General features: G+C 38.4%; 1 protein-coding gene across 1 annotated transcript; it reads left to right on the top strand.

The window, feature by feature from the left end:
* The first annotated feature begins 19,719 nt into the window (after positions 1 to 19,719).
* Positions 19,720 to 43,914, top strand: LOC140240951 (uncharacterized). Its single transcript, XM_072320723.1, is given in 9 exon segments — positions 19,720 to 19,737; positions 19,739 to 19,780; positions 26,062 to 27,132; positions 29,645 to 29,729; positions 36,522 to 36,627; positions 36,960 to 38,739; positions 39,330 to 39,413; positions 40,077 to 40,206; positions 43,742 to 43,914. Coding segments are annotated over 9 exon segments (3,489 nt in total).
* Positions 43,915 to 72,089: the final 28,175 nt, after the last annotated feature.

Below are 72,089 nucleotides of genomic sequence, written 5' to 3'. Positions count from 1 at the left end.
TCTGCCTTCATTTGATTATTTTCTTTTCCTTCTCTCTCTTTCTCTCTCTTTTCCTCTGTATTATTATGTGTATGTAAATATATTTGTATATCTTCAGTATACTGTGATACAGTCTGTCTCTCTGTCAGTGTGTGTTTTGATGTCTTTTTGTTAACTTTCTTTTGTATCACATATTATATATATATAGAAGAATTTGTGCTACTGAAAATAAGATTTGTGCTACAAATTTGATGTGAACATCTTTTCCATTCACAGTCCCCTTGAATTGGTACATTCCACAACAAGGCTGGTCATTCATCTAAACAGACACACAGGAAAAAGGTGAGTTAGGGTGATTCCATTAAAAAAAAAAGGGGAGGCAGTATTTCTTTGTCTCGCCTTCTCTCTTGCCCTTATGTTGTGCCAGTGCACCATGAAATGTAATTGTTGTTACTCCTTTTTGAGAGTGTTGGATGTACATACCCCTTTCCAGTGTAAAAGACAGATTGATTGTGTGTAATTAAATTCTTTAAACAAATTGGGATTGTTGAAATCCAATCACTATTTCCACTGACAGTTACTCTACTGAAACATACACCAGCTAGAATTCATTCATATTTTCTCCATAATATTTTAATCTACTAGGTTCTCTTTTTCATAATACTCAAGGTTTTCTACTCTGCCCCTGCATGCAATTGAGAAACACCAACAGTTCATCATTTAAAGTAATTCTAAAGCATTTAGCTGATTTATTTGATATTGTCTCAGACACAACTTAGGCGTGCTGTAAAAGAGAATATTTTTGTGTGAGTAATTTTTTTCATGGTGAGCCGATCAGATGAATTTTGCATGTTTTTAATTCCGCGGAATCAAGAGAATAAATAAGATATTGTATACTTATGACAAGCAGAAATTTTCACACGCTGTCATTTTTATCCCAATTTCTGGTCTCCCTAAATACGCAAAAATGTCAACTTTTACAGTAGTTACGAAAATAGAGGGTGTACAGAGAGGTGACTGGTGTAACTAAGTGTACTAAAAAGTTTTCTACCACATTATACAAGAATCCAGTTTAGCAAGTTAAGTTATGATTAAAACATCAACTCTCATAGTCAAGTCTTCTTTCTCTGGATTATGTTACAGATTTGACGATATAATTGGCAGCATGTCCTTTGGGATGAAGAACTTAATTTCTTCTGCAAAGGTGAGGTCCATATAGTGCTATGTTTCAGGAAAATGCATGACAATGATTAATGGTATCTACTCATCCTTGGACTTATGCATTTTGAATATTTCTTCAAAGATAGAAATGACCAACTTTGAGTATGGAACTGAGCAAAATACTACTTTCTTTTCAGTAGTGCATAGAGAGTTAAATGCAGTTCAAACTCAAATTCATTTAGCCTTCTGCATGAAAAACAGTGGAACAAATTTTAAGAAAGAGATAGTGTTTATATAATAATGTAGATTATTTAACTTATTAATTAAAAATTTGTATGTGTGAATAAGTTATTGATGTCTAGTAGTGTATGTCTTGATATTTCTCTTTTAAATCATTATCTGTGTTGCTTATTGCAGAGTTCTGTGCAGGATGACATGTAATCACTTCATTTTACCATGTTTTCATGAATTATATTGATTTATCCTCATGAGTCATGGGATATTGAATGTCTCCTAGCTAAGACACGTTAAAAGAAAGAGAAAGTGGATGACATTTAAGAGTACATGGAGGCGACTGATGATGACGTATTGAGGGAAATGTAGAACATGCCGGTTTCTCATGTACATACATGGTAAGTCATAGGAGGGACTAAGGCTGCAGAGGTGTGGAGCTGACTGCAGACCTCCCAATCATTCTGAATTTGGAGAAAAGAATCTGAATTTTGACCATTCCCATCTCTTGGTTCAATAGAATTTTCCTATTCTTGTTGATAATTTTACCACACACTCCTATGAGAACTGCTCCTTCTTTCCTACTTTTGAGCCAAATCATCATTATTTTTCAGTCAGAAAGTTTGGGAGGTTTGTGACTGTGTTTAAACAACAACCCATGAGATGCGCAATTAAAAAGCTGGATATGTTACAAGTGCGGAAGGCTGATCTTCACTGTTATTACATAATGATGATACTATACCATGACAAATTTTGCCAGCCATTACACACGTGTATTTTGCTTTCATTGCATGTTTCATGGTAGATCAAGAGGTGAGTTGAGACAGACATCCAATAGAGCACTAAAATAGAGTGGCCAAACACATATATACTGGTATACTGAATTTAATAGTCAGTATTTACTGCATTATGCACAGTGTATATGTAACCGTATTTGACACCAAATAACAGTTCCCTATACTTACACGTAACACACTCAAACATGTATTCTGATATTCCAACATTTACTGCATCATGCACAGTACTTCTTTCACAAAAATTAACAGGTCATTTTGATATACTGAATAACAGATAGCTCAATTAAAGTATCTCACAAGTAACCAAATGATACATATATTCTGTTTTCTAAGATGCATGATAGCATGTAAGTGCAATGATATTTTTATGTTTGCAATCACATTCTGATCTGATTACTAGTCCTGCTTGCAAAAGCTCTCTTATGTGTGCATGTGTGAATGCACCAAATAAAAAACACCCCCCCCCCCTCTCTCTCTGCACTGACAGCTTTTAAAATCCACTACAGAACATCCTTTGATAGCAAATGTGGTTTGGGTTTCTTTGTGTGAAGTGGACTTCACATGGAGACCACAATGCAGATCTCCAAAGGATGACTTTTAGTATATCGGAGACAGTTCACTTTTGTCAAGTTTGTGATAAAACCTTGGTCTGGTATCGCACTGTGCACTTATAGGAAATGCAGCACTTCATATTAAGGTATTCTTCAGGTCATAATGTCATTAATTTGTTTGTTTACACAGACTGTACTATTAGTTTGTTCTGAAACTCACCCTTGTATAAGTCTGTTTGTTTTATTCCTGCACAGTAATCCTTAACCTTCTAAATTTTATTAATGTGAGAACCCTTGACATTAAAAAACCACTGCCAAATCACATTTTACTAATGACAGAATATACGCAGTGTATATATACATTGTATGAATAACAAGGAACCACGTGAAGTAATCCTAACATTCTGCTGTGCTTGCTTTGAAATGAAGGAAACAAACAACTTCGTTTGTTCTCAGGTATAGTAATCGTCCACATTGTTCATACACAACACCACCAGCTCTTGTATGCAATGGCTATAAGACTTAGAGGAATGTCCATTATGTCAGACCCTGAGATGACCATTGTAATCGCAGATATCTGTTCTTCTGCCTGTTTATCTATTGATCTATCTGTTTATCTCTCAATCATTCTATCTATCTATCCATGTATGTATGTATGTATGTATGTCTGTCTGTCTGTCTGTATGTATGTATGTATGTATGTATGTATATATCCATTTATTTTATCTACCTATCTCTCAATATATCAATCAATCTATCTATCTATAAATGTATTCATGTGTGTTGATATGAATACATTTGATATGTATCTTGTTTGCTTTGTCTTTTGTTTAAGGTATGTTTGTTTCTGCACTTTATTTTGACCTCACCTGAGATTTTGATGGTGTTAGAATACCTAGAAATGAGCTAATACTCTTTGAAGAGTGCTTCCAGATAATAACACCTTAACCCATAGAGGACGAGTCCTGAGTATACTCGGGCAGGGGTCTCCATGGGAAATGCATGTTGTAGCAAAATCAGTCTGTCCTCGTACAACAGGTTGAACCTGCCTGAAAAGAGAGTTGCAAAGTTTTCCTAGTGCTGCAGGAGGCTTTTTGAAAACTTAAAAATATCTCGTTACATGTCTGGATAAGAAAATGTCAAGTCTTCCGGATTCTAAAATTATTATTTTCTACCCACTGAGATGCATGTATTACGTGCACAGGTACCTTCCTGATTGCTCACTGGGTCTCCTTGTAGGGTTTCTTAATGAGTGAATGCTAACAACTCTGCAAAAATAAGGAGCAGCAGGGTATATTATATGTGATATCATTTTGTTAAATTTATCCCATCATCTCCGACATACCTATTTTTTTATACCCCCGCCAAACGAAGTTTGAAGGGGGTATATAGGAATCAGCGGACGGTCGGGCGGTCGGGCGGTCGGGCGGTCGGGCGGTCGGTCCGTTGCAAATCTTGCGTCGCGAACTACTTCCTCAGTTTTCAACCGATTCCCATAAAACTTGGCACAGATGTGTGCCTTGGGTTGTAGATGTGCAAGACGTATTTTTTGACAGTACCCAAAAGTATGTTGCCATGGTAACGGCATATTATGGGCAAAAATGGGTACAAATCTTACGTCGCGAACTCCTCCCACAGTTTTTGATCAATTTTTATGAAATTAGGTACAGATGTTCATCTGAATATGTTAATGTGCAAGACACATATTTCCACAGTGGCAAAAAGTGCGTTGCCATGGTAACGGCATGTTATTGGTAAAATATAGGGCAAAATGCTTCATGGCAAAACTGCTTCATCAGTGTTCTTCCAATTCTCATGGAATTCATATTGAATGTTTGTCTTAGGATATAGGTCAGCATGACACATTTCTTGACAGTGACAAAAGTATGTTGCCATGGTAACAGCTCACATATTATGAGCCAAAATGATGGAAAATTTTGTGTTGCAAACTACTTCCTCAGTTTTTGCCCAATTTCCATGAAACTTGGTACAGATGTGTGCCTTTGGTTGTAGATGTGCAAGACGCATTTTTCGACAGTACCCGAAAGTACGTTGCCATGGTAACGGCATATTAATGGCAGAAGATCAAGGAAAGATCTTGTGGATTTAACTACTTCCTCAGTTTTTTTACCAAAGCTTATGAAATGTTGTTTTGACCAAAGCTTATGAAATGTTGTTTGGCGGGGGTATAACCAGTCGCTGTAGCGACATTTCTAGTTTCTTTCAGACTTCTGAATCTGATTACAAGATTTGCTTATTGCTTCTGCTCACTCTTCTGTCTTGTATAGCTGTGGACTATGTTTACATGTAACTCTAATCCTCATCCATTTGTTTGGTTTTCTTTTTTTTTTTCCTGCACATTATACAGTTTGTAAGTGCTACTTTTTAGTTTGTCCTCCCCCCTTTTTTTTCCTGAGTTTGCTTAAAACTTACCTTTCAATGCTATCGCAAGCATCTGTAATGGTATATCTCATTCGCATACCTTATTGATTTGTGTTCTGTTGACAAAGTGAAATACATTTTGATTCAGACTGAATTGAAATTTTGTAATTATACTGTAACCCGTTGAGGACGAGTCCAGAGTATACTTGGGCAGGTGTGTATGGGAAATGCGTGTTGTAGCAAAATCAGTCTGTCCTCAATGGGGTAAGAGTAAAATGCAAAAAAAAAAAAAACCCACATGAAAACCTCTATCCATGGTTTTCAATCACTAGCCTGGATCGAGTTTCCTCGACGCACATGGCATTTCACCGTGATAACAAAGAGGTAACAAGCGCTAACACCATCCACTGTATGACTCTACCCCCCACCCTCTTTGGATTAGTTACCCCTCCCCCACCCTACTTGACCCTACCCCATGGCTCTAGCCACAGTAAAGAGGGCTTGACATTGTGCAGGGACTTCCGTTGGAGAGTGTCCCCCTAGTTTACATCGGGAAGGGGGGAAGTCTCCCGCAAAGTCGCGTTTCTTCTGTCATATCAAACCACTGGTTAACTCCTTCACCAGATTTATTTATTTATTTTTTTCTTGTAGAGTATGGAAGGTTTTGATTTTATATGTCTGCTTCCGTCATAAATTTGCACGAAGGGAAGGAACATTTTGGGGTAGCTACAGGGGAGAAATTCGGATCATGGTGTCACTTTGCAGTCATAGGCACAAATTTTGCAAATATATAAATATATGATATTTTGTAAATATTTGTTGAAATTCTTCTGGCCCTCTGCCAACAAGCTAATTCTATACAGCCACAAGTTAATTCTCCTGATCCTGACTACACTGAAAAATACTAACAAAGCTTACAGTTGTAGACTATGTTAATATTTCCTTCTAAAAACATTTGCCTGCTTTATATATATATTTTTTCTATTTACGTTGCACCTATTTCCTGAACTGAATATGATGATGTTAAGGTTTGGCACTTCTCTATGTTACTTTAACTCGTTGAGGACGAGTCCCAAGTATACTCAGGCAGGTGTCTTGGAAATGCGTGTTGTAGCAAAAATCAGTCTGTCCTCAATGGGTTAACATGGTAGATTTTCAGCATCTGTCAGTGTACACAGCACTCTCAGGATATGATGGGAACTGTGTTTTGTTTATAACATTAAGCAGTATGTGGCTGTTTCTGTATGGAAGTATTTCATCAATACCATAATCAATGCAGTATCTAAGGTTTGCATTTTTGGGGCACGCTCATGATATTGCACTGTTGAGGTTTAGAATAATCATCAAACAGTTGGTTGTTCATATGTATTTAAGAAATATCATAAAACAATATATTTGTGGCATGAAATTTTTCGGGAATTGGAGCTGAGGGCCTTTTTCACAGTGTGCAATTTTTGCGATGTGCTGCTGGCTAGTGTGGACAAAAACATTTGTGTGCATTTTAATTTTGCGAAGCTTGGCTCATTGCAAAATTCGCAAAATTAATATGCACATGAACAATAGTTGTTTTACCTTTGTGACTTGCACTTAAACCAGTGGCGGATCCAGGGAGAACCGTACCGGGCGTGTCCCCTTTTTTTTGTGTGGTAAAAGCAAAAGAAATAAAAAGAAAAAATATGAGAGGGGTGCATTGGCCCCCATTTAATTTTGTAAAGGTGCCCCCTCTTTACAGAATTCCTGGATCTGCCCCTGCTTAAACTGTAATCACACAGTGATATGAAAAGAAACAGCATTGATAGTTGTTGGGTTTTTTTTTTGTGGGGGGGGGGGGGGGGAAGGGGATGACATAAAGAGGAAGAAAGTGGAAGTAAATTGAAGAAGAACACTGCAGACATAATGGGATGAGGAGTCGACAAGGGAGAGGGACCAGGTGCACCCATGTCTGCCGGTAGGTAGGGAGCAAGGCAAGCTGGAAGGGGGGGGGGGGGGGGTAACAGCTTCCAGAGCACTTTCACACTGACAAGATGACTTGTTCAAGTAATGTGTGAACCCTGCTGGGGACGAGCAGAATTTCCTACATTGTACAACACGCGCTTGCCACAGACACCTGCCCGAGTATGCTCAGGACTAGTCTTCAACAGGTTAAGAAGCAGGTATCATACTCAATTGAGGTTGGTTTTTTTTTTTGTTTTCAGATCTGAAAGCAAACTTGTTTCACAATTCTTAATAAATAACACTTTACCATTCATGGTCTGGAATCTTCTTCCAATTGTTGTTTGCTTGATTCTGGGTGTGGTCATGGTAGTCTGACTTTTTTTAACCTGAATAAAATTCGAGGAGGCCTTGCTGAGTTTGATTGTTGTTCTCTTCTGCCAACAAACCATACTCTCGCCGAGTTTATGTGTCTGTTGCCTGTGTGTAGCTACTTATTCTTGCATGTATATACATGCTGGACTAGTAGCTGCTTGTCTTACTTACCGGGCATCGTTTATGACACATTGACTGTATGCATTGTTGTCTGCAGTTCATGACTTGTGAGTATAGGCTCATTTCCAAATCTGGTCATCCGCACCTCTGAAACAAGATTACTAGTGACAAATGTTTACAATCTGAAAGTGTACTTAATCATAACCTCACATATCCCCAGACTGCTTGGGGGGGGGGGGGGGGGAGAAAGATGTGGAGTTGAAAAAAGATTAAGCTAAAAAGAGGATGCAATAGTAGTCACATATCCCCCAGCCCTGGTCATGAGTGGCATTCCCATATTGAATATTATCAATGGATATGATTCATGAGAGAATGTATATTTTTTCTTCTTTCTTTTTTTTGCTGCCTTTTAATGTGACCTAACCTGCATACATGCATACATATTTTGACCTTGTGCTAACCCGTAATTTTGTCCAGTGCTTTGTAACCAAATGATAAGAGGGGATTGGATGATGTGGGGGCAATGATGAAACACGACAGGTACTGCTCACAGGTTTTATGTATTACCTCATGATATTCAAAGGGGCGGATCCAAGAATTCCGTAAAGAGGGGGCGCCTTCACGAAATTTTTCTTGTTATTTCTTTTGTTTTAGCAAAAAGATAAAGTTGGGGTTGGGGGGGAAGCGCTCCTCCCTGGATCTGCCACTGATTCAAGTAGAAGGAGAATTTATGTTTCCAGCAAATACGGGAAGCGAGTTGCCCTCTTTTAGGGCAGGTTTTGGATTAGCTCCATCCTCGCTTGAGTCATGTTATATATCAGATTAACATTTCTTTTCTCCTCCTTTGAAGCATGTTTGCAGTTCAGAATGATTGATGAGTCACACTCTTCTTGCTCATATTTATTTTTATGTGGAACAATGTAAATATACTCCTACTCATTTGAGATGAAAAAGAATAAAAGCTGTTCAGCCAAGTAAGTTTTAAGGGCGAATATCAGAACACTTTCAATAGTCGTTTCAAACTTTTTATTCATTATGCTTTTAAAGTTTTTGATATGGTCCCATTTTGATTTGCAGAACCCAAGTAATCCTTTTGTTCAAGGGCAAACACTTGGAACACAAAATGTAGATTCTATATCTTATATTTTGTCAAACTTTGCTAACTATTGTGAAAAATAGCAGTAAGGAATCTTTTCAGTATAAGATTGTGTCAAATCTGTGTTTAAGGTATATATCTCAAAAGAAGAGAGGGAGAAAAAAAGGAAATAGAAAGGGGGGGGGGAGGGGGAGAGGAAATTGGCAAATTAGAAGAACTTGAATCTTTCCGTGAATGCTCATTGACATGGAAAAATTGTAACGTTTCCTTGCCGGGAACATACTGGCTAGTGTGTTGTATGAAGACAATGACCAGGAAAAACAAAGGCATCCTTAAGCTTCATGCAGGGGGAACAGTTCTACCTCTCCCCTCCTGGGCCCACTTTCAGTTCCCCAGCATGACTAACCCTTTCCCCCCTCCTAGCTCCCGGACTGGTCACGTGACAGGAACCAGGGTGTTACCATGGCAACAACGATGACTGTACAGTCCCACCTCTATTACTGAATCTATGAATCTGAAAAAGAGAAAGAAAGGCAGAGGTATATAGGGAGAGAGAAAGTGAGAGAAAGAATATTAAAGATTGGTGAATCTCCTTTGCAGAGAAGGGGGAGGGGGTGATATTACCTTTTTCTGAGATCGCTCATGAGTGCTACCATCGATGTGTGCCTGTTCGTGTGACTCTGTCGGGGGGAAAGAGTCAGACTGGAAAGACGGATCCATGCGGTTCAGACTCTTCCGGGGACCAGCTAATTGTGCCTGCGCGCTCGCTGCTAGAGAGTGGCACCTTCCCCTCCGGCTGGTTCAATTTTGTTTTGACCGTGAAATGTTTGTTTGGATTTAACGGCTGGTTGCAGCTCTTATGGAATCGGAATCAAAGCGATATTTTGGGAGTATTTGGAATATCAGCAGAGGCAACTTGAGTTTGGTGGAGCGGTAAGCTTTTTCTTTTCTTTTCCTTTTGAGGGAGATTTTAGAAAAAGAGGCAATTTCTTTTTTGTCTACTAGAGTTTGTCTGTTAAGCTTCTTGATATAAATTGAAAATGATAATTATGTATTGAAACCGTCTTTTTTCTCTATGCAGTGGCTATGATTAATAAGATATCCACTGAAAGAATGCATAGATTATTTACATATTTTGAACTGGAATATCACAAGCAGCCTGGAGCATAGTCATAACAGTTGTTTTGGAAAAGACTAATTTGCATGTGAACCCATTGTAATGTCTTTGATTATCTGTAAATCAGAGATGGAGTGATAGTCTTTAACCCGTGCTTGAAAACTGATTGCATTTACAGCAAGCAAACAAACAAATTCTTGATAATTTCGTTTTTTAGTGGTTATTCAGAGAGCAGTTTTTGTTTTTGTTTTTGTTTGATAGATACTTTATTTTCTGCAAATCAATATATACATAAATTACATAATCATGAACATGGGAAACATACAACGTATATTTGAAACAGAGTCGTTTGACTTGCATAAACAACGATATAGAAGGAAATTAATGATATAATATTACAGTATGCATGTCTATGCAGCAGGGAGTACAATAACAATATCATATTTGAGAAGCGATAATGCAGAGGGCCGCCATTGTAAGCATTGCTTGAAAGGATGGCCGGCCCGAGGAAAAGGTAGGGATGTATTAGATTCGTAACAATACAAATTCTGCTGCGAAGATAGCAGGGGAATCTGCTGCGAAGATAGCAGTTGACCAACAACTTTCACTGAAAATATGTTCTGATGTAACCCCTGGTCTCTGAGGCATAAAATGGCAATTTCCTGTAGAGATAATATGTAGGGGACCAGAAAAATAGCATTTTGGTGTTTATAACAGTGAAATGCCAATAACATTCAGTAGAATTTTGAGGCTGCTTTTACCTTGAAATTTGGCTAACAATTGCCACAGAATGCTAACCTGGCCATTGGAGAGGTCCACCAAAAATTGGATGGGCTCTGCATCATGTTCTCTTTATAGAGGCAGACAGCAAATATTTTTGGGGAAAAAAATATTCTCATTTCACATTTCCATTTTTCAGTCCACTAAAAAGTAATGCTTACATAACTGGTAAGTGAACAACACAGCAAAATAAAAAGCAATCATAAATATTTTGTTAACACCTAATACTACCTAAGAAAGGTTACTTAGTAGTCATACAAAAACAAGAATTAGAAAAAAAATGTTAGAAACAAAAAATTATCTGGTAAGAAGGGCTTGCAGTTATGTGGAGGATCCATGAAGTACTGCCATCTGTTGCAAACGTGATAACCTTCAACGTCACCAGGTGTGTGTGGCTTATGAGACTGACAGGCGTTGATGACAACCCTGGACATATCCGTGTCTGTTCCAATCACCCGATCCGAGGATCGACGGGAGATCAGGAAGCACCTACGATAGCACGGCTGCCGGGATGAGTGCGAATGGGGGCAGGGGATTTCTCTCTTGGTGTCAATCACAGTTGTCACTTGATCACAATCCCCCACCCCCCCTTCTCTCTCTGTCCCATAGGTGTCTGATAGAGCCTGCTTTTCAGTGGCTTTTAACGTGATAGATGTGTGATGAATGCAACCACATCGTTGCATATAGGAGAAGTTCGAGGGTAAGGACCTGCATGGCTATTGCTGCTGGAGGCACTCTGATCAGTTCTGCTCTGAGGGCGATGCTTTGGGCCTTAAGGTGTTTTTACAGGATTTACCCTCTTTGAAGAAACCAAACAACAATAACAATAGGAATGCAGGAAACTTTCTCCCTGTGAAAGTCATTCATAAAACCAAAATTGATATTAAAACATATGAAATAAGAGTGTAAAATTCTTGAGAAAACAAAAATTACCATGTGAAAGTTACCAAAAATGCCTAGCAGTTGCAAATGTTAAAGCAAGGGTTACAACAGAAAATGCTGTACTCAACCAAAACAAAGACAACAAAAACTCCAAAGAAATGTATCCATGAACAACAGAAACAACACTTAGCAATGTGAACAGCAACATACAAACTTGTAATATTCCAAACAAATGCAACATCAAACACTGGGCCACATTTTATATTCTTTTTTGTTGCTGCTGTTGTTAGACTTTCAAGTTAACATCAAGGGAGGGGATTTTACTCTTCCTAGTAATTATTTTGTTCAGTGTTTGTGCAGAGGCCGAAGAATTGCATAGACTTTAGAAAGGGATTTTGAGAGGAATGGGTCATGAGGGAAAAAGGTACATGTATCGACATGTCATGAACAACGAGTAGTATAACATCATTGCATATACATGTATGTGACTGCCCAGCTCAAAACTCACAAAAAGTAAGCCAAAATAAAGATTTCCATTTTTCTTTAGCATTTTGAATAATTACCTCTGAACTTTAAATTGATATATAACTTGTCAGAATGGGACCAATTGTCACCCATATAAAAAAAAAGAAAAAAAAAAGAGAGTTTGATAGGAGGTGCAGTTTCATGGAAAAGTGAGACGAGAGGAATTTGATTCAATGTTATAGGGCCACTCGGGTGTGCTGTGTAGCAGTATCAATGAAAACATGTTCCATTTCACAGTGAAAGCAGTGCCTGTCTCAAGAAACATGGTCCAGAAAAACTGCTAATATCTCAGTTTTGGTTCAGTTTTAAGCCTCCAAATTTTTGAGTTTTGGTTCAGTTTTAAGCCTCCAAATCTTTGACAGCAGGTAGGGAAAAGATTACTCTTCCAGATATGATAAACTAAACTTGAAAAAAAAAAAAGAAATCAGTCGGGCAACACAAATGACATATTTTTGTCCATGACAGACTAGAGAATCCTAATTTCTGACTTTTGTGGATTTTGAGCTTGCCAGTCACATCTGGCATGTGGGGGTTGGGATGGGGTATCTGGGAGTGGTTGCCAACAATGATTACAATACTAACATATAAAGCACATTGTTTCATTGGTCATCTTGGGCATGATGACTAGTCTCAAGTCCAGGGTAATGTATCCCTGAAGTTGGCTTCAGCATGGGTTTCTAGGACAGCTGCTACGCAAAAGTGTGCAGCATTATGTTTTTAGAATAATTTTTATTGTTTTGTTTTGCTATGTCATGTGATCATTAATTGTCACGAAATTTTGCCCATTGTTGCAGAAAGCATTTTGTGATTCAGTCTGATGAGAGAGTCAAAAGTTGTCAAACTTGTGCGCTCAGATGAATCATCGCCAGTGCAATGCCCAATCAGCCCATTGAGGACGGACTGATCTCCCATAGACACCTGCCCCCGTATTCTTGGGACTCATCCTCAACGGGTTAATTCCTTGTTGATACAGGAATCAGTTGTCATCATCGGTGTTAATTGAACTGCGAACAAATGCTACTCGACTAGACTGCTTGGAAGTTTATAACTGTAACCTAGTACCCTGTTTCTCAAAGTGCTTTAGTGTGGCTCAATTGCAACATGAACAATGTGCAATAATTGCAGGTTGTCATGGCAACAGCTAGTATGAACTAGTCGGCATTTCCCTGTTGCCATGGTAGCTGAAACTTTTAATTGTTGACGATCATGGAAACCTTCCTCATTAAACACGGCAATGACCTATTTTATGATTTTGTTCCCTTTAATATTCATTGAAATTGTTCTATTGATAACTAAAATAAAATTCCTGTTCAAGAGAAATCTGATGGACAGCAGGATGTACCGCTACTCATCTTTTGAATACTTTAGTTTGAACAGTTGATCCATGTTTTTCGATGATGTGTATAGTGCATCCATATCACCAAAGCAATGTGAAACCTTTACCTTTTATAATCCACAAGACTTACTAGCAACTGTTGATGGATGTGCAAGGTTGTTCATCAAGTACTCTTTATAGAGTGATAGGAAGGCAAATATAACTGCATGCACTGCTGAATTTGGCAGATTTACTTCAGATCAACTACAATACAGTATGCTTTTACAGAAAACAGAAGATAATAACACAAAGTCCCAAGTGTAGCAGCAAACTCAGTTCTTCTCTGTGAATGTGAGAGAAGAAAGAGAAAAAAGGCAAACATGCAGAAAAAGTCGAGGAGTTTATACCTTCACCCTATTTTCAGCTTATACATGGGATTACGCTGTAGCACTTCCGTCTGGTACTTGAGGTTAATTGCAAGTACTGTCAGTTTCGCAGACACTTTTGAGGCTCAGGAAATGCTTGTTAAGGTGCTAAGTCCATTATGATAACCCTGTTAAAGCCTCCTATTGTATTGGACGCTTGTACTTTCTGATGAAAATTGACTGTATACCTTTACTGAGGTCTGAAGTCTAAAGTGTTGACGGGTTTTCATCTGGATTAAGCTGTCAGGTGCAAACGTGCCACTGTTGAAGTTTTGTTGAATTATGTTACAGTATAGAGCTGGTAGGTCAAATCACTCTGACATGTTGTAATGACTAACAAGTACATATAACTGTAGCACTGTGATATGTGTCTAGATACCCTAAGTCTTTTCTGTTTCGCGAGTATTAGGTTTGTTATGTTCTTACTTCTTAAAAAATGTTAAGTGTAGTAGTAAAAGAAAAATGTAAACAGAAATATATTAACCAATTGAAAGTAGCAATAAACTACTCAAAAAGTGGTATTTTTTTTTTATCTCAGTGGGGTAAGATGAATTTCACATACAGTTATTTTTACAGTTAAAGGTTTTAAGTGTATGCCTTTTGCTGAAAGTGTTTTATTCTATGGAATCAGAATATAAAATAGCATTATATTGAACTAGCAAAATATTTGCACATGTTTTTTTGTGATAGTTTCATGTCATGCAAAATGTACAAACATTTCACAGCATGTAAATTTCCACTTAAGTCTAAGTTTAAGAGTTGCAACAATGTGTTGGTTACCACAACAGACCTGTTCGTGCATCAGCATCTTGTGAACACTGTTCATGGACAATGTGTGACCGCAAGCACCTCGTTTGCAACAGTCTCACATGGAAATACATGTATGGAAGTTGATGAGTAAGAATAACTAGTACTGAAGCCAGACCTAGCCTTCATCAAAGGCTGTCTTGCTATAATAATATGATAATTGCAAGAAAATCGAGAAAGCGTTGTTGGTTAAGACCAGAGAGCTTATGTTAGAAGAAACCCGGAAGTGTAATCAGAAAGTTGCGCTGAAGACCGTTTTTTTTTCTTGGCTTGTTAGCTGATGAAACGCGGAAGTGGCAACAAAAGTTACGTTGAAGGCTTTTTTTTTTCTTTGCTTGTTAGGCAATGAAACCCAAAAGTGTCACCAGAAATATAAACTGGGCGCCCCACTTTTAAAAACGTGGCACCGGTCATGTTAGAGTGCTTTCTTGCCATACGTCCTGTATAATTGCTCAGTGATTGTGCAGAGGGACCTGGGACACTCGGCTTTCCCCTCACCGCTAACCTGCTTGCTAGCATACAAACAACCAGGGAGCAGCCAAATCAAAGGATTGTTGATTTGCATAAAAGTTCAAAAGTTCAGGGTAAGTACACCCTGTAAAAATGTTACTTGAATGCGTAGAGCACACATGCAGAGTAAAGCCAACCATTACTATGAGGGTAACATATGAAGAGTTTGTTTGCAAAAACCGATAAGTCCATATTTGCCAAATGGAGATATTTGCGATTAAAGGTCAAGAAAAATAAAGAGAATAATAAGAAAAATTTTGCTTCTTTTGACCATATCTTCAAAAATATAGCCTTTGATATGTAGTGACCAATATATCATTTAAAAGGTATTATTTTGTACTTTATGACAGAGATCGTACTTCAAAATCTTCAAAAATGGACTTATCGGTTTTTGCAAACAAACCCTTCATATATGTGCGACATCTTGTGATCACAGATATCATTCTATAGTTCGCCCTCTGCAACTGGTGAGAAAAACTGGTCTCTTTGGGCGAGAGAAAGTGAACCCACCTGTGAGGGGCAAGCCCAATTGAAAGGACCTAAATCTAAACCTGTCCATGTTTTGTATATGTTTTTAAATTTAAGTCATTGAGGACGAGTCCCAAACTCAAGTATACTCGGGCAAGTGTCTATGGGAAATGCGTGTCATACCAAAATCAGCCCCTTCTGAAGGGGTTAACTTGTACTTTAGATTACCCAAGTTTGCTAACACTCTTTGGTAGAGAAACACAACAAATCAACCCGAGTTCTGTAAAAGGTGCCTATGGCTCTTTTTGCCAATGTAGCTATACGTACGTACCATTGGTCAAAGTGACAATTGAATTATTCGATAGCTGAATTTTTCAGGAGTAGTGTGCCTGCCAAACTTTTCTGCAGCTCATAAATTGTATCCACATTTGGCAGGCCTCTAAAGATCCTCGTACTGATTATCCCTTCTGCCAAAAACAGCGTAAGGGTCTTCTAAGAAGGCTTACACTGTAGCTAGCTCAGGTTTTCTTCTATCTTGACAACCCGGTATAAAGGAAGCAAGACTTCGGGTGAAAGATTGTCGGGATATCCCACCTGCAAAAATTGTGCGAGATATCGAAGCTTTGGATGATGTCATCAGCAGCGTGGATGAAAAATTAGGTCGCAAGCACGCAAGGTGCATTATGACAAATTTTGATTCAAGGCTGTGATTTGAACAACAATGGGACTTGGCAGATTTTATCGTCAGATATTGTGAGGGGCCATATAAAGCTCTTAATAAAGGAAAATGAGAATGAGAAAATAATTTTAGGAACGACTTGCATGTCTTTGTCTTTGTTTCTTTCCCAAGGGCAAAGTTGTCCCACCCAAAAATGACACATTCTTTCTGGCAGTCACTACCATGTGCAGGTACAAGTAGAACATTCTGGCAATTTGAAGGATTCGAAGATGCAAATGGATTACCCAGAAGTCTTGATAAAGTCTAGATGCCCTGACTCCCATGGCCTTCTCTGGCCAAATGAGGCACTGCTTTACCAACATTTCAACAGCGCAGACACTTTAACCCATTGAGGACGGGTCCTTAGTATACCCGGGCCGGTGTTATTGTAGCAAAATAGTCCTCAACGGGTTAAGAAGAGAAAGAACTCCAGCATTTTTCCTCTGATATATCTAAGAATTCAGTCAGAGATGGTTGAGTCTGACCTACGTATGAGTAGGGGAAAGGAACTCTTGAGAATAGTTCAGTGACCTGAGGAATAGTGTGAGAAACCCAGGTGTGGATGTAGCTATGGGTGTTGGCAGGAGATAAACCTTGGAAGGAAGATAGATGCAATCCACACAGCACCTGTTTCAAATGACCCTCCCTACACTTCACTCTACCCGTTCTCTCTCTTTCCGCTCTTTTCAATCTCTCTGCTCTCTCTCTCCTTCTTTTCTTCTTCCTCTCCATCTCTTCCATTTTCTCCCTCTCTCCTTCCCTGTCTATCTTTCTCCCTTGATTTGATTCAATTTTGATTTGATTTGATTTATTTTATTCATGGGCTCCTTGTTGACATTTGAAGGGGCTCAGGTACTCTTGTGTCCCTCTTCTTGGCTCCGCTGTACAGTTCCATTACATTTTCTCCTGCGACAATTGCTCCAATGAAATATCTGTATGCTATAGGCCAAAATATAAATTCTACTCACAAACATAACCCTAACCCTAATTCTAATCCTCACATTAAACTAAACCTAAAACCATACCACAACCCTAACCGTGTTTAAAGTCCCTGGAGAAATAAGACCGGAGCAATTGTCGCAGGAGCAAATGTCCTGTCACCCTCGCCATACATCACATGTTCCAGAAACGAACCGGCAGGAAATGCCAGTCATTGTGTTGAACATATGTGACCCGCTATCAAAGGTCCTAAAGTCGCGCACGGTCGAAGCCGTGAAAATCGAGTTTGAAGTCAGAGCACCATAATTGGTCAAAACTTACGATTTTCTGATTTTGACATATTATTTTAGTCTGACATGTCTTCTATCATCTGTCGAAATTTTGAAGCAAAATGATGAAAGGAAAGACCAAAAAATAGCGTTTTTCTGGGCCATGTTTTTTGGCGTTTCAATGAAGCAGAAACTGGTTCGAAAATTTGGATTGAGCGCCACAGATAAACTCCGCCCCTAACAACGACCGGAGTGATCTCATTGGTCAGTTTGCTGCTTGCCGCTAACCGAAGCGTGAAGCTCGCACACTGCCAAGTCGACTGGAGCGTGCGGGCGGGGTGCGCTATGCCTAGCCGCTTCTCCTGGCATCCTGGTCACTGATTGGTCGGTGAGGAGACGGCCGACGCTGTGCTTGAATGAGCATTTCGGGGGTTGCTAGGGTTTACCTTCTATTGTCCGTAGGTGAAAACTAACTTGCGTGTCCCTTGATCGCGATTGCGTCGCAAGGAAAACTTTCAGGGCGCTTTTTTCGAAACAGTGATTTCCCAGACGTCTCGACATGCTCTCTTTTAAACATCGATATCTCCGCAGCTGATTATTTTCGTAACATGAGTTATATATCAATTTAAAGCAGAAAGATTAGGGAATTTTGTCATGCAATTTTCAAATAATCGATCTCGCCCGACTTTAGGATCATTTTGTTGTAGCGGGTCACATATAGTCATTGTGGTAGGTGATAGTCATTATGATTGGGCATCAGTCATTTTGACAGATCATGCCTTGTGTACATGTAGTCATTGTGCTGAACATGATATGTACTTCAGACTGTCTAATATAGATTGTACGGGTCTGTATATCAACCAAACTTGCAGAAATTTTCAGCAAGGGGAAAAAAAATGTGAATACACTCCGAGGAGCACCGTAACATTGCAGAAAATGGAATGGATATTGTACATCTTTTTTTGTGTGTGTGTGTGTGTGTGAGTGTAACTTGACTGTCTATTAATGAACCTGGTAGACTCTAATTGTAGGACTAGCCTATTACTACCTCAAGTTAGATGCACGCACATGCACAAAATGTCAGAACCATGTAATGATAATTTTGTTCGGGCAAAATTCTGACAAATTACCCCCAAAGTGACACATCTCTGACTTCTTTTGGGCAAATCAAGAAGAAGAAGAGAAGAAGAAGAAGAAGAAGAAGTGGAAGAAGAAGAAGAAGAAGAAGAAGGAGAAGGAGGAGGAGGAGAAGAAGAGGAAGAAGAAGAAGAAGAAGAAGAAGAAGAAGAAGAAGAAGAAGAAGAAGAAGAAGAAGAAGAAGAAGAAGAAGAAGAAGAAGAAGAAGAAGAAGAAGAAGAAGAAGAAGAAGAAGAAGAAGAAGAAGAAGAAGAAGAAGAAGAAGAAGAAGAAGAAGAAGAAGAAGAAGAAGGAGGAGGAGGAGAAGAAGAAGAAGAAGAGATGTCAACAGTGATCAATGTCAGCAATATTTATCTGCTAAAAAGGGTGTTGAACACCCTTGATATAGAATTAACAAACAAAAGTCCTTAAAAAAGTGCTTATAAACATCAAGCCAGCTGTTTGTGATTCAATTTCAGAGTTTATCTTTCAGTAAGCTGAGGAATTTTTCTACCGTAGATCGATGGACCCAGTGGAAATATCAGATTGCCAAAAAACTCACCTGGAGTTGCAAGATAAAGCTAGGAGGGCTGGAGACAAAATTTGAAATGAGAGGTTTTTTTTTTTCCTTTCTTTCTCGACGGGTAACTAGGGGGCGGGCACTGGGGTGGGATTGGGTTCATACTGTTACGGTTTGCCTTCATTGTTACCATGGTAACTTTCACTTGTGAGATAAACAAAGTTTGAAAGTTACCTACCGGTATACCTCTGTTGGGGCTCCCCCTTTCAACGCCACACCCGTCTTGTTTGGTCAGGAAGTTGAGGTCTGGTGTCACAGGTGTCTCCTAGTCTTTCCTCCCAGACTTGCTTTCTCCAGAAATTCCCATGCTATGATGGTTATTATCAAATGTGAATATCATGAAGGAATTATGTCTATTCTAGATTCAAGTGACAACTAAACCAGTAAATCAAAAGAAAAAGGAAAAAAAAAAAAAAGAAAAGAAAAAAGAAGAAAAGGAAACAAATGCTTTGTAATCCTGTAATATTGCTAGGAAAAGCTTTTACCCCTTAATGTGGGAGTCTACTAAAACTGTAGATGCTCCTGTACAATGTGTATGGGGAATGTAAAATCCCATATCTATGTGTAGCAGGTTTGTCAATAATGCTGTTGTGATTTAGGATGCTGTACATGCATTATTATTCAGGTCATTTTACAAACAACTGATGATACTCGCAAGTCTTTCGCCGGAATTTGTTCAGAGAAATTGCTCAAAATTTCAAAGAGGTATAAATTGTAATGCTCAGTTTTTTTTTCTTGACCTGATAAAATGAATTTTTCGGTGCAATAAAGTAACCTGCAGTTTAAAACAAATCAAGTTTCCACCAATTCATCTAATGATGCCATTTGATACCAGAATGGCATACATGCCATATTTCAAATGGACTTCAAGTTTCTCTTGTGCAAAAGGAAGACAATGTTTTCCTTGAATCAACTCTTTCCATGCAAGATTCTGAAATCCACACTGATTTTGTTCAGACCCTACAACAATTCCTGTAGCCAATACATCTATGTACTAGGTTAACTCTGTAAATTCTCCAATTGAATATTAACTCCTCTGTGCCTCAAACTTTGGACAATGTCTCCAATGCTGTGTTTTTTTTTAATGTGCCAATTGGCACTCAAAACATACAGGGTTAAAGGCATTGCTGTGAGACTAGAAAGAAATTGCCTTTCTCAAAAGGAAAGGCTGTTTGTAGCATGACCATGAATGACGCACAGTTTGCCTCATTTTATCAGCTCATATACTCTCCAATACTTTTTAGAATAAACTTTCAAAGACCTATCCCCACAGACCATTTGCTAAATAAATGAAATTAGCCACCCTTTTGAAACTTTGGCGACCTCTTGAGAACAGTGCCTATCAACCCTCGACAAGACATCAATAGTCGCCACCAACTGTTGAAATTTAGGGACTTCTTGACCACTGCGGCCATCGACTCTTCGACGAGACGTCTTCCTTTTTGACTCCAAACGATGGGAGCAGTTAATGATATTAGCCGAGGTGATAGTGGATTACTTCCAGAGGTTCCTGGTGGAGGAAACGCCCGATTAGTTAGACGGAGAGGAGCTCTCCTGGATTAAGCCACACTTCCCTGGTAACGGGTCTATGGTTTATAAGGTACCTCGGTCTCTGAACCATGCCTGAATGTTAAGCCGTTGAGGACGGGCTGATTTTGCTACAACATGCATTTTCCATAGACACTTTAGCCAGAGTATACTCACGACTCATCCTCAACGGGTTAACAGACAGCAAAAATCTTTCTTGGGCAGTAATTACTGATACTTTGATTTTGTGCTTAACCCAGATTTTTGGATTTCCATTTGACTACATAAATGATGTTGAGGGTATACTATTAAGATCAACTCAAATCAATGCGCATAATTACACTGTGTAGGTCCTTTAACCCTATTGCGCTTTATTTGCCAAATGACACACACGCTGGAATGCTTTCTTTGCTGTTGATGTCTGGAAACTAATTATCATTGAATAGAGATTACCAAATTCCTATTGTGTCAACACACGTACAACTGTATGGCTTTCTGTAATTCTACTGACGCACACTGCTACACCTGAGTGGGCTTGCCATAGTCTAAAACTACCCTGGTATACATTGCTCAAGTTTGGATGGGTTCCTAAATGCCTAGGAAATGTTTGGCAAGTTATGCTCACACGTAAGTGCCCTGGGCACGTAATAACGAGTTTGAATTATTGGTAATGTGTCACTTCATCCCGTATTCTCCCCTCCCCCCCCTTTTTTTTGGCAATCCCTGCTGACAATATGTGGTGGGCTTTGCTGACATTTTAGAGGTCTTGGGCATGCATGGAAGAGGTTTTCCGTATCCGTTGATCCAATTTGGACCGGGATTTAGGCAATTAATGGCAGTCATTGCAGTCCCAATTTTGTGACTTTTGCAACGTCTAGAGGCCCCTGCTCGGAGGGAAATTTGAATTTGTTCTGCTTCCTCCATCTTTTTCCCCTGCTGGCTGTCTTCAAAGTCATCTGTCAAGAAGAAGAAGAAGAAGAAAAAAAGACATGACACTTAAAGCAGGCTCATAACACTTTGGTATACCGATACAGTCAGATCTTCTCATTTATCTATTTATTTATTTATTTGTTGTTTATTTATTTATTTGTTGAAATGTACACAAATGAATTTGGAATCTGTTACATTTTTTTAATGAATTCAGTGATTATAATTAGGATTGCAGTGTGATAATTGTATTAATGATACTACCAAGTATCTTTGTATTAATAATAATACTGAAAGCAAAAGCAATAATAGTAGCAATAATAGTAATAGTAGTAGTAGTAGTAGTAGTAGTAGTAGTTGTAGTAGTAGTTGTAGCAGTAGTAGTAGTAGTAGTAATAATAATCATGATGATGATGATAATAATGATAATGATAATAATGATAATAAGAATAAGAATAATTATCTTTGTCTGTTAGGGAGTAGACAAAGTGTTATTCGAACAAGACAGAATGGTAGCAATAAAAAAAAAATGAAGCAAAAACAAATATGAAACAATGATTAATTCTGAATATAATAATGAAGGTAATCTTATAAACTATAACAAAACAGTATGAAAATGACAATGCATCGGTGGAACAAAAAACAGTGGCAACTGAAGTGAAAGGAAAGCAGTCAGCATACAGTTTATCAATTCAGAAAAGAAGTTAAGCTATAAATTACACTATGTTTCACATATATATGTTATCCCCCCCAAAAAACAACAACAAACAAACAAACAAACAAACAAATGACCATATAGTTAGGGATGACATTATACCCCTGTTTGCTTCTTACTGTGCTGTTCCATTTCCAAGGTCTCTGAGTAGATGTCATGCCAGGACATCTTTCTATTGCAAGGCTTTGATGGAGTGAATTTTTCTTGATAATATAGAAGAAAGTTTTGAGTTCTTTTCACTTTTTTTTTTTAGTATAACTGTAACAATAAATGATGCAATCTCCACCTGATAATGATCTTTGTATGGGTGTTGTGTGTGAGGCAACACAAGGGATGTCAAGCTAGAAATAGAATTGCTATATGTGTATTAATTTATTCAGCAATGCAGGGACTATACGTGTAATTATAGAAAATATGGTCACTGCAAAAAAAAAAAAAAAAGAAGAGTTTTACGTGACACATTTATTTGGCATGGTTATGTTTTAGTGATGAGGAGCATACTTCATCTGAACCCTCGCCTCCCAAAAGTCATAATATAGGTAGACTTCTACCGCTAACGATAGAAAAAAAAAATATGATATTTGAAAGTTTCTGTGATTTGGGAAAAGAGATCTTGTTGAAATTTGTTGCAGTCCTTTGTGCAGGACAAGAAGAAGACAAAGTGTGTCCTTGAAAACTTGCTTAACCCTTTGAGGACAGACTGATTTTGCTACAACACGCATTTCTCATAGACACTCGCCTGAGTATACTCAAGACTTGTCCTCAACAGGTTAGAGGCACCTTATTTAGGGAATGACAATGAAAAAGAAAATTGTTGGCCCTTCTGAGGTACCTTTTAGAATACAAAAAAAAATGGTGACAAGGTACCTTGTTAGAATGCACTGACCAAGGCAATCTGTTTAGGACAAGAAGATGAGGCAGTCAAAACTCAACAAGGTGCCAAAGTGAGTGCAAACGAGCCGCCACCTCATCTTAAACAAGGCACGTCAGCGAGTTTCAACAAGGCATCCTTCCACTGCATGTTTTGGCTAACATATAAATACAACCCATAGCTTGATGGTGCTTTGTAGAAGTGATCTTGTCATGATGACCCAAGCCCGCTTTTTGAATGTCTTACAAAGGGCATCAGAGCAGATATTTTTGGCTTTGGTCACTGTCCAAGAATTCTTTATGCTCAAAATTGGCTTGCACTTGGTGCAGCATGTTAGTAGAATGCACCATGGGCATCTTTCATAATTCAAGCTGGCAAGGGAATGCCTGTTTCTGGATTTTTGCCTGAATTTCGGAGATGGAGAGTGGAAAATAGCTGTGCAGCTGCTCGGACTGAAGAAAAGTAAATTACATGCTAACTATCCCTCCCCCACATACACACATGGGGGGGGGGGGATGGTGGTGGAAAATAAGACGTGATGTTATTGTTTTCAGGTGAATTTTGTTTCTTAAGGCATCCTTTACTGGTAATGTTACCTGTAAAAATAGGTGGTTATTGAAGATCCATTAATTGAATATAAGGTTCATACAAGTATACTGTAAAACGACGAATGTTCGCAAGCATTTCAATTTCGCGAGAGCCAAGATTCGCGAAATTAAAATGCGCACGAAAGCTCTTGTCTACACTATATGCATTGAATGTTAGAGGCAACTTGCGAAAATTGCATGCTGCGAAAAAGACCATTAGTTCCAATTTGCGAAAATTTCATGTGCGCAAAAATATCATGTTCTACAGTATTATTTAAACAACCGAATACGGTTCCAAGTTCCTTGGTGATGTATCATGATTCTATGATGCAGGCACACTGCTTTTTGGTTGTCGGCGCTGACAAGCGTTGATGAAACACCCCCCAGAAGTTGGCATGCCATGCAGGGCATGACCCGGTAGATTATAATCTCACTGGATCCTTTCATCAATTTATCTGCATCGAGTACCAAAATCTTTAACCCCCCCCCCCACCACCCCCACTTTTCCACCATCCTGAGTAGTGTTTCCGTAAATTTAATCCCCTCGTTAACAGAGCATCCCCAAAGGGCCACAGATTCACTTCCAGTTTGAATATTAGATGACCGTTCAGGGGACCTTGATGTTTATTCTCCTACCTGCCCTTCCTTTTCTATCCGCTCTCTAAACCCAAGCATCCCTGAAATCCTTTTGCCCATGGCGGGTGCACTACCTGCCTGCAAAAAAAAAGAAGAAAAGAATATGCCCTCATTCTGCTGTGAGGGTCATCAGCGTTTAATCCACACACCTATAGCGTAACATTCATTTCATGAATCGGTTCCTTCAGTTTGTTCATCATCATAAAAAGTGAAGGGCCATGCAGGCTACTTTACAAAGACTTATTTTAGATGACCCTTGTAGCAACTGCTGTATGAGTGCTGTATTTACTCTCATGAAATAAAGAATTATGTATCAAAATTGAAATAAGTACGTGTAATTACACTTCAGGAGATTACCATGCGTATGGATTCCCCGTTTGATGTCCATGTTTAGCTCAATGATTTCTCTATTTGTGATACACTACTTTCATGTCCTTTATGAACATTGACATGCCTGGATGCCACTTCATTGTACATGATAATTATGTTAATTTGATAAGTGCTGTATTTCATAGAGCAATTAATCCATGTGAGCATTGAACATTGTATTTACTGACAAAATGGCTACTCTCTTAGTACTGTATATATGCCGAATATTTCGAGAGGTTTTTATTTTCGCGAATTTCGCGAGTCAGCTGCTATTCGCAAAATTAAAAAACGTGAAAATATTGACTCTAATGCCGATATGAATGTGACGTATGCGTATACATTTCTCTGTTCAGTACATTACTTAGATTGCAAATTTAACCACTCGTGAAGTTGTTGGGAAGTCCTGATTCGCTAAAATTTAGACTTACAAAATATATGGTGTATACAGTACCCATTAATAAACAAATTGCATGCTCAATGTAATTGTACCTCTTCAGGCAACATGTACATATTTGTACCAGTCATTGTGATGAAACCTTTAGAGAAACGCACAATCTGAGATGGATGTGAAGTGCTCTTTTGAAGAGTCTGGAAGTGACCTTTGTTATTCATGTGTGTTCTGAATTGGTCATCCACTTGCATCATTCTGTAATGGAATATGTAAAGTTCTCCTCTTAATCCCTGTAATTTTACATTGATGAGGATTATGATGACTTGTGACACTTCAGTCATAATGATGAGCAGTATAAATCTGAGGAAATGAAGAGTTTGTTCCCCAAATGGCGATATTTGCGATTAAAGGTCAGGAAAAATAAAGAGAATAAAAAGAAAATATTTGCTTCTTTTGACCATAACTTCAGATATACAAATGTATACCTTATATGTAGTAACCAATATATCATTTACAAGGTATTATTTTGTACTTTATGATAGAGACCGTACTTCAAAATCTTCAAAATGGACTTATCGGTTTTTGCGAACAAACTCTTCAAATATACCATGTAACAATGTTAATGTGGAAATGGTGAAAATGAATTCATGAGCAAAACAACTGCTAATGATTACTCTGCTCTGTTAGTCATTACTGATGGAATGGGCAGGAGTTTAGCCATGAAAACTTGTTATTGGATACTGAAGATGGATATAACTTTTTGTGATGGATACAAGATACGTATTTGTCAGTCATCTCGTGAATAAGAAACACTCCTCTTCATCACCCTCCACCCAAACCTATTTTGTTTTGAAAGTGTGGCCATGCATTGACCACTTAGGAAGTGGCCATGCATTGACCACTTTTGAATGAATTGCATTTCCCAGAAATTGATGGAGAATGTAACCTCTCATTGTGCTCCAGGTTGTGAGTGGCTGGTACTATGTACTGAGGGACGATGTTGGCCGGACCAAGCATCTGAAGGCATCCAAGCAACAGAAGGCGCTGGCCAGGTCCAGAGGACGGGGAAAGTCCCTCAAGAGGAAGAGGGAGGAGGGGGATACCGGTGACCGGTCGTCTTCTGTTCTCCGTCTCGATGCATCAATTGCCACGCAGCCCGATCTGCGGACATCAGGACAAGGCGGTGACAAATTGGTGGACTTTTCATCAGGGCTTCCAGGGAAGTCGTATTGGACGGGAAAAATAGATAATGGAAGCCACACCAGATGGCCTATCAAACCTGCTCTGCTGGTTCCGGGTAATGAGAAGGTGAATAATGCTGCAGCAAAGCAGAAGTTGGAGACCTTTCCAAAGAAGCCATCTTCAGAGGTCCTCTCAAATATTCAGGCTCGAGGAGGAAAAGAGAACGGCAGCAACGTTGGAGTGTCCATCAGACCTGAACCACCTGCCGATGCCAAGGAGGTAGACGTTGCTGGAGAAAAGCAGAATTGGCTGCGCAAACCCCTGCATTTCCTCCCAGGGACTAATTTTCCGGAGGGGAAGTGCACCCTCGGCAGCAAGAGGGAGACCCTTCTCGCCGAAGCACCAAACAACACCAAGAAAGTTGGCAGTGCTGGAGGGAAGAGACCCTTGGAGAACTGCCAGCTGGGAGCATTTCACACCTTTCCTGGGTCTCGTGATCGTCCAGCTGAAGCCAAGGTTGGCAAGAGCCTGGGTCAAGGCTTCGCCAGGTGTCCACCAGCTTCCCCTAGCACCTTTGTCAGGTTTCCACCAGCTTCCACTAGCACCTTTGTCAGGTGTCCAACGGCTGGAACCGCCGTTCAAGGGAAGCCGGTCTTGGAAGACTACCCTCATCAGGGATCATCCAAGGACATCCTCTGCAGCTCTGAGGCAGCAGGAGGGTGGAAGGGCAGCGGAGGAGGCATCGAAAGACGACCACCGCAGGGCACATCAGAAGAGGGACAGAGTTCTGAGACTGACTCCGCCCACATGGACCGGCCAGACCCACTCCTTTCCTGGATCACCCTTCACTATGTGAGTAATGGACAATGTGGATTCTGTATTCATGAAAGTTCATCAAAATGTGAATTCACCTCAGAGTAAATGAATGCTATTGTGCCATAGCTCTTTATGATACATGTACCTATATATTACCCCTGGTGTGCCAAGACCTTGCATCTCAAACTTTAGTAAGAATCACTGTTTGGAATTAATTGTGAAATGATCAGTTCAGTGATGACCTGCCCAAATCCTGGCTTTCTTATCTAAACCTAAATAGGAAGCCACCGCAGCATTTCCAAGGATCCCATTTGTTAGCTATAACACTTTGCTTGTCATTTCTATTTGCTCTCCTGGACATTTGACATTTTTGAGATATACATGTACTGTTCACGGTCTTGTCACCCCAACAGCAATATGTGTTGTTGTTTACTTCATTATTATTATCATTATTATTAATGGTATCTTTATTCAACAAATCATTAATCGCAGCCAGAGACTGAATTACATAGTTTCAAAGGCCATATTGCTTTGCACAGAAGAAATCCTTGTCAATGGCAGCATTTCTCTGGCATCTACAGTGTATCTACTTGAAGACTTTTCCACAAACATTTATTGTAAAGAATTATATTTATTCACATACAGCATTATAGCAGTATGATGAAGTGCATTGACCCAGTCTAATCTGTGCCATAGATATCATGAGTGCATTGCTGAAATTAGAATGATGTCATAGTGAGATAGAATACCTGTAGTCATTTTGAACCCATGAAGTCCGAGGAAAATTTTGACAGCAAAACAATAATCTTTTCTTCATTATTGAGTTGGACAACCTCTAAAAGCTTAGAAAGCATCTTATTTTTGGAAAAGATAAGATGGAACAAGTTCAGTTTAACAAATCTTTCGAGAGATGTTGGTAATTTAAAGATCACTGACACATTACATATTTGAAAAGTTTCTTAAAAATCTTTAAAATTGTGGAAGAACAAAGTGAGGTCAGATTTACTAAGAAAAACACAAAAACATACTTGTTCTTCTCTTCAGAAGACTAGCAATGAGTAAATGAAATTGAAAATATACAGCAGCAAAGCACAGATATTGGTTTCTTATAAGACTTGCTAGGTTGGATTTCATTGAAATGCAACCTTAGTAGGGATGTTCTGGAGCTAATGACAACCTTAAAGCAAAAACAACCAGATACCTATGTGTAACTGTATCATATGAGATAATGTTGGAAAGCAGTTGTGTTCTTCATGTGGGAGTGTAAATGGCATTTTCTTTTTTTTTTTCTGTACAATTCAAGGAAAATGTCTCTTTTACTCATGATGCTAAATGACATTTTTGGCAATCCCTTTGCATCAAAAACTGCAGGAAAAAGCTTGCTCAGAAATGTAAGGCAATAACCTTGACGTAGTATTTTGAATTTTTTTTTTCTGTTACATTGGAGAACTCTTCCTCTGCCGTAGGTTGTGATCTGACTTGATCATTAGCCTTTTTTTGGGTATTTTGCGAGAATTTGCAGGGGGGGGGGGGACTTGCAGCTAATGCAGAAAGTGCCTCAGAGCATCACGTTTCGGCAATCGCTGTCGAAGGTTGCAGATTGATCTAACAACATTAGTCTGAAAGTATGCCACCTCTAGCGGGGGAGGTAAGGTATGATTCATTGCCTGTTTGGTGAATTACCCAGTCATCCCGATCATTTCAACAGTCGCCGCCACGTGATGGCATTTTACGATGTGGAAATAATCCATCCCCATCTTAGAGCGATCCTGCAACCCCCCGAGCCCCTGAAGTCTCAGTCGTGAAAAGATTGCAATCGTGTGCTCGATCGTCACCCCAGTGTATATTACAAAATCACACAAAAAATGCCAATTATGCCTCAGAAATTAATTTGTCTCATTCATGTTCAGATGCTAAAAACCCTTTCCTGCAAGATATTTTCATTCCCCACAGAATTTGAAAATGACTTGTCATCTGGTTAAATGTTCACCAACGAGTAATACTGCAAAATGGAGTCGACTTTTTAGACCTGTAAAATGTCTATTGGACATTTTCCAAGGCCAGGAATACATACATGTTTTATGATCTGTAGCATTTTCTGTATTTTGACCTCAATTACATTGTCTATTTTACTCTGTCATTCTGCAGTGTATGATTCTTTGTTGATAATCATAAAAATAAAAAGTATAGAAATAAAATGAATATTTACACTGTACTGTCTCCTAGATGTTAATTTTTGCTGTAAGTTCCTTTTATAATAATCAGGGCTGCACACTAACTAATTTTTTCTACTGGTCATACAGATGGGTCGGACCAGTAGATACCCAGTTTTTCTATGTTTTACAGGTGCATTCCTTAAAAAAAAAATCACTGGTCCGACAATGATTTTTACTGGTCAGGGACCGTGGGACCAGTGCCAGTGTGCAGCTTTGTTTAAAACTCTTTATTTCTCCTTTTTGAACATAAGGTGTCTGCGAAAGATTTTTATATTGGTGTGCTTATTTGTTGTTTGTTTTGGTATGGTATTTTTTTCCTTTTCTGATCTCAGGTTGTGCTGTGTAAGGATGCCAGTGGGAAGTATGGCTTCACTCTCTTGGATACACTACCAGTACAGGTCGGCAGTGTGGAAAAAGGTAACATGTGCAGATCAACCAGCAGTCAATTCTTGCTCCATCCTCTTATCTTCTCTAGATCCCTTTGCTTAAAAAAAGAAACAAAAAAAAAAAACGCAACTATTCTCTCATTATTTTCTCTCTTTTTTTTTTTAAATTGTCTTCTTAAATACTCTTTTGGTTTATCTTTTTTCAAGGTTTCTTTTCAGTATTTTTGTTTGTTTTGTTTTGTTTTTTCTTCACCAAAGTCATTGTGCTCGTTGCTCTTTTCTTCTTCTTTATCTTTTTTGTTTGTATTTCTCTTTATAGATATTCTTGGTATCTTCTTTGTTTCTTGTCAATCTTGATTCACCATCTTCCTTGTTCTTTTTCCCTTCCTACATTGTATTTCTTTTTTTGTGTGTGTGTGATTGTCATCTCTGTGTATGGTGTACTTCCCATTTCTTGAATTTGTCAACAACCATGGAGAAAAAGCAAGCATGAAATGACTGTGCTGTCATAAAAGAGTTTCTGTGCATGGTTCTATGCCTTCTGCAAATGAAGAGTTTGTTCGCAAAAACCGATAAGTCCATATTTGCCAAATGGAGATATTTGCGATTAAAGGTCAAGAAAAGTAAAGAGAATAATGAGAAAATTTTTGCTTCTTTTGACCACAACTTCAAAAATGTACCTTTATATGTAGTGACCAATATATCATTTAGAAGGTAAAATTTTGTACTTTATGACAGAGACCGTACTTCAATATCTTAAAAAATGGACAAACTCTTCAAATACACTCAGTATATCTGAAGGCAGTTTTTGACTGGACAGTACTGATTGGGGTGAGGATTCAGGTTTATAACAGTTTTGATGAGATAATGGGAAACTTATGAAATATGAAAAAGCATATAAATTCATGAAGGATTCAACATTTATTTGATGAAAATTGGCCTTGAAATGGCCAAGATATCTAAAAAAGCAATCCTGATAAAACTGACAGGCCACGACTTTTATTAGGATATCTTTGTTTTCCTGTGTTTTTAGATATTTCAGTCATTTCAAAACTGATTTTCATCAAATAAACTTTTTTCATTCATAGAGTGATTTCTAAATATCTTGCAAAATGTTACAAGCTGAATCCTCACCTCAACCAGTTACCTACTGTACAGTCCCTTTAAAACTGTGCATGAAACCCCATGTTCTGTTTGAAGGCTTGATTTTTGTGATTTTGATTTGAGCCTGCTAGAGTCTAACAGGGTTACCTGCATTGAGTTTGTCGATCACATTCTGGTATGGATCCGCTCCCAATCTACGCTTGTAGATCCTAATCCCACGCACGCATCCCCAGCTAAGGGCAGCTAGCTGATTGACATGATTTTGATGAGGAATTTCGGCAGGGAGGATTTGGTTGGAGTAATCTGGGGATAGGTGCGTGGATATGAGTGACTGGAATGATCCAGTGTATCAACAGGTGGACATATTGTCCAATATGGATGTGTGTTGCTTCAAATTTATCATTCTCTTCTCTAATCATACTTTTTACATCCAGCATGTGATTCATAATATTTATCCACACATCTTTGTTTGTTTGTTTGTTTGTTTGTTTGTTAAAATATATTTATTCAGGATAAAAAGTTCAGCAAAAGCTGTTTTACAACAATGTCCTGTATTAAAATGCATATAAAAACAGTCTCATATGCAGTTTCTAATGCAGTGGATTTCATGCATGTCATATGTAAATTGAATCGAATTATTCAAACTAAAATATCAATTGAGTAATTTTATAATAAAAGTAATCACTAAATTAGAAATTATCAAATAGGCTTACACGGTGATGAAGTGAACAGCAGTAATGACTATAAAATAGCTTAATTATGCAACGTCCAGGCAGATCAGCGTCACCAGGGTGAGGACCACTGGCCACGTGCCATCAAAACCCATCCAACGCACCGCGAAAAGCGGTTTCATTCCAGCGTGCAATACGCTCCCACCCAAGCCCCGCCCCACGGTCCGCACCCGACTGTGACAAAGATCTACCCGGACGCCGCATAAGCAAATACATCCATGGATGTCACTTATTCGCTCAGCGGTACGAGCATTCTCAATCGCCAACAGATCCCCAATGCCCCATCCACGATGAATGGGACATGCAGAATCCGTCAACTCATGAAAAGACCCGCACTGCCGAGCCCACACACCCATTAAGAGTATACTAAACCAAAACAGGCAAAAGCACACACTATACAAATTTATGCAAGCATGCGCACAATCAAAGACATGTACATACACGTAATATACAGACACTACCCAATACCATGCACACAAGCGTCGGAATCAAATACACAAACTCACACACATTACCGAAATATGCTTACAATTAAATACAGTACAAAATTGCTACACACCAAATCACCGTGTTTGTCCAATGAGCAAGTTGGTGAGAAAAAGGAACACAGTGAGGAAATTACAAGAAGTAATTGACCGGGTTATTGTAAAGGAAAATCCACTGCATTAGAAAAAGCTTACAGTGATATTCAACAGATCAACAGTAGCAGATAAAATCAACGACATAAGAATAAATAATACATTACAGGTAAGAGATGAAAAATCAACGATTATCAGTACATTGTGTGATTGTGGGGACTGGGGAAGACAAACTATGAGGAAAAACAATTCATAAAACAGTAATCAATAATGTTTAATTAAAGGTGCCGTAAAGCACATATACTCAAAAATACTTACGTTTATATAATGTTTTAAACGACGTTAAAGTATTGGAATTTTTTATTTCATCGTCCAAAGAATTCCACATTTTCGGGCCAGAGAAAACAAAAGATTGTTTAAACATTTCAGTATTGGGCTTTGGTGCTACCACATTTAATGAATTAGCATTACGGGTGTTAAAACCATGCCTATCAAAGTACATTTCAATTTCATTACAAAGTTGTACAGGGGCTGTACCATGTATGCATTGATACATCAACATACATAAAAAGTAGTCTCTCCTAGTTTCAAAAAGCCATTTTAAATCCTTGATTAGGTCAGTGACATTAATGTCACGGGCACCATACTTTTTAGAAACAATTCTGGCCGCTCGTCTTTGAATACGGTGTATCAATTCATGAGTTTTCAAAGAACAATTTCCCCAGACTTGAGCAAGCGTAATCAATACATGGTTGTATAACAGATTTATAAAGTGTATTTAGGAGGGGGGTACTGAGTGTGTTACTTAAACGACGCAATGAAAGCACTTTATGAGATAAACTTTTACAAAGTTGCTTGACATGTTCAGTCCATGTTAATCTGCTATCAATGTTTAAACCCAAATATCTGACAGAGTCAACTTGCCTAAGGCTAGTGCCATTAAGACTGACATTTAACTCATTTGAATCATGTTTTCTTGATGATATAAGCATAACATTCGTTTTATCAGCATTGATTTTTAGTCTGTTGTTTCCATACCAATCACCAATTTCATCAATACAAACTTGTAATTTCAGTTCCGCTTCTTTGATGTTATTACCATTAGTATATATCGCAACATCATCTGCAAAAATGTTACACGTTCCTGCATTAACACTCTGAACAATATCATTAATGAATATAAGAAAAAGGATAGGTCCAAGCACCCCTCCTTGGGGTATTCCTACAGTCATCGTATTTGAATTGGATAATTTACCATTCAAATTAACAGATTGCTGTCTTCCACTCAAATAGCTTTTAAACCAGTTAAGTTCTGTATCGTGGACCCCATAATATTGTAATTTTAAAATTAATAACTCATGAGATATTGCATCGAAACATTTAGAAATATCAAAAAAGCACACCGCAACTACTTCATGGTCATTCAAAATTGTATGCCAGTCATCAATTGCTCTGTGAAGAGAGGTTACAGTAGAATGATTCATCAAAAAAGCTGATTGTTCAATTGTTATGAGTTCATGTCTACAAGTAAGAAATGAATTGAGTTTGAACCAATTTCTCTTGAATCTTAGCAAGGTGAGAAACAACAGAGATGGGCCTATAATTTGACGGAACATCTTTATCTCCTTTGCCTTTATAAATGGGTGTTACACGTGCATACTTCCAATCTTCAAAAACAAAGCCTGATTTAAGCGAAAAATCAAAAATTGCAGTAAGTGTACGAACAATAATTGATGCAGCTATTTTAAGCAATTTGCAATCAATATTAAGTATATCTAAATTACTGTAACTTGACAGATTATTCAGAAGTTTAGTTACATCATCCTCAAAAATTTCAGAAAATTTGAAATTGTGGAGACATGGCGGATTTTTCCACTTCAGTGGTTCATGTTGGAAGGAATCAGAAATTGTCTTCCCTACTTGAACAAAATAATCGTTAAACTCATCCTGAGTCAAATCATTATGCACATTATTGACAAATTTGGAGTTCCCAGTGGCTCTATGAAGCTTTTTCCAAAGTTTCTTGGGATCATTACGAAATTTTACAGAAATGGTGGAGAAATATTCGGTCTTGGCTTTACGAATAGCACTAATAACAGCATTTCTTTGTTTACGATATTCATGAAGTAAAGCTGCATCATTAATTGCTTTACGCAGTAAGAAAATCGCATTTATACATGGCAGTTATAATTTCAGAATTTATCCAGGGATTATACCTATTTTTGACCCTAATACTTTTGATAGGTGCATGTCTATCACAAATCTTAAGAAATGCATTGACCCAATTTAGCCAAATATCATCACATGCCATATCTAATGATACATTTGGATCACTTAATAATTCACAATTACATAAATCTTCAATAAATTCAACTTGGTTAAAATTACTATAGTCTCTGAAACTAACCATCTTATGACCAGTATTTTTGACATTGATATCAACACAAGTAAATACCATATAATGATCACTGAGCGAGATTTGACCAACATCACAAACATAATGATTTTCTGGCATTGTTGTCATTATAAGGTCAATGCACGTGGACGAGTTAGCAGTAACACATGTTGGTTTGTTTACTAGTTGATGAAGAGAAAAGAGGCATTCAAGAGAATGGATACTTGTGTTTGGGTTTGAGCAATAGTCAACATTCAAATCACCAAGTATTATCAACTCTTTATTATCCATACATGTAAGTATTTTTTCTAGCATGTCAGAGCAATCATCAAAGAAGGTAGCAGTTGCTGTAGGAGGACGATATATACAGGAAATTGATACAGACATTTTTTTGCATTGAATTTCAATTAACACTGTTTCAATGTCGAATTGACTAATAAATTCACATCTATCTTTTGCTAAAATTGTGTTTTTAACGTACATGCATACACCTCCACCTCGCTTAACCAGCCTATCCTTTCTTATGATATCATAGCCTTCAATGATAATTTCATGATTTGGTATTTGTTCATGAAGCCAAGTTTCTGAAATACATAAAACATCAAGGTCTAACGTAAGAATCAAGAATCATTGGGAAGGAGGCTACACACATTGATGTGAGCTAACTTTAGACCCTGACATCCCCTCAATTGAGATTTGATTTCATTCAAAATCTTTTTACCTGTATTTTTCTATTCATTAATCTAATCACATGTAGGTCTATATTTCTTGAATATTTTTATTTTTTTTTTATTTTTTGTCTATTTCTATATGTATTTTGATTTTTTGCTTTTTATTTTTTTTGTCTTTTCTATATGTATTTGGATGTTTATTCATTCCTCTCTGTTTCTAAAAATTCATTTTTGATTTAATTTTGTTCATTTATTTATTTCTTACTATATTCATTTAATCTTTGACTGAACATGTTGAGGATGGGCATATTTTGCTATAACACGCATTTCCCATAGACATGTGCCCGAGTATACTCGGGACTAGTTTTCAATGGGTTAAAGTAAATTGCCATTTCTAGATTCTCCCAACTTTGGCCCCTTGTACAACTCTGTGGATAGGTACATCCTCAAAATGTCATAAAAATCTCCGCAATCAACATAAACTCTGATTATATTAACTGGTGCAGTCTTGACTCTTAAAAAGTAAACATACTAAAAAAAGAAATGATGCAAGGTTTGCTGTGAAACTCTTTCCGGGATAATTATGAGTGGATCTTTAAACTGTGAGTCAGCTTTTAGGGACCCTGCGGTTGCCCGCAATTCTGAAACCTCGGTGAGTGGCATAGGTGTGATGTACACCACTAAACTGTGTTCATGGGAATTTTTAGCAAAAATTCCTCTAGAAATTGACATATCGCAGGAAGATGATCTGTTATAGTGGTTTACCAAGTCATGTATGTCGGATGAGCTAAAAAACAAAACAAAACAAACAAACGAACGTGAATCAGGGCAGTAATAGTCTTGGGGGTGGGAAAGATAGTTAAGGAATATAGGGTATGCCTATCTTGGAAATTTCTTCTTTTTTTTTTTTTTTTTTACTCTAAAGTGGTAATTATTTTAATGTTATATCTGAATCCTGCTTCTTGCATGTAAGCACTGTAATGTCCTGTAAATCTTCGTACCTATTTTTGCTTTCGGCATGAAATGAATGATATTGTATGTATATCATCATATCACTTCAAAAGTACAGTTTGTTGTATTTACAAGGTATCAATTTTTTCTCCTGTGCAGTGGGGCATCAGGTTAAAACAAGTGTTGGCATAGTGAAATTTTCCTGGTGTTTTCTTGATGCTTTCTATTCATAATTACATACAGGAAATAATGCAATCTCTTGGGCGTCTGACTGTCTCCCCCCACCCCATCAGAGTGCACTGTGACCTTGAATGGCTTTGAAAGTTAAAGGAACACACCAACATTTGCATGTCCCTAGTGTTTATCTCAATATCTTTCTGCGTATCATTGCAGGCAGCCAAGCTGAAGCTGCAGGGCTCCAGAAGGGGGACTACTTCCTTGAGATTGGAGGCTACAACGTCGCTGGCATCAACAGCCGGGGAATCAAAGACATCCTAAAGTGAGAACATAACCTAAGAAAGATATGAGATACCAACATGAGATTGGTAACATTGTACTGGCACTAATGCAGTCACAACTAGAAAAGCACTCTGAGAGCGCAGACCTCCGCCAAGCAGCTACTTTCCACCGATGATCTTGCTCTTCCATAGAGATCAGTGATTACCACCCACTGAAAAATCGCCCGATTTCCCAATATTTAAATGATGCTTTTTATACTTCAATTTTAACTCACTTGGAACTTTTTGAATGACTATGTGTCACATGAAAATGTAGTGCTTTGATTATTCTGATCTTTACAGTGCATTCTGAATTTTCTGTTTGGATGCACAGGCAAACCCACAGTAAAATTGATGCACTGGTGCAGCGCCATTCTGACCCCACCACCAGACCGTCGATTCCTGCGAGGCCCTCCAAGCTGCGACGCAAGCATCAGAGTGAGAAGGAGGAGGAGGCGAGAAAGAACCTGCACAACAACAGGCTGCGCAGCGTCAAGGCATCCGCCGCCCGGGCGGCAGCTCTGACCCGCAAAAGAGGGTTGCTCTTGATGGGTTACTCCGGCAACACAGGGAACCTGTCACCAGTCAGCCTGGTGCAGAAGAGGCTCAAGCGGGAGCTGATCGCTACGGTTGCTATGCGACGAAAGCGGATCCTGCCGGAGAAGGAGGGAGAAGGCAACATCATCCTTGAGCGGGAGCCGAAGAACGGAGACTTCTTGGGGGAGAGGAAAGGGCCGGATGGAAGGTGGTCAAGTAGCACCGATGCCATGACGTCCGACAGCGGGGGAGATGAAATCATTCCCCGGCGGGACACCGGTGCCGGCCAAGATGCCCAGGTGAACGCTGACGTGGCTCTGGTGAGCGGTCCCTACCGAGAGTCCGTCAGGGACTCGGGCAGACTCTCTGTGAGGGATTTGATCCTGGAGCCACTCAAGCAGTCACCGCACAGCTCCTCGCAAGATTCTTTCCGGGAATCCCTGAAGGATGCTGTCAGAGCTCAAGCTCTCAGGAATTCCTTTCAGGAAGCAGCAAAGGAATTGTCTAATACACATCAGGGGTCTCCAAAGGAAACAGCTTCAGCCAAGAACCCTTTGCAGGATTTGCCCAGTGTACCACAGAGGAACTCTGTGCAGGAAACAGCCAGGACAGCATCGCAAAGCTCGAGGAAGTCCACCGTCTATGAGAACGCCTGGATCATGATGCCCCGCAAGAATAATACCAAAAGCGAGAACCAGATTTATGAGAAAGCTACGTGCAGCTGTTCATCGTGCCCTCAGACCCCGCCGAGGTCACCGATGAGGAAGCTCTCGGAGGAATTCAACAGACAGATCATTGTCCAGCCAAAGCTTCCCACGAGACACAGCCCTGATGGGGAAGCCTCAATGCTGCTAAGTGAGCTCAAGGACAGCCCCTACGAGCTGCCAGTGCTACTTCCGCAGGAGAAGCAGCTGGCAAAGTCAAGCACAGCGCTCAGCGATCCTGATGTTGCTGTGTCAAGGCCACTGAAACCCTCCCTGTCAGAGAGGCAATTAGCAAGACCCCCAATAGTCATGGAGCGCAAGAGGAGTCTCCCGCAGCTGACGAAGTCAGGCTTATCTGATTTGGCGCTTCACCAGTCCGCCATGACGATAAGTGAACTCCATACTGCGGAAGATGTGGAGGAGCCTGCCAACGCTGCACGCCGCCTCGCCAAAGTCGCCCCCGTGATGCGAAAGACCTCCAGGAGCAAGTCAGAGGACTACTTGGGCGCAACCCTGCTCCCGCACATCTCAGACCCTGACCTCTATGCCAACAACCACATCCTCAAGAAGGGGAAGAGCCAGTCGTTTGCTGCGCTGTCGCGGTCGCTGCGGCGGGAGGGAAATGCAAAGCCCCCAGTACCGTCGCGCGTTTACGTCAACGAGAAGATAGGAAGGGCAATGCGGAGAGATGCTGGGGGGAGAGATGCTGGAGGGAGAGATGTTGGAGGGAGAGATGCTGCGGCAAGTAGTGTCAATGCATCACTAGCAGATCACCATGGCGATGAGGATGTAGATGACAGCGCTGTAAAAATGAGGTGCTCCTTTGCTCAATATGGCAAAATGGAGGAGGTTCTGTTCACAAAAGGGGTTGAGGTGAGTGGATAAATGAAGATATCCCAGGCCCATGCTTTCAAACTTGACACCAATATACATTGCAAAACATTGTCAGATTTTTTGCATGCTCTGCAGTTCTCTTTAAGTCTGTGTAATGTGTAATTGTAGGGCTTACTAACAATGTTTTACTAACCCACTACTGAACCTGGATGGGGCTTCAGGAGTAAAAGTCGATTGTGTGTACAATGACTTTCGTTATTTCACACTTTTGATCTCAAAATGCTCCAAAACAGCTCATCATCCTGGCAAATCATGTCAGACCCTTGGTAGACCCTTTTGACATGTTACAAGGGAATTCCAAATGATTGATTAGCTTTGAAGCTCTCAACAGTGATAAACACATAAACTTCAAACGAGGTATTCCACATCACGCTCCACTATCATCATTGTTAGCTAACATCATGTTGACTTATAACTTTACAGCTGATCTGTGTGAACACAACCGTTCGAGAGACAAGGAAATTTGCTCTGGTGTGTTCTGGTTGGATGAATGTTGTATGTTCATACTGTAGATCAAATCCGCATTATATACATAATGAACTCATGTTTGCAATCTATTTAACTCTCAGCCCTTCACGCTGGGACCACCTGATCGTGAGTTGATACACGCAGGCCGCCTGTTCTTCTTCAACAAGCGCAAGAAATTCAGAGAGGTATGACAAATTGTGTAGTAAAATACTTAAAGTTAAAGAATAAAGACAAAGAATTTTGCACACTGTATAAGCTCTTGTTCCCCTGTTGTGGTGTTCCATCACAAGAGGTTTACATTTACTTCTTGTTAGTGTTACTCATAATAAATCATCAAAGATAATAGAGTACCGGTAGTTAAAGTGATATGTAGAGTTTAGTGGGGGTGAGATATTGAAAATATCTCACTTGTCTTCCACTATAATGATTCTCTTTAATTGCTGTACTTAGCATAGATTATGCTGATGTGTTTTCAGCACACGCAAACTTATCTCGTTCTGTAATATTAGGCAATATGCAGTTGGCAAGTACAGTGTACATCCCATGTATTTAATGTGATTGCTGGGAAATTGGCATTCTGAATTATATGCTTTTGATTGGTCACACGCACTCGAGTGATTTGAGCTTTTAAATCTTATTACATTTTCTACACTGGGGCTAAGAATGGGGAAAATCCCCATCCCCGCTGAGTCAACGTCAATTTCAGTAGCTGAAGACATTTTGAATCAGACATCGCCTTTAGATATCTGCAGAGCTGTCGACAAGTAAATTTGTTATTACTCCCCGATGGCTCTGTGACCTTTCGTGAAAATGTAGTTTTTCATCACTGAACCCCTTTCTCAACCCAGGTTCTGGCCATGGTGTTTAACGATGCCCTCGTCATTGCTCGCTCCCAGCACCAAGATGGCCGCCTCCGCGTCATCTTTCCCCGCCTCCTCATCCTTGACATCAGCCTCTTGAACTTCAACTGCGAAAATGGTAGGCCCACCGCTTCATTCTTCTTCTGTTTTTTTTCTTTGTGTGTGTGTGTGTTTTTTTTTTCTTTCTGAAGCAAAGTTAAAAGCTTCCAAAGCAAAGTTAGAGGACAAGTTCACCCAAATCTTTGTTTTGATTAAGAAAATGCAGCAATATTAGTAGAACACATCAGTTTAATTTTGAGGAAATTCAAAATTAAAATTTGTTTGATCTGACAATCTGTTCAAAAGTTTTGAATATTTAAGTTTTTTCAAATTTTATTTTGTCATAAAAGTCAGAAAAAAAAATGTTTCTAATGCACAAAATAAGAAGTAGTGGTGTTTCACTGTATCTTCGAACAACTTGCTGCTCTAGTGACACCGAGTTTGCCAAACTCAGTGAAGACAGGACTCAATTGCATTTACTAGTATACTGCCCTCTATGGTGAATGCTGTCACAACTTTGGAATCAGCTGTGGTCTGGGACTGTTTGGCTGTTAACTAGGACATGGGCCTCACAAAAGGGCATGTGCAAATGAACTCTCGAGATGATTTTTGATATTCAGTTAGCATGCCTGATAATCTTTCAAATTTAACAGTAAAAAAAAAAGAAAATCTGAGACTTCCTTTTTTGTTTTGTTTGATGGCAATGTGTGGGTTGATGTTCCTCAAACCACGCTACTGTTTAGATGCTTATGAAATAAACCAGCTTAGTTTTTTTTTTTGCATTATTTTATGCATTTTTGTCTCTTGCAAATTTAATTTCACATAAAAAATGCTGGACAAAGCTCTTTCCATTGCACTTGTATTTTCTTGATGCCTTCGAACCTCATAAAAATGTCTTGTCTTTGGTTTTATAGTCCTTGGAAAAAAAAAGATCACATCTCTCTTTTTATAGAAGATTGCTTCAAAACCAAAATTTTGATATTCATGTTTTGCCTCGTATTTTTTCTTCAAACAAGTAGACAAAAAGTAACAATGACTGTTATCACCTGTATGCATGTATGTGTGTTCATCCTTTTTTTTTTTTTTTAAACGGTTTTCCCCACAAGATCCTGAATTAAATTCCAGTAAACCTTTCACGGGACCTACAAGGCTCTCCATAGGGGATGCTGGTGATGCTCATGCTCAAAGTTATTGTAACTTTGTTAAGTTTTTCATCAGTCAAAATTTCGTGATAACAAATATATTTTTTTTGAGTGGGTCATTTGGGGAAAAACAGATCAACAAGACTTTCTAGATAAATCTTTTAATTCAAAGTTTATTTCTGGTTTCAAAAAATAAAGAAGCAGAGGAAGAAGAAGAAGAAAAAGGAAAAAAAAAAAACCCAACCAACTCGGAAGGATATGCATACAGTACACTAGGACTACACAGATTTAGTGTTATGTGTGATAGCTTGATAAGTGTTTTAAACTGAATGCTTATTTAACATGTTCTGTATTTTGTATTTCAAACCGCCTTCCTTATCAAATTAAGGCTCCGAGAAAAGTTTGAACCTGTGCATTTAAAGATATGTATACAACATATATGTATGTGGTGTATATTAAGAAAGAGAGAAAGAGAGATATTACTTTGTGGATTCTATGTAATCCTGCCCACGCTACAATAGAACATTTCATCCGCCGATATTCCTGTCGTCTCGTTGGCTGCCAGAATACAGTATATGATGTACCCGCAGCCTAGATTCCTTTGCCTATGCCTACAAGCAATATTATCTCCTTAATTTGTGTCTTCAGTGGCATTGTTTTGCCAGAAGGTGCTGAGTATCTGATAAAAAACCCTGATGTTCTCTTGATATCATAAATCAGAAAAGTGATGAAATATTTGATAAGAGACGAACCATCCCACTTTCCGATGCTTTGCCCAGTGGTAAGGTTTAGGAAGAATTGCATCAGCATTTATGGATCGTGTGTAATTAATGGCTTGTTGCACAAGAGTTTTGAGGTTTTATAAGATGTGTTAGGCTGCAGTGGCATTAACAAAACAGCTGGGCTGTTCTAAGCAGTACCATTCATGGCCGGCGGAACCGTGGGGGCCATGGGGGTTCGGGCCCCCACACTTTTTGTGCACCATACAAAGGGAATACATAAGGTGTCATCACTTTGGGCCCCCACACTTTTTTTTTTCCCCGGAAGTACTTTAGTGGCACTAAATAGAAATAGATAGAGATCTTGAAGTGTGAGGGCGGTGATGTTATGTTTTTCCACTGAAGACCTTTACTTTTTTTTATATATTGTTTTTTTTTTTGAGGTGAGGACCTTTTTTTTTTTTTTCTTTTTTACTTGTCAGCTGAAGAAACCCGGAAATGGAAGGGGAGAGATGAGCAAAGTCTTTTTTTTTTTTTTTTGCTTGCTTGTTAGCTCATGAAACCCGGAAGTGGGTGGGCTCCCACACTTTTGAAAACGCTCCGCCGGCCCTGGCATTATAACAATACTGTAAACGTTATTTTTATGAGAGTAATCTTTCGCACTGGATGAGATGAATTTCACGTTTTTTTAGTCTCGCAGAAAATAAGACTTTTATTAGTGGAATATGTGATGTGCAAAAATGTTTGCATGTGTTTATTCTTGCACTGGTTTCTGGTCATGTGAAATATGCAAGAATTTCCACACTGTGAACATTTGATCTTTTACAGTAATTTGTGGAGCAAAGCATTAGATGTTTTACTGTGATGTAATAGGGTGTATGCAGCTGTACATTGTCCTCTCATAGTGACATCGTCAGCACATGTGATCTTATGGTGTTTGTCATAGGATTTGACTCTTGGTCCTTATGGCTGAAGTGCTGGCACTGAACTGTGAAACCACCACACACAATCATATGTGACCCTGCATCACAAAAACCAACAAAAAGTTGCCAGACATGAATTTTTAGTTAAGGGCAGATTCTGAAAGAGCAGACTCTAAGCTTTTAAATGATGTATAGCTCAAATGAAGTGGACTCTCCTAACCTAATCTAAATATTGGAAAGAAAGCACACACTCTGGAAAAGTGTAAGCCGAGAAAAGAGGCTCGAAAGTACAGGGTCTATTCAAGCGCTTAATCTTCACCAAACCGTCATGGCTGTGCGATGAATGGGACAAAAACAGAGTGTGAACCACTGGAGCAACAACAATGAAGAAATCAACGGATTAGGCTGAAATTAAACATGCTCTATTAACACATTCTGTCCATGATTAATGCCAACTTTCATGGTAGCTTTATTCAGACTTCAAAAGTTACTAGATTTAAAAGTGAAGAGTGTGGTAAAGATTATCAAGAAATGAGCAGGGGCCTCCAGATCTCACTACTCTACAAAAAAAAAAAAGAGTTGTAGAAAACTGCTGAAAATGCACTTTTCCATTCATTTTATGATCCCAAACTTGAGAATAATGTAGAAGAAGGGTAGTTCTTTCAGAAAATATGAAAAATCTACTAGACTTGGTTGACCCGTTTCACTTTTTTTGAGTCCTCGCGTAAAATCAAAGGGTGTGACTTTTTGTTCGTTTTGTGATGCATGGTCCCATATAATCACACTTATTGAATCTCCTCCTGGTTCTGACCACACCCCTTCTCTTTCAGCCCGAGAGTTCAGCATCACCCCCGTGCTGTCGTCCAGCGGCCACGAGGCAGCCTGCCACCACGGCAGCATCATATTCCGTGCCCCGTCGGTCAAGCTGAAGCGGTCGTGGCAGAGGGTGCTGACCCAACAGGTGATGGCGGTCAAGTACACTAGCCTTGGGAAGGTAGGATGACCATCGTGTCCCTTTTTTGTTTACCTCTTGTTTTGAGTTTGTGGATGTTTGCAATGATTGTGTGGAGGTATCGTGGTCCTGTGGATTGCAATCTTGGCTTTACGTTAAGTAAGTCAGTGGTTCCGGCTGTGCCATTGAATTTGTGTGTTTGAGCAAGATATATCATCAACTATTCTTCTTGCCCCCAAAGTGTGTGAAGGCTCTGGATTCTGGACAGGGATGCCGAGTGCTCTTGTGGTACAATTTAACCCTTTGGGCATCCTTGCTAGAATGCTTTATAGGGAGAGGAGAGAATTGCACAGTAAGTGTGGGTTTGTGCCATGTACATGCTGATGTGAAAATGGTGTGCTCTAGAGGGGTACATTGTGTGTGTGATATGCACTTAAATAAGGAGGTCCTGGATCTGGAACCAGCTGTGGCACCGCACTGGTATAACCACCAGTATACAGGATACATGGATAATGAGTACCCCGTGGGAAGGGGGACTGTATCTGTGGTTGGATTTTATACCGTTTGTGGGCACTACGAAGTAGCTTCCTGATTAGAAAACTACCCAGGAAGTGGAGTGCAGTGGACATTGCCAGTTCTGTCTGTGTGACTTGAGTAACTAGTACTTTTTGCGTTGCGCACCATGCTATGCCTGAAATGCCAACAAACTAAAAACACAACAAAACAAAGCAAAACACACACATGCACATACACTCATGCAAAGTCAATAACATAAAAACCTTGAACAAATACCAAGGTCGTACTGTCCCACATTATAAAAGAAAAGCAGAAATACATAAAATCTAAAAAGATGTTTGCTGAAACCTTTCATTGATTTGAAACCTGTCATGGTCTGATGATTAGCTGAACCGAAAAGTTTGGTAACACTGAAACCCTTGTCGCATCATACTGAAGATTAGCAAACTGTTTTTAGGGGAAGTTTTAAGGTGAAGTCCTATTCAAATACAGTGGCGATTCCAGAAGGGGGCTCACCGGATGCACGCCCCGGCCGGCCCCCTCTTTATTTGTTGTTAAAACAAAAGAAATGAAAAGAAAAAAAATGAGATGAAACCTGGAAGCAGCACCAGAAATTGTGCTTGCACCCCCCTTTATGGAATTCCAGGATCCGCCCCTGCAAATATAAGTTTCAACAGAGATGACGTACGCAGGAATCACTACAAATTACAGTGAGACTGGTATACCTTAGCTGCCGACTATTAGTAAAATCTAATAATTAGAAGTAAATGCAGCATGTGATGACTGTTTTTGGCCACATGAAATTTGGCATATTAGTAGTTCTTGTTGGGTTATTATAAATATACTTCTATGTAGAACAACCCAATATTGGTAATTATCATAAGAATGATTTACTAAATCGTACTCAAACATGCTGGCAGATTCTAGTTGTTGTTCAAAGAAACAACTTGAAGGCTTCTCATGCTTTTATGTGGTGTACACAGTGCCTGTTTCTTTACAACGTGTACACTTGCACCTTGACCAGTCTTGACCGAAGGCTGTCACTGAATGGAATGACATATCTCTAGAAGCCACATGTATTCAAGGTACTGTAGGCACATATAGTCAATGTGGTTTATTTTGAACCAACTTGTAGAGTTCTAGATAGGCTAGAGAGACAAGTAGATAGGCCATGTTAGTCACCACTTTGAAAACAAAATACACAAAAAATAGCAACATAGGAAACTAAGAACAAAGGAACAACAACGGAACAGCAAACTAGAAGTACATGTAGAATATATATGCACTCATATCAATAATACCCTTTTTCACTTTTTTTTAAAAGTGACATGATGTGTGTACAGAACAATTCATTCTTTGCTTGCAAAACTTTTACTAGACAATTGCTTGATAGGAGTGGTTACATAGATATGAGATCAACACTATTATGACAGAGTACCCTGTAGTGTCTTCAAAAAGCAAATGCATATCCAGTTTCCTGCTACATTTTAGCACTGATTGAACAATGCATGGTGGATTGTGCAGTGATGAGTGTTTATGGGTCATTTTTTTTTTTGTTTTTTGGTCAGGCCCATCAATTTCTAAGAAAGCCCTTCCCCAAGTTTTTTTGTCTTTTTGTATCACGCTCTGTTCAACGCAGGGAAATCCATCTGCACCGTCGTCGTCGGTTGTTTGCCGAGCAAATGTCGGCGTTAGCGCCGCCACGGTGAAAACAATTCATGATGTCAAGGTCAATTTGATTTCAGCCACACTCTACGCTGACATTTTTTTTTTCTTTTTGTTGCAAACTAGGTGAGAAATTAATCAGAATGGCTGGATCTCCCCCGCATATTTCACTCTGCATGACCGACTCTGTTCATGTGATTGCATTTCTCTTGTAACAAGTGAGTGTTTGCCAAAAAAAAAAAAAAAAAGAGAGGAAAAAAACTCACTTCTTTGGAGACAAGTACAAGCTGACGTTAAGTTAGTCGCAGTCTTTCTGGTGTATGATATTGTGTAAATGTTTACGCTCGCAGCGAGTACGTGCCGCGTAGCATTCGGAAATCCACCTCCTCCACTCTCTAGTGCTGACGAAATTGTGAGAACAAGGGGTCAACTAGGGTTCAATGTGTTACAAAAGTGACCCATTCTTTGTTTGACATTGGCAAAATGAGCAATTACCATTTTCCCCAAACATTGTACATGTAGGACTCTACATGTTTCAACACCACAAATGCATTCGTGATTGAAATCATTATTTAACATATAATATGCAAATATAAATTCATGCACAAGGTGATGCATGATTGTGCTCCTGATTTTGCAGAGAACAAATAAAAATTTGAAACACATTCAGATAAAGAAAATTGATTATATTAGTATTATTATGAGGATGGTACATTTTAAATCAGTTTTGAGAAAGCATTACAATTCACAAATCACAAAACAAAGATAGCTCTGTATGAAGACATATTTTCAAAGTCACCAACTGATTTTTTTTTTTTTTTTTTCACCTGCTTTCTAATTTTTTCTGACACATTTATAGTGCATATGAAGCAGCTGGCAGTAAGAATGAGTTGATGTACAGGTGGCTATAAATTCCTTGATATTCATCCAGTTTAAAATCAGATTATCTGTTGACCTGTTGATTCTGCCGTGCAGCATTCACCCAGTTATTAGCTTAGATTTCTTCTATGGGCACCAGTCACCACCTAGTGGAGAGTGATGAATGGAACGGTCCTCTGGCACGACCTTAAGATTCTCTGTCGGGACCTTAAAGGCGCATAGACCCAGTGGGTGCGGGGGCGCTGTTGGATGATACTGCTGACCACCATTAGCATTAATACGAAGATTGCCAAAGTTGAGCTGTCATCAAGAGTTAGAGCGCGTAGGTGTTGCTGGGTAACTGCCTTTCGTTGTCCTGCGTGTCACGCAGTCTGTAGTTATGCCATGGTGCGTGCTTTCAATTCTTAATATGATGTCGCAGAAGAATTTTGCTAAAGCTGTCATCATCAGCCGAATCATGAACGGAACTGGGATCGGACCACTGACTACAGTGGATCGGACTTCTTCGGACTCGTGGAAATGGGTCACAGTGTAAGCACTACAGAGGAGTCGATAGCATAGGTCTCTGTTGAAAACTTGCGGCGTGCGCCCGCGTCCGTGTTCAACAACTTACTTAGTGGATACACACTACCCGGCTCTTAGCAACATTTTTTTTAATACCCCCAGTCTTTTGTCTTTGTCTGCAGCTCCAAGTTATTTGACGATACCGTTATAGCACTTTTTGTGTGAGTGTGTGTGTGTAAACACGGCGAAATATGTACAGTCTCGTTTAAGCGATACTAAAGTATTCATGTGGTTCGATAGTTCGTTTTTAATACTGATTTTGCACTGGTACAATTTAAGTTGGTCGAGATAAACATGTCCGTTCTCCGTATAATTTCACGCCTATAAACTCGGGAACCTACAGTTTTTACAAGCATCTTTGCTTTTATGTAGGCCCCATCATATTTCTGACATTTATTTGTGATATCCTCAGATGAAAATGACCATTTATATTTGTGTGTAATGTTTGTTTGTCTTTTTTTTTTCTTCAAACATAAGATATGGTTGTATATGTTTTGTACTTTTGTTTTATTGTCAATCATTTTGTAATCCCATCACTGAGAAATGGAAATATGAAATAAACTTGAAACTTGAAACTTGAAACAAAACCACCGGGTTTATGTGCCTTTAAGATTGAGCTACATGTTGCTTGATAGAGCCACCAGAGACCAGGGTACGTATAGATGGGGGGGGGGGGGCATATTTGGTGGAGAAGGAGAGAGAGGGTGGAGTCAACTGTCATCCGCTGTCTGTAAAGGGGGCCGGTAGAGCTGTCAGCCCTCATGTATAGGGTGTTCAGATGAAAAAAAGAAAAATTATACTAAAACGGTATAGCTATACCAAAATGGTATAGCTATACGATGAATTTTTACGTCTGAACGCTGACTAATGAAACGATGTAAAACGAAAAGACACATGAAACAGAGCATCCTTTCGAACTAGAACTCGATAACGAATCAGCATTACATCGTGTCCATTGTGTGTCTGAACGAATGGCAACCATAGAACAGTAAAAGGGGGTGGGGCTTAATGGGAGCGCACACGAAAGGAGACCCCATATAGCTGCCACTCATGACCATAACAGCATCTGAACAGCGTCTGAACGGTCTTTCACCTATACAATGATTTTTTATACATCGTTTCTTTATCGAGGTTTGATATAAACTGGCTTGTGTCTGAACAGGGGTACAGTGAAGTTTAGTTTTCCTCACACACAGGAAGGCCACCTTACAAGGTGCCTCTCTCATCCAGCCCTACCCCCCACTCAGATTACTGTAGCTTGCCTCTGCTGTTCCAACTCGATGTGTCAAGGTGGTGTCTAAACCTGCGCGTGGGTAGCAATTTCCAAGAAACACAGGCGCTGGGGGGGGGGGATGGGGAGTTGAAAGAGGGGGGAGTTGAAAGACTACGAAGCTTAAATTGTCAGATTGTAAAAGGTGCACATGTAGCTAAAGATCTTGTGTGATTTTTTTTTTTCTTTTTACTAGTTTACACTGTTAGGGCAAAGAAAATTATTACACCATCTGTTCAATGCGCTTCATGCGTCATTATGTGTCAAGTGCCTAATGAGTGGGTAGAAATTTCCTGGAAATGAAGGCAAGGGGGGGGGGCGTGGTGGTGATGGGAGAGAATTGGAAGAAAATAGAAGCTTGTTAGATTGTAAAAGTTGGCTTACGATCACGATAGTGTGATTTTTACCAGTTTACATAGGGCACAAAGACTCGTTACATCACCTGTTCAATGCGGTTCATGCGTCACTCGTCAAACATATTTCTGTGTTTCAGTTTGAAGGTTTTGGGCAGATATCAATTGATGTAGTTAAAAAAAAAAACAAAAAAAAACAGCCTTGTGGTTCCCATAGGGTTCTGATGTACTGGACCTGAGTAGTATAATTGGTCAGGAGAGACAAGATGCATTTATCAGCTGGTTACATTCTTTTCACAAATATCTCTTTCCAGGACGAAAAATCTCCCTTGATATTTGTGTGTTTTCTGAATTCTATTTGACTTCACAGTTGTGTACAACTTTTGACTTTTTCCCCTCAATCAGTATGATCATTTTTAATTTTTTTGTTAAAGCAAAGTTGTAAAATTTCTAAAAGTTGCTGACACAGACACAGCCTTGATATGTCAAAAAGCAGTGTGTTTGTAAAGCTGCGTTAAAGGGGGAAGAAATACATACGTAGTTCTCAGATGCCTGCAGAACTGTCAATTTTTCCTCCAAAATGTACATGTACTGTATGATGTGATGACGAAAAATACGATTACTTGGGCACGGCCGATCATCATGTAACGATCTATTTGCTCACTGCTGAGCTGGAAGGGAACTTCATGGGTAAAAGCCATAATTTGCATACAATCAAAATCATTCTACACTTTTCAAAGTACTCCAAAACAACTCATCCTGGTAAATAAGACATTTTTCTTGCTAGACTCTTTTGATTTATTACAAGCAAAGTCACAATGGTAGAAGATAAACTTTGAGCCCTTCTGAGAACCATGTTTTTGTTGTAAGTTGAAATAAATATATATTTTGATCATGACTGAACCAAATGCAGCTATATTTACTGGCCAAACTTGCAGCAGTACAATGTATGCATGGTCATTGCCAAGACTGCTGTGTTGAATGTTTTGGTTTTAGTCCATTTTTTGTTGGTTTGTTTCGTTTTGTGTATGATGAGGCCGATACAGTGTAAAGTGCCTTTAAGAGAAAGTTCCTTACAAGTATTATATGATAATAACTGCTTTCAGACTGAATTCACATATTGCTTGGAATGCACAACACTTTATGAATTGCCTGAGGAGGTCCGCCTGTTCACAATGGTTGAACTGAGTTTGATCTAAGCTTGGAGCTAAATTTCACTCGATAACGGCCAACTCTTTCTTTCTTTTTCTTCCTTTGTCTTTGCTGTTGATAAAATATTTGACTTCTTGAAAAGTGGAACGCCCACACCCTCTGTAAGTGGGTGACAATTTTATTATTTCAGTCTCGTTCTTTACCATTTTCCAATACAACGAAGAATAGAATGCAGTAAGGCAGTTTGCTTTCTTAGAATCAGATACCTGAGGCATTTTTTTTATTTTTTTTCTTCCTTCTCCTCTCTTGTCAAGGATATGTGGGCTGCTCAAGACTCTGTTCCTCTTTAGAACATGCTACAATGTTCAGTCTTGAAGATTCTCTTAGTTTTCGTGATGAATATTGATTTCCCCCCGTCCCCCTTCATAAGATCCGTTCTAGTGATGGAAGTGTGGTGTGGAAAAAGAAAAGAAAGCTTAATCTGATTTTCTGCAGGCAAGTGAACCAATGTGATAATCTGAAATTGAACGTAACTTATTGCATTGACCAAAATATGAGGTTGTAAAGCTTCCTATTAAAGGTAAAAATTATCATGAAATTAATATTAATGTGAAATTGAAGAATGATTTTTATGTATGCAATTTAATCTTTCGACTTTTTGTTATTCCTCTAATTCAGATTCAAGACATTGAAACTGATTGATTTTTTCCCCCTTAACCCGTTGAAGACGAGTCCCGAGAATACTCGGGCAAGAGTCTATGGGAAATGCGTGTTACAGCAAAATCAGTCCGTCCTCAACAGATTAAGCTAGATCCTTGAAGTTTGGCTGGCACTCGGAGCTTAATTCTACTTCTTCAAAACCTGTTTAGTGATACTTAAGTGCTACATTTCCTTTTACAGCATTTTCTGGCAGAAACTAAAACATGCTGGTACAAATGTGTAATGCCAGTGAAAAAAAAAAACAGGTAATATATATGCAAAACTGTAAATGAATCAGCACACAAATTATCATTATTATTATTATTTTTTTTTTTTGAAGGTGGGGGGGGGGGGGCTTATGGCATTACAGTGTCTACCAGACAGAATGATTAGAAAGAAGTTGTCCAGATTGTTGAAAGTGCCTGTTTAGACCATTCTATCTATATCTTTGAGGGTCTGGAGTAAGTTGCTGAGATGCCCGCCAGAAGTCGTAATTTTTTTAAACTGCCCATTTTTTTTTTTTTTCCTGGTGGTGTTTGTGCTATCTTCAGATGAAAGTAAAGTATCAAATCTCGCATAATGTTGTAGTAGGTTGAAAAAAAAAATAGCAAGAAGTCAGGCACCACTCAATAAACGACAGGATTTAAAAGCTCAGAAACACAAACTGATAGGAATAGTAATGAATGTGTTTGGATTTGGGATTTTTTTTTTTTTTTTTTTGGGGGGGGGGTGGGGGAGGGGGGGTTGGAGAAGGGAAGGGGATCCGATACATGAATAAATGCACCAGGATTTAATTCTTGTACACATTGTATCACTTGCAGGTAATCCAATTTGATGTGTAATACATTCCCATAACCAAGGATGGCGGTACAGATGTATGTTGTGAAGTGCTTTTGGCCAAATGATGAAATGGATACATGTATGCTCTCTGCAGTGTGAATATTTATCAAAGATAATTAAATTAAATATTTCAGTGCTGAGGAACTATATTTGAACCAATATGCATTCTGTGCTACCTGTACATTTATATTATATTGGATGGCAATAAATGGGATAATAGGGAATATTTCATGAGTTAGGTCCAATATTAAAACAAACACGACTAACTAACCCTGTCATTTCTTGAAGTAAAGCATCCAATATAAGTGTTATGTACCCATTTATAGAGAAGGTATAAACTAAAATACACTTTAAATGTGTGCCAGAATTTATAGTAGTAGAAACTTTGGGACAATTTGGCACTCGTAGCAAGAGTTTACGTGCTTGTAGCAAGAGTTTGCACGGTCAATAGCAAGTGTTTGTGCAACAGAAGAGACAAAAAACACAGTGTATTGTGTAGCCACTTTAATGTCAGTATCTCATGTAATGTAGCATTAGTAATTGTACATTAAAGGCATAATTTACCATTTGCAGATGAAACAAAAACCCAGCATTAGTGCTTTAAAATAGCTCTAAAATGTGAGTTAGGGATAGAAACAACCACTGTAAAAGTTTGAATCCGTATAATAGATATCAAGTATTGTTAATACACAAAATGTGGAACAATAGTTTATAATAAAACATGTTTCCAGACTTAATTGTCTACAGTTATGGTTTACTGAGTAAAATACTGATATCTCCTTATACAGTATTTTAGGCTATATTGCAAAAATTTGATAACTACTATGGTAGGATGTTTTGTGATGCAACAGACCTACACATGTGCACATCAGAATGTGATATCTTTATTTATTTTTGAATCACTGCTCCCAAAGGTAACAGGACCTTTAAATGCACTCTGATATTGCACATACACATCAAATGGAAAAGTGTTTTCAGTGCACCACTTAAGTACCTCATATTGATAATGATGTTTTGGTTTGTATTGATATAACAATTTATTCTTTGTACCTGAAAGGAGAGTCAACTCCATCTCCTGCAAATTATCTGTTGACATAACATCCTTTCTCATCTGGAATAGCCTGGAAGATATTCTAGAAAGAATCAAAACACTCTTGGGTCTAAATTTAGACTTTTTCAATCAATTTTCTATTGAATATCATTTAAAAATTGCTCACGCATACTGAGGGGTCTGATTTTTTCTCTCGGCATCTGTCATTGAGTTAATGCAGCATCAAAGATAATTAGTCGCAATTAGGCTGACGACTTGAAAGTGACTGCTCGGACGATTTAATTCAAAGTAGCTCACAAACTAAATGTAGAACCTGCACTATGTATAGACTTGCATTTGTTTTAACATGATGCGCAACAATGGTATACAGTAATCACAGTTACCAAGTTATGATGATGACATCTGACTAGCTCAAACCTAGCTGCTGCTGAAGGTGCCTAAATTAGTTAAAGTTAAAACGTTTAAGTTTGAATGAATTCAAATAGCCTTTTAAGAGGCAGTATTGTCAAAAAACTTCATAATTCATAATCTGAATAGAAGAGGAAGTTTTTCACTTTTGACGATAGGGAATTAGTTTCGTTTTGTTCCTGTGAAAATGACGACTTTCTTTTGCAAATTTCATGTTATTGTTATAAAATTCTTAATGTAACACTTAATATACAATGTAAAAGAGTAGTTCACTTATTTTTCAAGTTTATAGAACACCCACAATGCTTTGCAGACGAAAGCTACAGTATTTCCTTTCAAGCAGCACAAGCACATGATCTTCCAAGAGACCGTGTTTTATGAGTTTGTCATTCTCCGGTTTCGGTACCAATAAACAAGCAGATCAATGGACGGAAGGCTCCCTCTTAATTAATGGAGAAATTGTCGTTCGCGGCTCGACTCGTACGAAGATAATTTAAGGGGCCTGAACGAGGATGTCATCACTTCACTGGATTTAATGATGATTGCGTTTTCAATTGGATCGCAAAGTGCAGTGACATCAAGAGTCTCGATGTATAAAGAAACACTAGGTGACAGTCACCTGTGGACACAGATTGTTCAACAATGAGAGACTGTACATCGTCTGAACAAAGATAGTCTGACAGAACAGACACACAGACAAAGAATCTAACCAATTAGAACAAACAAAGAAAAAAGTTGTGCATAGTTACAACAAAATAAAACAAAAACTATGTAAAAAAAAGAATCATAAAGATGTTTGGAAATCATCAAACAGGGATACAAGGTCACTCAGAAATAGTTTTTAGGGATATGTGTTCATGATATGGCTATAAACGGAAATATTACTAATTTTACTTACAGTGAATTTATTTAAAATATCCACAAAAAGAGAAAACTTGACTTGTTATAAAGAACATTTCTTGTATTTTCATCTATGTTTATCAAATATTTATATTTATATTCATATTTATATCTATATTCACATGTATATTCAGATTTATGTTTAAATTGATATTTATGTTTATATTTATTGTCCCCGCCGAACGAGTTCGAGCAGGGGACTATGAAACGGGCTCCGTACGTGTGTGTGTCCGTGTGTCCGTCCGTGTGTGATCGAAATCTTCAATTTGCTACTTCTCTGTCATTTATGAGCCAATTTTGATTCTGTTTGCTTTATATGATAGCACTAAATGGGAGCTTTGAAACTTCTACACAGAATTTCAGTCGTGACCTTTGACCTTGACCTTTGACCTATATTGTACATTTTGCTACAAAATGCTACTCCTTCGCCATTTCTAACCCGATTTCGATTCCGTTTGCTTTATATGATGGCACTAGGTGAGGGCTTCAAAACTTCTACACAGAATTTTGACCTTTGACCTTGATTTTTGACCTGTATTGTACATTTTGCTACAAAATGCTACTCCTTCGCCATTTCTAACCTGATTTCGATTCCGTTTGCTTTATGTGATGGCACTAGGTGAGGGCTTCAACACTTCTACACAGAATTTTGACCTTTGACTTCTTTGACCTTTGACCTTGATTTTTTACCTATATTGTACATTGGCTACAAAATGCTACTCCTTCGCCATTTCTAACCCGATTTTGATTCTGTTTGCTTTTTGTGATGGCACTAGGTGAGGGCTTCAAAACTTCTACACAGAATTTTGACCTTTGACTTCTTTGACCTTTGACCTTGATTTTTTACCGATATTGTACATTTTGCTACTAAATGCTACTTCCGACGGGGACATATTTTACGCACCGCGTAATTTCTACTTTTCCTTGTATTTATAGCTACACATATCTTTATATCTATTAAACAAATAAAAAACAAAAACAAAACAGGTAATGTTAAGTAGATGGATTACCAAGAAGTGCAGTGAGATAACTTCAAGATGATGATCCAGGAACAGCTGAGAAGAAAACTATTATGACGTGGGACAAAAACAGACATAAAATTTAGCAATGAATTACACTGTTAGTAACTGCAACCTCATTACTCTTTTAAAAGATCTGAAAGTTTTGTGCTGTTTAACTTTGGTAGACAAACTATTCCATGAAAGTGGTCTGTTGCATAAACAGTTTGAACTGGTGATTGATGCAAGACCAAAATTGACACAAATGTCATCAGCTTTTCTGGTATTGTAGCTATGCATTACAATAGCCTAATTGTACTTATGTGTATAATCACTGGATGATGCAGTTAACAGATTATGGTGAAAAAGACTATATGAAAATACGTAATATTTGTATGTATGTCTGAAGTAGTCATTTTGTTTCATGAAGAATTCTATAAGTGATTCTCTATGTCCTGTGGTTATGTATAGATGGGAGGAAAGGGGTGAGGGAGAGAAACAAAACAAAGAAAGAAAGAAAAAGAAAAAGAGCAATAGAGAGAGAGAGGGAAAGAGAGGGAGAGATCCATGAAAGCAAGAAAAGTTTTTAAAAGCATTTCCTGAATAGAAAGTTAAAATTGCTTGAAAACATGTAGTAGAGAAAGAAACCTTGATCTGATATTTAGAAAGATTGCACAGTCAATAGGTAAGAGGGAAAAGTGTCCCAGGGTGAGAAATTTTAAATAGAATCTTAAAAAAATGAAGAAAAAAAAAGATGAGCAGAACATGAAAGGAGGGGCTGACATTGTAAGGCATTATCAATACCCTTGAGAATTCACTAATGCAGTATCAGGGTCTAAAACATTCCTCACAGATCTTTTGAAAAAAAGAGCTCTCAAATCAGGAACAAGGGATACGTATACACATAGAACAGAGCATGAAACACTGCAGAAACTGTAAGAGAAAGAGATAAGAGTTGAAAACTGATACATCATGGAGAGTATAATGACATATATACTCATGCAGTATAGTGAGATACAAAAAGAGGAAAAGAGTATTGGAGAGAAAGATAGAAGGAGAGATGAATAGAAAGATAAGGAGATGTTCTATAATTGAAACATTAACCCGTTGAGGACGGTTTGATTTTGCTACAACACGCATTTCCCATAGACACCTGCCCGAGTATACTCGGGACTCGTCCTCAATGGGTTAAAGTGAAAGATGAAATGGAGAATTAATTAGAAATATAGAGATGAATGAGATAGAGAAAGAGAGAGAGAGAGAGAGAAGGAGATCATATGGTAAAAAAATGAAAGGAATGATTGGTACTTACATTAAGCTCCAGAGTTGGATTTTATGTTCATGAATGAGAGGTATTTTGGTGAGTCGAAACTGGGGTAAGTGAAATGGAATCCACAGCGCGTTAGATCGGATTGCAGTCGGAAAACTTTGTAGGGAAGGTGAACCCCACCCCCCCCCCTCCGTTTCCTCCCGAAATCTGGCGGAGTTTTGTCTCGCAAATCTTGATTCCAAAGGTTGCTGGGCATGCTCCGGAGGGCCGCAAAGGACCAAACTTTAATTTTGCTCTGGAAATGAGTTGTGCGAAAGCTACACAGTGGTCTGTACTTCAGACACCTGAATGTGATGATCATTTCGAGGATGCTCTATAATTCAGCGTGCATGACATTTTTTTTTCTTTTTCTGGCATGTCTAGCAGTAACCCTTTAAACCTTCGGGGAAAAGAGGCTTCTGAAAATTGTGGAAAAATATGTACAACAGTCATGTGTAACAAAGGGATTAAAATCAATGATATCAAATGTCTGTTACCCATCTTTATACCAAACAGAGTTGGACCTAAGATCTTGCAAGATATGAAAAAAAAAACCCAACAACAACATCAACAACAGAAAAATATACCAACACTGAGTCAGAATAGGATTTCAGGAACTTAACATCTTTTCACACTTTCATCTGCAACTTTTTAACCTTATCATTCTTCCTTTCCTTTACCTAACATCTTTGCCTCCCACCAAGACAGAAAATATTTATTGTTAAAGGCATATTTTACCATTTGCAGATGAAACAAAAACCCAGCATTAGTGCTTTGAATTAGTTTTAGAATGTGAGTTTTGGATAAAAACAACTATTGTAAAAATGTGAATCTGTATAATCAATGTTAAATGTTGTTAAATACACAAAATGTGAACAATAGTTACATGTATAATAAAAATGTTTCCAGACTAAACCGTCTACAGTTACGGTTTATTGAGAAATACACCAATATCTTCTTATACTTTAGGCTATATTGCGAACATTTTATATAGTAGGATGTTTTGTGATGCAACAGACCTGCACATATGCATCAAATGTGATATTTCGAACATCTATAGAATCACTGCTCCCAAAGGTAAACAGAACCTTTAAATTTTGGTGTACACTGATTGTGATCAAAGCCCATGATGAGCTGTGGAGTGTAATCACTTTGTCTCCCAACAGGATTATGAGCTAACTGACATCCTATTTCTCCCATCATCTATGAATTATCAACTTCCTGAATCCACATTTAGGTGCTCTGGTTTTAATATTAATATCCATTTTGTTATATTTTCTTCTTTTTAAGTATTCAACAGTAAAGATTGGTCTAAGGCTTGTTTAGATACTTTTCCTTTATTTTAGCCCTTTGTACATTTTCATTTATTTGGTGACACAGAACTCTGCAGAAAACTTTAAGATATTAGACTTAAATCTTATTCTTCAATTGAAAAGACATTTCAGAAGATGAAAGTTACCTTTCCTCTCTCAAAATGGCAATTGCTAGTTTTATGCATTTCTTTCTGATTTTGTCCAGATTAAATGCATTCAATCAATTCTAAATAAATCCTGATTTTCCAATATGAGATAACATGGTATGTGGTGGAATTCAGGGGTCGTTAATTAAACGATGACAAGCTCATTATTGTGCTGCAAAATTCCCCCAGTAAGTGATGGGTTAAGCTGTAAATCTGACCTCTTCTTCCTGTCACGCACATTCCCTCAGCACATCTTGTTTCTTTTTCTCTTCTCCTTTCCTCCCATGCTGAAAAGGTTAATGTATGTAAGCATAACAATTCATATCCTTTCCCCCGCCAGATAAGGACCGGAAGAGCACTTGACTCCTCCATGTGCTGTAGCCTTACCCCGCAGCTGAAATGTGGTGGCCAATGTTTAGAGACAGCCACTTAACAGGGGGCGTGTCTATCTGCTCTCTATGAATTCATTCTCTTTTTCATTCATCCATCCGTCCATCCATCCATCCATTCATTCATCTTTAATCCACCTAGCTGTCTTTTTATCTATCTATCTTCTTCTTTTTCTTCTTCTTTTTCTTCTTCTTCTGGTTAAGTCTGCCTCCTTCAAATAGCTGATGATTCTTGCAGACTGTATTTAAAGAATATCATCTCTCTTATCAATATCTTGATGATCGTGATGTTGATTTTAATGATGATGACAATTATGATGATGATGACATTGACGATGACGGTGATGATGTTGATGATGATTTAAATGTTGATTATGATGATGATGATGATGATGATGATGATTATGTTAATGATGATGATGTTGATGATGATGATGAGGAGCATTTATATAGTGCCATTTGTCTGTAGAACAATCAGAGACACCCAGCTCTCACAATATGTCACACATTATTCACAAAGTTACTGGAAAAAATAAGTCTTCATTTAGACACCAATTCTTAGATAATAATATGATAAACCTATTGATTTTTCCTTCTGTCTATCCATTCCTTGTTCATCTGTAAATAACCTTCTGCCATCCCTCATTGTGTCTTTCTCTTTCTTTTTCCCTCTCTTTCTCTTCCTTTTCTATCTCTCTCTCCCATACAGACAGACAGACAGACATCTTTATCTATGTATTTGTTTGTTTCTGTCTTTCATTCTGTCTATCTATCTATCACTTTTCTTGTCTGCATATCTGTAAATTCCTCTTTACTATATGCACCCACTGCTGTGCTATCAGTTTCGTTTCCCCACCCTTTTCTGGCCCCATCACACTAAATGAATAAACGGTACCAATCGTCTACGTTGTAATTATCTGTGAACACCTTTTATTGGGTAACATTTGTCCATATGGTGTGTTTATCCTCATGAACTGATTTTAGAGGCAAGAGTGTGACAGATGTATGGATTGTGTACATGTATGTGTGCACTTGTAGTATGTGCATGTTTGTTTGTGTCTGTGTGTGTGTGTGTGTGTGTGTGTGTGTGTTTATTTCGAGGCCTGGGGGTGGGGGTCAGTTATCACTACTAAGAATTCCAATAAAAGTGTTCTTTTAAGCTGTAGAATGTTGTTAAATGACTTGATTCATCAATTTCCCATGACTTTCAACAAAAAAAAAAAAAACACAACACCCAAATGAGGGTTTTTCTCCAAGTATTTGTCCACATTTAAACTTACTCGTGACATCACAAAGGGCCACAGGGTATTATTGATTTTGATGTCATCAATAACAACGAACACAGAAACAAAAACAAACCTGAAACTTGCAGATTGCAACTTTTCAGTTCTCTAAAACAACACATGCAATTTGCTGTTTACATCTTACAAATCTGAAAGCTTTTGAGTGAGTGCACAAATGCTAAGCTACTGTAAGTAAAAAAACAACAACTGGAAAGATATATATGGATATTCAGTCAAAAGAAAAAGGCTTTTGTTCCAAAAGCATTCTTTATCAGGTTCTAGGTGGGTTTTGATCAGACTAAACAAGCAAAAAACGTTGTTTGGAAAACCTTCATTAACTTTGCCCCTTGGCAACACGCAGCTTGATGCTGCTCGGCTCTGAACGGATGCACCATTCAGCCAGTCTGAATGACTTCCCTTGACCTAGACATTCGTCAAATCAATCACACGTGACGGAGCACCGAGGCACATGTCTGCACCAGTTGACAAAGACATTCCTCCAGACTGCTAAATGCACTCTATTAATCCCCTAAATGATTTGCATCACGGCTCATTCCTTTCCTATAACAACCTCAGAAAGTGATGCACCTCTACCGTTGAGTTTGGAACTCAACTCTGTATACATGGTCACGTACGTAATACTAGTAATTCTCACATTTTCAAAAGAAAAATATCACACGAAAGACTCTGTTTGAATCTGTGTTAACAAGACAACATATGCTTGGGTGGTCTCAGGCTGTAAATTTATAGGTAAATACAGAACTGTCGTCAATGTGAGTCTCACTAATTCCTGTGGAGACTTCCTTGAACAAACCAAAGCCCAAATGATGAACGTGGATTGAGTGAAAGGAGCAGTATTAATGGAACATGTCAGTGAAAGTTTGAGGAAAATTGGACAAGCAATTCAGAAGTTATGAATTCTTATTAGGTTTGGTACCATTACTGCTGGATAAAAAGAAGGCTACTGCACAAGTTCATGACACCGTTTTGGGCAGTGATATACAGAATTTATAAGGAGAACTCCACGAAATATCATTTTTTATGAAAAGTACACATTCCATGGACTTGTTCCTGACGTAATGCTATTCCCCCTGCTTTCTGAGAGAATTGAAGTCACATGCTTTTTCACTATGCTAGAAAAATGAAAATATGTTGACTATTCTTTTTTATTGTCTGTACATTCTTGTCCATGATGATTGACATGAATGAAGTGCAGTAGTCTCCTTGTCCACCAATAATGGCACCAAAACTTGGCACCCACAAGTATCACCACATTAGTATACCATTTACTGAATAGCTAACTTTAATGGTACTGTCAATGGCTTTGGTAAATTCAGTTATTCACAGATTTTCACTTCTTTAAACAGTTCTTTTTTTCTTGTGTAGCTTCACATGCATACAATATCACAGCCTTTGGTATCATGGTGTAAAGCTACATGTACGCATGCAGAAAAAAAAAAATATCAAACTGGAATCGTCGTTAGACAGCACCTTTAACCCACTGAAGACTCGTCCCAAGTACACTCGGGCAGGTGTCTATGAGAAATACGTGTTAAAATAGCAAAATCAGTTTGTCCTCAAGGGGTTAAACTATAACACGGAAGGCACGGTGGGTGGATTTGACAGGTTAAGTTGACATTTAAGGGACAAATCAGGGAGGGTGTTTAAACAGACGATTTTTAGCAACACAAAATGACAAGCTATGGCTCAAGCTGTAATACCATGTAGGCAACAGATGTTGTAGGAAAGAGGGGAAAAAAAGGGGGAGGGGTGGGCAGGTTTTGACTTGCCTAGTTTGATGAATTTTCCTACCTACGTCACTGCCTGTGAGCAAATCCTTTCACAGATATATATATGTCTATATATGGATTATTAACTCTTGGAAGGATATCTTGCTGTGTTAAACTGATACTTGAGGAGGAAAGTGATGCTTTTCCCTTTAATTTGATTGTTTTCCGTATCCAAATTCAGTAGAATTGTTTGTGTCGCCGTACTGTGAAAATACATTGTGTGTGGTTTTCACAGCATGTGAGAAGTAACTGCAAAAGATGTGGCACATCACATTTATTTCACTGCACATCTTTTATACCTCTTTTGATGAGAAATTTCTACTTTTTTTTTTGTGTGTGTATCATGCATTGCAAGGAAGCACTATTTGGGGTTTTAAGGGATATTTGATTTACAGATTTGATGTCTAACAAAAATGATACTTCTGGTTTGTCTTTTGTTTTGAGAGCTCCAGGTTTGTATAAAAAAAAAATCGTTAAAAATAAGGTCGTAATTCTTAATGTTCATGGCAACATTACATGTATTTGATATACATTTAGAGACTTCCTCCCGAAATGAAATGAGGAATGTAAAATGATGAGAGAGAGAGAGAGAGAGAGGAAAGTGAGAGAAAAAGAGAAAATAGAAAGGGAGAAAAAGTGAGAGAGATACCGACACATTACCAAAATGGATTCAAAGACGGAAGCGAATGTTTTCAATTTAGAATCTCATCTCTTTGATTGAGATAGAGCCCCTTCAGAGAGAGACAGGGGGACAAATGTTGGAGATTCTTCTCCCCTCCCTTATAGGCCTCAGGATTAAGGCTTATCATTATCCCCGTGACCTTTTCATCATTCTTCCACAATGGGATGTACTTTTTTTTTTTCATCCCTGCCTGCATCCCCCTGGTCCTCCCTCCCCCACCACTCCATTCAGTCATTCTCCTCATCACATCAACTCTCACTTATCTGAATGAGTTCATGTGGCTCATTTTCTTTGCATTGCTCCTTCCCTCCTCCCATCTCTCTCTGCCTCCATCTGCCTACCAATCTATCTTCCTCTTATAACCCTCTCTACCTTTACCCTCTCCCTCCTAGTTTTCTTCCTTTATACCTCTGTCCTTCTCTCCATTCAATATAATTATATACCTAATATCCTTATATACACTTTGTCTTATCTTTCTCTCTCCTTCTCTCTGTCAATATATCTTTTTATGTACCTCTCTCTCCTCTCTCAATTCAATATAATTACATATCTATTATCTTTATATATACTTCATCTTATCTCTCCCTCTCCTTCTCTCAATTCAAAATAGTTATATACTTAATGTCTTCATATACTTCATCTTTTCTCTCCCTCTCTCTGCCTAAATCTCTTTTCATACCTCCCCCTTTCATTCGCTGCCAGTCTACTTGTCTTTTCTACCTCTGTCTGTCTGTCTGTATGTCTTTTTTTTCTTTATCTCTCTCTTCATTGTCTTTATGTTCACCCGTCTTCCTCTCCTTTGCTATATCCTTTCTCGTACCTGCCGCTTTGTTTTATTTCTTCAAACCTCTCTCCCTCTGTCTGTCTTTATCTCTTTTTGTACCTCCCTCTTCTCCCTCTGTTATTTTTCCACACCTCTCTCCCCCTTTATCTATCTGTCTGTCTCATCTCTCTCTATATATCTTTATATACCTCCTCTTCTCTCCTTCTATCTCTCTCTATCTATTCATCTGTCTGTCCCTTTATTTTTCTCTCTTGCTGTCTGCATGCACATATTAAAATGGCCATGGGGGAAGTGTCCTTTCACTGTCAAGTAGACAAAGCGAGAGGTCTCATGAAAAGGTTCTTGGGGTTGCCATACCGGTTGTCAATCAAAGGAGAATTATTTGCTGGCAAGGGAAAAAAAAAGATGGTGTGAATGAAAGCAGCGGAGCAAATGCAGTGGATTATAAGTAAAAAAAAAGTGTAGCAAAAAATAAAAAGTGCCAACACAACAGTCTTCCGTCTTGGACAGGTCCCTAAGCTATTCCTGTGGGACAACATTTCATGTTCAATTTGTGTGATGTTTAATCCGATTTCCCGCACAGTGTTACAGAAGTGTTGTTAGGTCTTGTCACATTCCTCCAATTGGTATATGCATACACAGTGTATATCTAATTGTTCAGGTCAAAAGTCTTGTTAGATGCATCTGGCAAAGAATTTTGGCCTGTCATTTGGCTGTAGACTTTTTTTGTTTTTCTCACAGCAGAGGAAATGTGATGATTATTCATCAGACAATGTCTGTAAGGATGTCAGTATTTCTGTACACCTGGGATGTAAGGCTATCAGCAGTGAAAAAAAAAAAGTTCAGTAATTTAGTTAAAACATATGAGCAGATAGAAGAGTATGACACATGTATGATTATATACATAGCAATACCATGGCAACCAGAAATAAGGGGGATAATGAATTGATTGATTGATGTATTTATTTATGTATTCATTTATATATCAATTCATGTGTTCATATTTTTATTCATTTAAGGTGGATTTGAGTGCATTTAGGAAAGTCAAAGGTATGCTATCCTCATAAGATGTGAACTTGTAGGATCACTGACAGCGTATATTCCTGTATTATGTGTGTTACAATTCAACCAAATTGAATGGGGTTTTCTGCAAAATAGAGCTAAGATTTTAAAACCCTGAAGTAGCATTTAGATGGTTTAATCATATTGGGTGTTATCAATGCAAAAATCTGAAACAATTGTATTTTTGTGTGTGTGTGTGTGTGGGGGGGGGGGGGGACATACTGTATAAGGCAGCAGCACACATTGGTTCAATTGTAGTTCACAAGTCAATTACTAGCAGCCACCAGCGCTGCTTTGATTTATGCTGAGTATTACAGATATCTGAGGAAATATTGATACCGTGCATCATACCTCGTCACTGAAATTTGATTCAGAACTGGTGTCAATGCAAAAAAGATCAATATAATCCCACCATGACTAGTGCAACTCAAGCTACTTTCAACTTTGCCAAAGAAAGAGGTTGAGGTTTTTTTTTTTTTTTCCATTACAATCAAGTGGTGTTAGACACAAAGCAAAAAAGAAAAGGAAAAAAAAAAGCAAAGACAAAAACAAAAAATTACAAAAAAAGTTATTAATTTGAGTCATGAACCGAGCATGATTCACCCATGTATAGTAGAGAAAAGATTGTAATGGGTGCTTGTGGATATGATACACTTGTTAGGTTTGGGTATTTTTTTAAATGTTTGATGTCCATTTCAGCCATGTCTTAGGACTTCATTATGTCTAACAGTATTTGGTTTATACACTGACGTAGCAATGAACCTGACTCATTGCATAACCCATTGAATCATCTTTTCCTCTTATTGTGGAAGCCCCCCCCCCCCAGCCCATTATAGCTGATGTGTTACAGTGTTTTAATCTGAATCTGTAGGTCCACAGGCAATGATTACTTGTGTGTAATGATGGCACTGTCATACCAAACTGACAGTCTTGTATTGAGAGGGTGGGTTGCTGATATGATTTCTATCTTAAGAGTATTTTTACCAGTTCATGACTTCCATCATAGTAATCTTTTATTACATTATGGGTTAACGTCAGCTGTGTTGAACCTATTGAGGACAGGCCGATATTGCTACAACACACATTTCTCATAGACACCTGCCCAAGTATACTTGGGACTCATCGTCGACGGGTATAAGCGAAACCAAACTAAACAACTTAAAGCTTTTTTTTTTCTTTCCTGAAAGGAAGCTGTTGTTTTTTTTTTCATCTCATAGAATATGAGAATGAGTGAATGCTGGTCCACGGAGACAAATACATCACAATCCCAAGAGAGATGAAGAAGGAAACAAACAAACAGACATACTGACTGACTGACTGAACAATGCACATGAGGTGGAAAAGTAGAAGTTATCAAGTTATCTTGCCTTTGAATTGGAGGAAGTTATTATATTGTTTGGTGAGGAAGGAGGCGTGTTCCTGCCAGGCTAGCATCTGGATGTTTACCAGCTCACCGAGGGTGAACTGCAAGATTTGCACCTCTTCGTCTATATCATACCCCTACCTCCCCTCAAGGAAGAAAACAAGGGTGCAGATTAAGAGGAAAAGATCATGTTAGGAGGAAGCAGTGAGCTACATGTGGTATAGGTTTACTGCCATTTGTTTTTTTCCTGACTTCCTATTTGTGTGTGACTGCTGCCGTTAAGAGGCCAAGATACGCAAACAAGCACCGGACCGAAAATAGCATCTCGATAAGCACCCCTCTAAAAAAAAGGGGGAGAAAATTTGATCATCAGTTTCAGCCGAGAATAGACGTGCCCCAAAGCGAGAGGGCAAATATTGGGCACTTGTGAGATTGAACATTGAATGAGAGATCATGGCGGGGGAAAATGTGACGGATGGGGGAGGGTTTAGAGTTAATGATGCCGTCCTAGAGAGCCTGGGATTGGTGGAGAACTTTCCTAGTAGGGGGATGTATTGAGATGAGGGAAAATGAGAATAGAGAAAGAGAGAGAGGGGGGGGGGGGGGATGGAGATAATATAGCACCTTACCTTGAAGTAAAAGTGTATCATATCCCCCATAATAAGAAATAGGACATTTAAAACAACAACAACAACAACAACCCTGTTAGAATGATTTTCTGTTAACTTTGCAGTATTTCATTTTCATCCTGTGTATTTTTTTTTATTTTATTTATTTATTTTTTTTTGGGGGGGGGAGGGGGATCAGATTACCTTTTTTGTTTGTCTGGACACCTAATCACTGAAAATTGAACCACTTTTGCCATTAAACCTCAGGAGCCTTTAGCTGAGCATACTTTATAATATGTGTTAGTTTGGACTCTATTACAATGAGTGATGGGTTATTTGATGTCCTAACCCATTGAAGACAGACTGGTTTTCTTATTACACACATTTCCCATTTACCTCAGCCTGAGAATACATACAAATGTGGGACTAGTCTTCAACAGGTTTTAGACAACAGAATCTAAAGCTTGAAAGCAATGGCACGAGTTGTATCAATCAAAATTGCTTTGATTTTTTTTTCTTATTCTTTTGCTTTGTGACAACTCATTACATGTTTTGAGTCAAGATGTAGCAACACAGAAACATAGATATTCTCATTTTTGGACAGTTTTACAAGTGGATGACAATATCCATTCTTGTGCTATGAAAAATTGTATCACTTGCCACTCCTCTGCTTTTAATAATCTCATGCCTTCATTTAAAGGTAGGGAATCCCATTTGCATGCCTTAAATGACGAGTTGTGTAAACACAGTGGTATGTTGAAGAGAGTATCATTTTAGAAACTCCCATAAAGTATTGAAAGTGGAAGGTAACATTTAGTACATTTTTATTGACCGTTAGATTTTGAATTGAATTTTTTCGGGGCTCACCGTAAATTCCAGTACTAGGCTACCTTTGCAGACCCATGCACTGCTTGTGTGTCCATCATGTATATTTTGTGAATAAAGTTCATCAAATCTTACAAACATTTCTATATATACATTCTTGCCACACACTCTATATGTTATTACATCAGCTCTTATACTTTTAGATTTGTGTTTATAGATAAGAAATACAGAAGACTGCAACAAAAAGGCTTAAGTGTGGCTGACACACAGAACTACTGAGTAGTTTTGTGCATTATTCAAATTGTAGATAACTATTGACTTCCAAATTTCTAAGCAGTGGCCTAAACAAGTCCCCTGAGGTTCATATTTAATGTTTTGCTGCATTTTGGGAGTTCTGTAAAAGGTATCCCCTACCTTTAATGTCCATTCTTTCCCATGAAATTCTGTCAGGAAGTAGGACAATTGCTTGTTTGGTGATCGGTAATCAGAGTTTTTCCTCTCACCACTGGCCGTGTTTGTTCCTAGTGTTGCCAAGGTGGTTTTATTACCAACTAGATCATCGTGTCCCATTTGCATGTAATCAAGCAGCGGCCGCTGAGGGACAGTAGTGGAGTACGGGGAGAGCTGTCAGCGGCTCGTCGAACAGGATGTTACATTCTCTACCTGTATCCGTCTGCCTGCGAGTGTTCGACAAATATTTAGCTGGCATTTGCGTCTATTGATTTCGCTTTGCCGACGCGCGGGTAATTGAATAACAGCGCAAAGTATTGAGCCTCCCGAACCGGCAAAATTACAATGCTTCTTTGTTTTTTGTTGTTGTGTTTTTCCTGTTTGTCAATTTGCACCATCTCTCTCTCTCTCTTCTCTCTCTCGAACTCACAGTATATTATTTTCTGCTGTGTCTCCATCCGTCTGTCTGTCTATCTATCCGTCTTGCTTCTCTCTCCTTCTCAATCTCTTTCTCCTCAGCATCGATTTCCGTTTTTGTCTCATACTTGTATGCTTGGCTTACAAACACTTCCATCAGCATTTGTGTCAAGGATTTGACTGTATAAACATGCGTAGCCCATTTAGATTTCTTTTCTTTGCCTGCATTGTGTCAAATATGAAAAGATGTCAAAAATTATATCAGGAATGCATAGAAATAGGCAACCATCTGCTTTGTATTAGCCATTATTAGACCCTTATTTATCTGACACACTCGGATCAATCTTTTAAAATGTGACAACGAGATGTTGCATTTGATGGATTTTAATATTGATCTGTGGAGTGGAGGAGGCGTCCCCTTACGTCCATCTCAAGACGGAAGAGTGCGATGAGCCCCCCGAGTTCAAGTCAGCTGTCACGCCCACGGACTCGAACGATGTGGTGTGACATGCATACAGAGTTTGTCACATTCACAACTTCATTCCCCCTTTTCGTTCAGTTTCATCTCCTCTTCATGACGTCCTCTCAAGATTTTGTATGCAAGGGCCCCCTACTTCTGATGGAAGCTGGTTAGACTCAGGTTGCCATGGTAACAGCCCAAAGATGACTAACTCCCCAATCACCCATCTCCATTTCATCACGGTATAACGCCAAATATAAACAGAATTAAGTATGCAACACAGAACTACCCAGAAAATATGAAGTCACAAATGGACACAAACTTGTTTGTCCTGTTAAACCTTTGCAGAATGTTTCATTATTTTCTTAACTCATTTTTGATTTTATGTTATTTTCTAGTTTTGTTTTATTTTGTTGTTCTTAGCCAGTTCATATATTTTTTGTAATAGGATGCATGCAGATAGGTTAAATGTTATTTCTTTGGGGATGCATATCCTTTTCCAGTCTGATTAGATTTCTGGAATTTTCTCTGAGCTGTACGGCTGTTTTGGTGCTGTTACTCAGGGAAAGTTTTTCATGCAGGTAATGCTGTGTAAAAGAAAAAAAAAAGGAAGAAAAAGTTTCCTACCGAATGTACTTTTTGGGGTTGTGGGTGGACAACATGACAAGCGGACAAGCACATAACAGTCTCAAGTAGGGAAGATGGACATTTGTGGCATGGCTCTCATGCTTTTGTGCATGAGTATCGCTGCATGTAAAACCCATTGCCATCTTCTACCTCTGCAAATCCTAGGAGTGCTGTCGGGTCTGCGGAAATAATTGAATGTCAAGAAATAAATCAGTAAGACCTGGAAAATGCATGGTAATTGCTCCTAAAAAGGCCAGGGAAGGTGTATGAAAATGTCAAGGAAAAATCTGGGACGCATTGAGTTATGGCTTCTGCAGGCATCTCGCTGCTTTGGATGTTCTCTCTTCCATATGTGCTGGATTTTTCATGCATGGCCCATGTGAACAGTGACAGGAGGGTTAGGGAGTCTTCTTGGCTTGCTTTTGATTTTGGAAAGTGCAGGGGGGTCGAGACTACAGACGATAATGCTTCAACATTTCCTTTCGAAGAATGTTTCAGATTTTATTAAATACTTTTTTGATGAATATTCTAAGTACTGTGGTGAAATGTTGCTTTTTAGAGATGACATTGCACCAATCAACACTAAAAAGAAATCCTGATTTTTTTATAAGTTTCCAAGAAATTATTTTTCTTAAATTCATGTTCACACATCCGTGCTGACATAAGTAATCCTTTATCCCCACCTGTGTTTATAGCCTGATGCAAAATTTACAGACACTTTCACCTGAATAAATATCAAAAGTCACAACAAGATTGCTTGACCATTGGAAATGTGTGTCAATTTACAATGGTGTCAAGTTATACCAGCGAATCAAGATGCTATGTGCAGGCTCACTGCCAATGTGCAGGAGAATGTGTCTGTGTGTGTGTGTGTTTGTTTGTGTGTCATATTTGACATATATATATGCTGTGAGGTTGGCTATTTCTAAGTACTGTATGAATTGAAAATATCCTGCATTTCATTCAACATAAAACTAGCACAAAAACAAAAACATGCAAATTTGCTGCTTGGTTGTATGTAGTACTATTTGATATTTTAAAGATTCCTCAGAATTAAAAACACAGAGAATCATTTTGCGCGATAGGCATTGAAAATTACTCACACAATAGAGAAGAGATAGAGAGAGAAAAAAAAAAGAAAAGAAAAGAGGTATATAAAGAGGAGAGAAAGAGAGTGAGGTGGAGAGAGAGAGGGAGAGAGAGAGAAAACAAATCTCTCTCCTTTAAAACCCTTGTCTGATACATGTAGCTTATTAGCGTTCCCTGAACGATTCAAAATTAAAGGCAGGCAGCTTGTGACAACAATTCAATTACTGGGAGGAAGGCTGCGTGGAAATTGATCCAGGCCTTCATCACGGATGTAGCCTGGATTGGGAGATGAATAGAAGAGCACGCCTTTATAAACCATGGCGTGTCTTAAAGGCAGAATTTACCAATTTGCAGATGAAACAATAACCAGTTTTAGTGCTTCAAAATAGTTCTATAATGCGAGTTACGGTGTAGGATAGAAACAACCAATGTAAAAATTGAGTCAGTGTAATTAATGTTAATTATTATCAAATATACAAAATGTGAACAGTAGTTATAATATTAATGAAAATGTTTCTTGACTAAACTGTCTACAGTTATGGTTTATTGAGAAAAATATTGATATCTCCTTATATTTTAAAGGCTTTATTGCAAAATTGTTACATGGTAGGATGTTTTGTGACACAGGTGTGCATCAAATGTGCTATTTGAACTTTTTTTTTTCAAATCACTGCTCGCAATGGTAAACAGTACCTTTAAAGGGGAATTTCATCCTGATGCTATGTTGCTTTGTATGAAAACAGAAAAAAATCAGTGAAAATGTTGGGAAAAATTCAGAAGCACACAAAACAGTTTTTATCTGAGGAAGTTCAGAGAGGGAGACACATTAGGCAAATATCCTTGGTTTTTGTCTGCAATAAGTTAAATCAGTAGTTTTTTTTTGGCACTTTTTTTTTAAATCACTGGCATCATGGTAATATTACCTGTGCTAACATTAATCAGCTACAGAAAAGAAACTTACTGTGTCATTTGTTTGTGATATATTAAAACAAACAAACAAACAAATCTGAGAACTTTATGGATATAGCAGCAGTGGTCTTAAGATTCTCTCTTTTCTTCTGTATTTGTTTTTCATTATATTTTCTCATCAGTTAATGTTTTCCATATTTTCTTTGTGTGTACATATCCTCCCTTTTTTATCTGGTTTTCTATTACCATCATTTCTTTTTGTGTTTCTCAATTTTTTTTCTCTTGAGTCTCAGAAGAAAAAACAATTGTATCTCATTTGACCATGAAAGGTTTGTATTGTCCATTACCCATGAGGCCAATTAGAATCTCTGCCATACACTTATTATCTATAGCTAGCCTGTTGTTTGCATCTAATTCCTTTTTTTTTTTTGTATCTTACTTTGTCTTTCTTCCTCTTCAATTCCACATAGACCTAATTACAGTCAGCTATGTTTTAAATTGACAGTACATGTCATGTAATAACTGAGTGAAGGTGTGATTTTATCATATTGTTTATATCCTTTGTATTATATTTACTGTTTCTATCACTCGTATGTGTATCACTGTTATATGTATGAGGAAATATCTTTGTGAATGTTCTAGCTGGCGAGGAATCAATTTCAATAAATTCAGATGAATCAACAAATTATGAGAATTGGTTGTTCAGTGTTTTGGCAATGGGGTCATTTGTGTCTTTGTTGAAAGTTATTGGAATGTGCTTTACTATTATGAAAATGATTGTCAGTGTGAAAATGATAAATGCATGATGAGGAAATGAGTTTGACATATAATAGTAGTAAAAATTATGTGTTTCTACTATACTGGTAATAAACTGCAATGTCCCCTCGTTTGCTGTGACTCAAAAAACCAACAAACCTGACCATGTCATTATCATCATCCTGTGCCACTTTGCATACCTGTATACCCTAATCCTCCCTGTTTACACTTGTCATAATTGAGGGATTGCTTGAGGAGTGTCGGGGTGGAGAGACGCGTAATCCGCGGCGGGGTTAAAAGTGGCTCAATCATGCAGACCCAACTCCCGGTAATTGACACTCCTATGGTAATCAACCGGCCAGGTTTTCCGTCCGCACAAGAGCATCGCCGCTGTCTTGGATGTCCCACGTTGATCGCAGCCTTTCCATCATCCTGAGTGCTATGATCATCTCGTTTCTTTTATATCATTCCTCTCCCTATCTCTTAATCTCTTTATCCTTGTCCATACATTTTCTGTCTGACTGATCTGAAAAATGATCACCCTGTTATGCATGAACACTGTTTCTTAGATTATCAAATCCACCCACCATCTCCTTAATTCGGGTAACCTGCTTTTGACGTCTTTTGGGCTGTGCAACACAGTCATATTGACCAGGGCTCAACGCGAAC

Source organism: Diadema setosum, chromosome 17 (assembly GCF_964275005.1).
Source record: "Diadema setosum chromosome 17, eeDiaSeto1, whole genome shotgun sequence".
Taxonomy (NCBI): domain Eukaryota; kingdom Metazoa; phylum Echinodermata; class Echinoidea; order Diadematoida; family Diadematidae; genus Diadema; species Diadema setosum.
The sequence above is the reverse complement of the archived record's forward strand: the minus strand, read 5'-3'. Positions and strand labels throughout refer to the sequence as shown.